Source organism: Zingiber officinale, chromosome 1B (genome assembly GCF_018446385.1).
Source record: "Zingiber officinale cultivar Zhangliang chromosome 1B, Zo_v1.1, whole genome shotgun sequence".
Taxonomy (NCBI): domain Eukaryota; kingdom Viridiplantae; phylum Streptophyta; class Magnoliopsida; order Zingiberales; family Zingiberaceae; genus Zingiber; species Zingiber officinale.
In genome coordinates, this window is record NC_055986.1 from 132515391 (window position 1) to 132587479 (window position 72089).

General features: G+C 38.2%; 2 protein-coding genes and 1 long non-coding RNA gene across 3 annotated transcripts; all 3 read left to right on the forward strand.

Annotated features, from left to right (window-relative positions):
* Positions 1-5657: 5657 nt before the first annotated feature.
* LOC122042326 (berberine bridge enzyme-like 18) lies at positions 5658-7259 on the forward strand. Its single transcript, XM_042602374.1, has one exon. The coding sequence runs from the start codon at positions 5658-5660 to the stop codon at positions 7257-7259; it is 1602 nt and encodes a 533-aa protein (XP_042458308.1).
* A 27854-nt stretch (positions 7260-35113) lies between these two features.
* Positions 35114-35449, forward strand: LOC121999619. The gene is made up of 3 exons (XR_006116805.1): positions 35114-35165; positions 35239-35297; positions 35378-35449. It is a non-coding gene; the product is annotated as an uncharacterized LOC121999619 (long non-coding RNA).
* A 58-nt stretch (positions 35450-35507) lies between these two features.
* On the forward strand, positions 35508-36124 carry LOC122042335 (beta-glucosidase 31-like; the record flags this gene model as incomplete). The annotated part of the gene is made up of 3 exons (XM_042602386.1): positions 35508-35607; positions 35680-35767; positions 35841-36124. Coding segments are annotated over 3 exons (456 nt in total), but the record flags the coding sequence as incomplete, so codon positions are not given.
* Positions 36125-72089: the final 35965 nt, after the last annotated feature.

The following is a 72089-nucleotide window of genomic DNA, read 5'->3' on the forward strand; positions in this document are numbered from 1 at the left end:
CTGCCACACACATCCTCATCTGCACTGACCTCCAGCCTCCACTGCTAGTCCATTTTCCTTTTACCTGTATCTGCAGTATAAGGAAAATAGTATCTGTAAGCTAAAAAGCTTAGTAAGAAACCATCTACCTCACTAAATCATGCATACGATGCAAATATGTTTTTAAATCATGCTGTTTAAAAACTGAACTAAGCATGGCAATATGGCATGGCATACAAAGCATGTACTGAACTGATCATGGCATAAAATAATTACTGAAACTAAGCATATGCATCTAGCTATCATTAACTGAAATAATGAAGATACAAAAGTGAGCTAAGCTGAAACTGAGCTAATACTGAATTCCATTATGTTTTAAAACTGATTTGGAAAACTATTATATATAATAGTTAAAAATACTAAACATGCTGCTGTAGGGCCCTGACAACTGTACTCGTTGTGCGCGCATCCCTATCTAAACCCGGGATTGCAAGTTCCGAATCTAGTAGGGTTTACTAGGTTAGCTAAACCTAGGGACGACTATGGGAATATCTAATCCAGTACAGTGCCACTGCTGAAAGTAAAATACTGAATGCTATATACTTGTTTTGCTGAATCTAGGTTATCTGTACCTAGAACTAGGTTGTCTGAACCTAGAGGCTACTGTGGGAGCCCACCCATGAGACTGTAGTCTTACATAAACTGATATAAAACTAATTTGCTGTTTTAAATGCTTCTAGTGCATTTACTAAGTTAATTAAACTGTCTATTACTGAGCTAGACCTTTAATCGAGCACCTAGGATGCTCTAACTCTTCTCCCTATTAGGGAGACCACCTCTAGGCACCCGACAACGTCTAACCTCCTATCTGAAGAGGGAAAACGCATCCGGCCCATCTAGAGGTGCTCAACTAAATCCCTAATCTGCGAAGAGAGTTAAATACACCCTAGATATCGATAAAAATCTGCATACATCCTAACTAAGGCATAAAAACTCAAACGGAAGCTATTATACTGCAGGTGAGGGGTTTCTTACCTTGTGTGCTAGATTTCTTACAAATCTAATCGCTAGGAATTCCGGTGGAGACGACTTCTCGACGATCCGCTCGCGTCCACGTGCTCTACTCGCGGAGGGGAACGCCCTCGTGCTGAAATCGTCGTCGGAAAGTGACCTTGGGACCCTAGGGAGAGAACCCTAGGTTGTTTGGGTGTTGGCGCCGAGAGAAGGAGAGGAAGGAGGGGTTGGCGTCGGTGAGGGTTTGGAGAAAAGAATTGGCATGAGGTTTTTTTGTGAGGAGAGGGCTGCCGAACCAAATAAAACAAACCCACACTTAAGTTTTTCCTATTTATATTAAGCGGATAACTAAGCTCAACTTAAATATAAATATATTTGATTCTCCTTTCCTTTCAGCACGGCCCTGCTGGGTTCACCGGTTACTAAGGCTAACTAAAGGTTTAGCGGACCCGAGAGGTCCCGGGTTCGATTCCCGCTTAAGCCTTTTTATTCTTCTAATTATTTTTGCTACTTCCGCTACTCGAAAAATTCCGGAAAAATATCTAAAAATTTCAGAAAAATCATAGAATAATTCTAATGCAAGTTTGAGAATTTTCGGGCGTTACACAGGCCTCCAACTTGCAGACCTGCAGCCCTAGCTGTTTAAACACAACTACGCTGATCTTCAACCTGCATCCTGCACTTTGTACTTTCTGGCCCTCAACCGCAGGTCTGTAGCTCGGGCTGCTTCTGATCAGCTCTGCCGCTTCCGACCCATTGTCCTATACCTCCAGTTCTTGGCCTCTGCTTAGCTCTGCCGATCCCGACTTGCATCCTGCGCTTTGTACTTCCTGGCCCTCAACCGCAGGTCTGTAGATCGGGCTGCTTCAGCTTGGTCTATACTTCCAGTTCTTGGCCTCTGCTTAGCTCTGCCGATCCCGACTTGCATCCTGCGTTTTGTATTTCCTGGTCCTCAACCGCAGGTCTGTAGCTCGGGCTGCTTCTGATCAGCTCTGCCGCTTCCGACCCATTGGCCTATACTCCCAGTTTTTTGAATCGCAGGCCTATAGATCGGACTTCCCCTAAACAGCCCTGCCGATGCCGACCCGTGACTTGTACCTCCAGTCCTTTTGAATCAAGGGCTTGTAGCTCGGACTCCCTCGGGACAGCCCTGCCGATGCCGACCCGTGACTTGTGTTCCGCTTGACGTCTTTCCTCGTCTTCCGGCTGCTTTGCCCCCTTGATCGACCAGCCTGCCTGACCTCTGACTATCACACCTGCTTGCCTTTAACCGCCCCGTCAACCTGACCATTGATTGCCACATCACCTTGACTATTGACTACCACGTCCTCTTGACTTTTGACCGCCATATAGCCTTGACTTTTCTAACCCTTTCTGTTGGATCAATCCCAATGGTCCGTGCGACCATGTGTTTTGGTGTTTGGGCAAAGGGTTTAAGTTAGGTTCACCCTTGTATTTGATATGTGTATTTGAGTTGTGCAGGTTTGCAGGATACACATGTGACTCAGGTTGATGGCTTCGGGTCTGGTGAAGGATGGAGCATCTGAGGGACCATGGACAAGGCAGCGAGGACAAGGGCCGAGGGAAGCGACTTCGAGGCATACGCGAAGGATGGCATTGGGGACGAGCCACGGGCTTGAATGCATCCGAGGGACGAGAGCCAAAGGAAGTAGGCTTGAAGGTAAAAGGTCAAAGCTGCAAAGGAAGCATCAAGTGAGTCATAAGGGTGAGGGTACGAGAGATTGTACTCGGAGTAAAATCCTAGTTTTTAGGGTTTTACTGTAGCAGTACTGTAGCGCTACTGTAGCAGTACTGTAGTAGTCGACTGCATGTTTTAGCAGTCGACTGGTGCAGTCGGGGATGTAACGGTCGAATTTCCACAGAGGGCAGTCGACTGGTAGGCGGGGTTTTCCAACCCGTGGCCTATAAAACCAAAGCTTGGGAGCTTGGTTTGAGTTGACGAAATAGAGGTGGTTAATCTCTATTAGTAGTCTACTTGTGCCCTAGCGTCAAAAGAGCTCTTGTGAGGGTTGTGGTGAGGTTTCTCCACCCACAAGGAGGTTTGAGCTAGCCGGAAGTTTTCCGGGGAGTAATCCACCGAAGGATCGGGATCGTCCACCTTACGGACATGCCGTGGAGTAGGAGCTTTATCTCCTAACCACGTAAATGATCGTGTAGCTTGGTTTGAATTCTTTCCTTTAGTATTTAGCTTTCTACTTGTTTTGTTTGCATTTCCGCTTGCGCACTAACGTTGTAGAAAGAAGCGAGTATTTGGGGGCGCCGTCTATCCAACCCCCCTTCAAACCGGCCGTCCGATCCCCAACACTTTCCTCATGGGCCCCTCCATTACCAACCGTATCAACTGTTATTATTTTAACCAAACTATTTTAATCAATTATTTTACATTACAAAAATTTTAATTAAAATTACTATAATAATATTTTGATCAAATTAAATTAATTCTCACTAAATTTGCGCCATTTTAATCAATTCTGATCAGTTTTAATTAATGTTAAAAGATTTCAACTAAAATTTCTATAGTGTACAAGTTTTAATCAAATCTTGCCCAACAAAAATATTATTAAATAAAAATATGATTATACTATTTTAGTATTAAAAAAAGTGCCCTCTTATCAAAAGTCAACGCATAGCAATATTAATATTTGGATAAGGCTATTTTAATCAAAATAATATATATTTTCCATCCCACTTAACGTGTTGTTATTTTAAAAAATATAAAATATAAAATATCAATTATGTGGCATACATGTTTACTGAATCAAAACGCATGATCATTCAAACATAAACTTTGCTTGCCAGATCATTAAATTTTTAAATGGATTTTAATCGATATGAAGCATATCATTAATTGATATCTTTTTATTTTTTTTAATTGGCATAAAATATTCAAATCTTCGAATTCATTAATCATGATTAATTAGGCTCTATAAAAAATTTTACTACTAAAATAAATCAAGAAATCTTAATAGAGACCTATTAAAATAGTCCATCTTCATATACCCACTATTTACTTGAAATATATATATATATATATATATATATATATATATATATATATATATATATATATATATATATATATATATATATATATATATATTTAAATTATGAGAAAGTACGAATCGAATCAATACATCAAATAAACTAATAGTAAAGCAATTACAGGCCAACGTTTTTTCATACTCTATGATATTATTAATAGAGTCTCAAGCTATGATATAGTAAGTAGGATATTTATATTGGAGTTAGGAAATATATTTACTGAGTTAGCAGCATTCAATTTTTACTCTAATTAGTTAGAATATTTTCTCTAAATTATGGTAGGATAGAACCATCTTAATTAGCATTTAATTAGTACTTAATTTTTTATTATAATTCATATTATGTTATATCATTATATAATGTATGTTTTCTCTATGAATAAAGTAAGACTTCTATCTAAAGGTTTGACATATATTTAGATTATCATTCAGGCATCATGACTATGACATATTTATAGAATTTGCTCACCGCACATACTTTTCGATTATCCTAGTAGCCGTTGAAAAAATTGTATGGGACTGATCGATCATCTTAGGATTAATCAATGAAATTAACTGAATTTATAATTAATTTGATATATATTAAGTTTTTTAGCCGATCATACTCCAACCTTATTTTTTTTTTCATAAATCGCGCCTCTTCAATTTGCAAATCAACCCATAATGATTTATAAAGCAGAATGGTAAGAAAATGTTACGCATACTGTGTATATGAATTATAAACACATTTAGAGACATTTCGACAATGCTGGTAGAATATGGGATAAACTAGGTCAATTTTCAATACGGATAAAATAACTAATTAATTAAGTGTCTAATCTTTTTTTCTTGTAAAAAGTCATTATATTAGGAAAAAATATTTTCTTAATTTATCTGTCAAATATTTAAGTAGGGCCGACAATGCTAATTATCTGAGATGAGTGTTATTATTGAGTGTTATTATTTTTTTCTAATAAAATATGGGATAAAATAATAATTGTGAAACTGCAAAGAGTTTTATAAAAAGTACTTGCGTGGCTATGATAATCTCTAATGTAAGATTTGTCAGAGATTTATAAAATTTAAAAATTTCATTTAAAATTTTTTTATAATTGTGTAGAGGAGGTTTGAGATTTTTAATTCAAGAACATGCTTGAGTTTTCAAATATGCTTTTCTTCTTAAGATAAAGTCAATAATTAATGTATATGATCTTTTTAAATAATTAAAAAATAAATTATTTGATGAGTTAATTATAATGTTTCAATTTATAAATAATTAATAATAATTAAAATTATATTTTTTTTAAAAAAATAAATATATTTGAGATAAGTTAAAAAATATACAAATGACTATAATTAAATTTATAAAATAATTAAATATTAAATAAAATGATAAATTATATTAAATTAAAAACTATAAATTAAAAAGCTTATTAATGGTCTGACTATTAGAGATGCTCTTAGAATTTTAATCATTGGAAATATTTGAATGAATTTTTATAATATTAATATGACAGGTTAAAATTCTAAAAAAACCTCATTCATTCCTTAACAATTGGAGATGCCTAATCTCGATATTAAGGACCCGAGAGCGTGTTACAGACTGCAACGTGCAACCTTGCAATGGCGTCCGTCATTTTCTTGTGTTTCTTCTTCTTCCTCCTCTGCACTTCTCACGCAGCAAATGATACACAAGCCAACTTCCTCAATTGCTTTCTCGAAGCAACCGGAGGATCTTCCTCTTCTCCTTCGATGATCTACACTCCCAACGACACCTCTAATTTCGCCACCCTCTACCGCTCCTCCATCCAAAACCTCCGCTTCCTCTCCTCCGGCGCAGAGACTCCCTCCTTCCTCATCCTCCCCTCCGTCGCCCACGACGCGCAGGCCGCCGTCCTCTGCGGCCGCATTCATGGAGTCCGCCTCCGCGTCCGCAGCGGCGGCCATGACTACGAGGGCCTCTCCTACGTCTCCTTCATCAGTACTGACGAACCGTTTGCCGTCCTCGACCTCTCTGACCTCCGCTCCATCGACGTCGACGCCGAAGCCCGCACCGCCTGGGTCGGCGCTGGCGCCACCGTCGGCGAGGTATACTATCACGTGGCTGCCGCCAGCACCACCGCCGCGTTCCCTGCCGGCGTTTGCACCACGGTCGGTGTCGGCGGGCAGTTCAGCGGCGGCGGCATCGGGTCGTTGCAGAGGAAGTACGGCGTCTCCGCCGACAACATCGTGGATGCCGAGCTGGTCAACGCCGAGGGCGAGCTGTTGACCAGGGAGACCATGGGGGAAGACTTGTTTTGGGCGATAAGAGGAGGCGGCGCGGCGAATTTCGGCGTCGTCGTGGCCTACAAGTTGCGACTCGTCCCGGTGCCGCCCCAATTGACGCTGTTCTCCGTGAGCAGAACGCTGGAGGAGGGTGCGACGAGGTTGCTGCATTCATGGCAGAGCATCGCGCCGCGGGTCGCCGACGATCTATGGCTCAGGACCATTGCGCTAGCCGTCGGCGAGGCGCCGGTGAACCGCACGATCCAGGTCATTTTCCAAGGCCTTTTCCTCGGGCCCCGTCGCGGTATGCTCGAGGCCATCAATAAGAGTTTCCCCGAGCTGGGCGTGAGGGCCGAGGACTGCAACGAGTTGAGTTGGGTGGAGACGGCTCTCTCCCTCGACGGCCATTCATTGAATGATACCAGCGTGCTGTTGGACCGGCGGCCGGTGTACAACAGCTCCTTCAAGGGCAAGTCGGACTTCGTGAGGAAGCCCATCTCCGAGAAAGCATGGGAGGGGATTTGGGAGGTTATGATGGAGGGGGAGGAGGAGCCTCTGGTGATGATCCTTGAGCCATGGGGTGGAAGGCTTTGGGAGATAGAGGACGATGCCATTGCCTTCCCTCACAGGAAGGGGAATTTGTATAACATTCAGTACTTCATGAGGTGGTTTGAGACACAGACGGAGGTGACGGAGAGGCACTTGACATGGATGAGGAGGCTCTACGACTACATGGCCCCTCACGTGTCGAGCAATCCGAGAGCTGCGTATCTTAACTACAAGGACATCGACTTGGGGATCAGCACAGAGGAAGGCAGGACGAGCTACAAGGAGGCAAGCGCTTGGGGAAGTATATACTTCCTGCACAACTTTGAGAAGCTCGCGAAAGTCAAGGCCCGAGTTGACCCGGAGAACTACTTCTGGAACGAACAAGGCATCCCTCCTTTTGCTGCTTGGTGAATAAACAACTCCTTATGCTTTGTATTTGAATGCATTTAATTACAATATCAGGGCATTTGTACCGGTGGATGTTAATAATATCCGTCACTTTGTCAGAAAACCTTACCATTCTCTTAAATTTATTTTAACATTAAGTATTATTATTATTATTAATAAGATTCTTTAAAATTTATTTTTTTAACATTAATCCTTATTACTTAAGGGCACTCACATTAACCCTTATTATTTATTACTTAAGGGCACTCACATTAACCCTTATTATTTAGGGCACGTTATTCACTTATTCATCTATAGTTTTTATTTTGACATTAAATAAATACATTTTTAATTTTATTTACCTAATTTAAATTATTATTATTAAAAATAAATAATAATAATAATTTTAAATATAACTATCATTTAGTTAAATTAAAATCCTACCCTGCATCTAGGTATCAGAGAGAGATTTTGTGTGGATGTTATAATACCTATTCATATTAATTTTAATACCAATTGAGTATAGTAATATCTAATAAATTCTATCAATATGGAAAAAGGTATTACAATCACATTCCTCAAATTATATACAAAAAGTATCCTTTAAAATACTTCAAAATTTAAGTTACGCATTAAACATAACACAAATATAATATATATATATATATATATATATATATATATATATATATATATATATATATAGTAATCAATGCAGAAATATGAGATGAGTTTATATATGTCATATAAACTCTAAAACCTATTGAAAAGGAATGTTAATGAAGTTATTATCCATCCCTAGACTCAACTCCATTTCTAGTGACCCCGTGATCGCTCTATGGCTCACCACAACTTCTAACCTCTACTCGCCTTGAATCAAGCCGTAACCAACCATTTATATATATATATATATATATATTAAATTTCATAAAAGTGTTCGCTCTTGTATCCGTTGACTTTCTCAACAGATATCTTAACTAGTTTGTCATCATTTTCATAGACAACATCCTTATTTATTCCAGGAACAGAGAAGAGCATAGACAACACTTGAGGGTAGTCTTAGAAGCCCTGCGGAATCACAGGTTATACATCAAATTAAGTAAGTGTGAGTTCTGGTTGGAGGAAGTGGCATTCTTGGGACATATTATTACTAGTAATGGAGTAGTTGACCCTTCGAAAGTAGAAGCAGTGATGGAGTGGACAGTACTGAAAAGTGTATCTGATATTCACAGTTTCTTAGGACTAGTAGGTTATTACTGGAAATTCATCAAGGGGGTTTTCCTCTATTGCAATGCCCTTAACCGCCTTGACGAAGAAGAACCTCACATTTGAGTGTAGTGTAGATTGCCAAAAGAGCTTTGATACATTAAAGCAAGCCCTTACTACTACACTAGTTCTAGTTATGTCATGCAAACTTGATAGAAAAAGAACAAGTGGTAACTGTCAATTTCTTGGTCAGTACCTAGTAAGTTGGTCAAACAGAAAGTAACACTATACTGAAGCTGAGTACATAACCCTAGGGGAATGTGCATCTCAACTATTATGAATGATGCATATCTTAAAAGACTATCAATTAGAATACAAAAATATAAAAATTTCAATTGATAACATAAGTTCAATTAACTTAACCAAGAATCTGATTCACCACTCAAGGACTAAACACATAAAAGTGAAACATCACTTTGTAAGGGATCATGTATCTAAGGGTGACATTGTACTTAACTATGTTGAGTCCAAGTCAAACTTGACTGACATTTTCACAAAACTCTTACCCGAACTTGAGTTCAGTTCACTTAGAAGACAAATAGGGATGTCCTTAGTAGAATATAGTCTATTTTGAAGGCATTTTTCTCTTTACTATTACAATTTCAAAGTTTTATAAAAGTTTTTTTTTAATTCTTGGAAAAATATTTTTAAAATTTATATTTTATTAGTGTTTCAAAATTTGGACTTAGCCTAGGTCTCTACCCCCTAGAAAGCATGCACCCCTAGGTTTTAGCCAGAGCATCTCACAAGCACACAAGGATTACCTTGCTTGTATATGAAAAACACATAGAATGGTGTGAGATGCATAGGGTACTGCCTGAACTTCAGAATGCTTATGTTTGTGCATCAACATAATGTTGGGGTTGCAAGGTTACAAACATAGTCCCACATTGAAAACACATGGGAAAGATCATGGGTTTATAAGAGAAAGATATCTTCATTTGGCATGAGGCCTTTTGGGTAGAGCCCAAGAGAAAAACCATGAGGGTTTAGGCACAAAGTGGACAATATCATACCATTGTGGATATATCTAAATTCTTTTCGATCATACAATAGTATCAGAGCCTGGACTGCCAGAAGGTTTAACCGCTGACTGTGACCAAGAGCTATGATCTGATTGAACCATGTGGGTACAATATTGACCTCGAACAAAGAAAGTGGGGGCTCCTATGTTGGGATCAAGAGGACTAGACACCAGGCAAGAAGTCCTAGTTGCGGCTAGGTAAGGAAGTCCTAGTAGGTCGGGTGGACCGAAGGGCAGGAAGACCTGGTGGGTCGATGATTGGACGTGGGAAGCCTGTGGTCCTTTGTTTGAGGGGAGGGGGGATTGTTGGGGTTGCAAAGTTACAAACATAGTCCCACATTGAAAACACATTAGAAAGATCATGAGTTTATAAGAGAAAAATATCTCCATTTGGCATGAGGCCTTTTGGGGAGAGACCAAGAGCGAAACCATGAGGGTTTAGACCCAAAGTGGACAATATCATGTAATTATGGAGATATCTAAATTCTTTTCGATCCTACACATAAGTCTAGGCAATAAATATCATTTCACTTTGGGTCATCTTGCTGTGGACATTAGCCAATCACCCCTTTGCAAATCATTGACGCAGCTTGTGCCGCCACCATCCGCTGCCACCGTGAGCCGTCTGCTTGGATTCGTCGACCCCCAGCCTCAGCATCTCCGCTGGCCACTTGCAATAGAAAGCTCACCGTCGAGGTGGGAGCCGAAACCTAGGGTAGCCTTAATTATTTATGTTGATTAAGTATTAAGTAGTTAATAAATAATAGATTAATTATCCGATTGAGTAATTAACAATAAGTTTAATTACTAGATTTCTTATATTTATTGTTTAATAGTGATCAGTATAATTGATAGTTAATTTGATAAATTAATTGAATTATTAATGGATAATTAAGTTAATATCAATTAAGAGTTAATCGAGTTATTAATTTACTTAATTAACTTCATAGTTAATGGAATTGGTAATTGACTAAGAAGGATTTAAAAGAGTAATATATGAACAAATTGATAGGTTGAGCTCGAGTTAGACTATTTCATATTCTATACTTGTAGAATTTGGTCTCAAGTTAGACCCTCTATGTAACGCCCGAAAATTCTCAAAACTATTTTAGAGTTATTCTAAGATTTTTCTGGAATTTTTAGATATTTTTCCGGAATTTTCCGAGTATCGGAAGTAGCAAAAATAATTAGAACCGTAAAATAGCTTAGGCGGGAATCGAACCCGAGACCTATGATTTACAGATAAGATTAGTAACCGGTGAACCCAGCAGGGCCGTGCTGAAAGAAAGGAGAACCAAATATATTTATATTAGAGTTGGGTTCATTAAACCACTTAATATAAATAATAAACTTAAGTTGGAGTTGGGTTATTTTGGTTCGGCACACCTTCTCCTCTCAAACCCTCACCACCGCCGCCTCTCTCCTTCTCCTCTTCCTCACGCACGGCACACCAAGGCAAGGGTCAAGGGTTCACCTTCCGGCGACGACTCCAACACGAAGAGGTTCTTCTCGAACGCGAAGACGCGATCGGATCGTCGAGAGGATCACCTCCACCGGAACTCTAGCGAATAGAATCGTAAGAAATTACGATCAAGAGGTAAGAAACCCCTCACCTGCGGTATAATAGCTCCGTTTGGTTTCCTACGCATTAGTTTTAGCTATATGCAGGTTTTTCGGCACATAGGGTGTGTTTAAACCCTCCTCGAGGATTAGGGATTTAGTTGAGCACCTCTAGACGGGCCGGACACGTTGTTCTCCTTTAGTTGGAGATTCTAGACGCTGTCGGGTGCCTAGAGGTGATCTCCCTATTAGAGGAGAGAGTTGGAGCACACCAAGTGTTCGGTAAAATGTTAGGATAGCTAAATACCACCTCAGTCATGTTAAATGCTCAGTTAAATGCATTAGAGGCATTTAAACCAGCACATTAGTTTAGTTCAGTTTTATGGGACTACGGTCCAATGGGTGGGCTCCCACAGTCGCCTCTAGGTTCAGATAACCTAGCTCTAGGTTCAGATAACCTAGCTCTAGGTTCAGATAACCTAGAAACAACATGTTATATCAGTTAGCTATAGATATCAGTATTTTATTTTCAGTGGCACTGTACTGGATTAGATATCCATTGGGTTGGACTCCCACAGTCGTCCATAGCCCTGCTAAATTCGGGACTTGCAACCCCGGGTCTAGTAGGGATGCGCGCACAGCAAGTACAGTTGCCGGGCCCAACAGCATGTTTAGTATTTTCACCTATTATGTATTAGATTTCAAAACTCAAAATCAATTATGCTAGTTGAGTTTGTTTCCAGTTACAGATCTAGTTTCAGTTAGTTTAGCTATATTCAGTTCAGTGTTTATTTGGTTGCTTTGCCATGATTCCGTGCTTATGCCATGCTTATATGTTATGCCATGATTGTATTCTTATATGCCATGCCATGCTCAGTTTATTCAGTACATTCAGCATATGTTTTAAGCAGCATGATTTCAAAGCATATTTGCATCGTCACATGTTTTTGTGAGGTAGATGGTTTCTTACTAAGCTTTTTGGCTTACAGATACTATTTTCCTTATACTGCAGATACAGGAAAAAGGAAAATGGACTAGCAGAGGAAGCTGGAGGGCAATGCAAAGATGGTGGGTGTGTATGGAACTGGAATCAAAGGTCCTTAGGGGACGTAGCAAATTGAGCATTGGACTCTGTAGCATTTACTTTAGCAGTTTAGTTATTGGTTTGGGTTTTCATGTTCTAGGCACTTTTAGTTGTGTGTTGCCACGAATTCCTAAACTATGTATGCCCTATGTTAAGTTAGATTACTAGTTTATGTCGTTAAAATGTTATTACATGTTGTTAGAATAGTTTATGATGCATTAGTTAGATGTTATGGGGGGTTTCGGCACACCAAAGTGTTGGAAATCAGAGTTCCCCGGGTGAAATCAGACTCTGATCGGTCTCCCGACCAATCAGGGCCTGGCTGTGTCACTGGATCGGTCGGCCGACCGATCCAGTACAACACAGTAGCGAGTCCCCGATTTCCAGGTTCCTGGATCGGTCAGCCGACCGATCCAGACATACCTGGATCGGTCATGTCGACCGATCAGGACACTCCTGGATCGGTCGGTAGACCGATCCAGCTGGGGACAGAAGCGATGCAGCTTCGGGATCGGACAGCCGACCGATCCAGGGTCTTGTGACCGTACCAGTGTCAGCAGATCGGTCTGTGGATCGGTCCGGAGGGTGTTACCAGTGGTAAATACCTCCCCTAGCAAGTGTACAACTCTTAGGTACACCCAGAGCATTAAGTTTTGATCAGTTTAGTAGAAAAATTTTAATTAGCCTAGCTTTCCGCATAGCATAGTTTAGCAATAACTGTAGCGATTCGCCTTACAGCCTAGTAGTAGAAGGCGGGTCGTTACAGAGTGGTATCAGAGCCAAGTTCCATACTTCCTACACACACATCAGCATTGTGCCTACAGCTTCCAAGTAAGAACACCTCTACTTTATTTATGCTTCTTGTTTATTATTACAGTTCATGTTTATATACCTACTGCTTGTTAGTATGTGATAGTTTAAACATGATATCAATAGTTAGATAACTGTGATAGTGTTAGTTATACCTATGTTCTCTATGTCTTTAGAAATGGCACGAGGACGCCCAGCTAGAAGGGCACTAGCCATCGAGCCCCAAAGAAGAGGCGTGCGCAGTGCCTCCTCCACTTACAAAGACTAGTGGCTCTGAAAGAACTAGTCAACAAAGAACAGAAATAGCCACCTTAAAGGCTAATCAGAGAATACCCCATCACCCCGGAACCGAATTTGACGACTCTAGTCTTAGAGGTTCCACCACCAGCCTACAGACCAAAGCAAGCACCAGTAGTCCCAGCGGTGAGCCAAGAAAGGAAGCCTATCCGATCCAGTGGCAGTGAGTCAAGCCAGAGAAATTCTCAGCGCTAGTGAACCATGGGATGCACAAGCCTGGTTCAAAACACCGGAGAGATGGAGCTTCTGGACTGGCCTAACACGAGAAGGTGAAGTGTGCCTCCTTCGCCTGACAGGAGACGACGCATGTGGTGGGAAAGAATCGAACAAGCGCCCTGAACCGGATGACATGGGCTGACTTTGAGAAAGAATTCTTGAGGAGTTCTTTCATACGCGGGTTACAAATCGCCACTATGACGAGTTCACCGAGTTTCGGCAACCTATCAGTTGAGGAAGCCGTGAAGAAATTCAACAGGTCTCTGGTGCTGAGCTAGTCAGCACATAAAAGGAACGGATCAGTTGATGCTCAAGATGCCGAGGCCGAGATAGCAGAACGTGGTGGCGGCATACATAGCCACAAACCACAGAGGAGTTGGTGAGCGGCCTTGACCACGAGCATTACCACATGAAGCAGAGGCAAGTCTCCTCGAGTCCAAGGCCGGAAACCTCACACTCAAAAACAAAGAAGGCCACAAATGAATCGGAAAGGGAACTCCAACAAGCGCAAATCGTGGAGTGACTCAAAGGAGGACCATCTAGCAAGCGACCCGCTTATCCAAAGTGTGCCACTTGTGGGAGATTCCACCGGGGTTTGTCGCAAGGGCACACGAGGATGCTTGAATGTGGACAAGAAGGGTACATGGCCAAGCTGAACAAGACCGGTCTTCCTCACCCACAGCAGATCCAGTATGCAGGCCATATCAGATGCATGCCGCTCTAGAAGGTCCACTCATCAGCCAGGACCGATTAGAAGCCCCTCCATGGCGAATGCGAGGATCTACTCACTCACCGAGAGGACGTAGCAAATGCCTCGACGTGTCACAGGATTAGCATTTTTCAGTATAGTGCTACTGTTCTATTTGATATCGGGGCAACCCATTCATATATAGCCGGATGTTCTCCGAGAAATTAGAAATACCCCAGAGATACTCGGTCAGTTTCGACGGCACTACCTTCGGGAGAGGTCATGGATCGACGCATCGCCGAGCCGCTACCATTATAGCAGATGGAACTCTTCGTGATCCGATCCTGCTGAAATGATCGACTACGACGTCATCCTTGGGATGAACTTTCCGATCAAATACGGTGCTTCCATAGAGTGCCGTAAATAGAAAGTCGTATTCCAACCCGAGCGAACACAGTTCGAGTACATCGGAGAACCAAATAGAAAAGCCGAAAATTTCTCTCAGTATGAAGGCACGAGTTGATGGATTCGGATGTGCGGGTACCTAGCACATGTAGTCACTACTAGCCGGGACGAGAACAGCTAACAGAGGTCCGAGTTGTATGTGACTACCAGCAGTCTTCCCTGAAGAGTTACCGTGCCTAGCACCACCAGGAGATTGAATTTGAGATAGAGCCTTCCCGGCACCAATCCTATTTCCAAAGCGCCCACCGCATGGCTCCAGCAGAACCGAAGGAACTTCATGAGCAGCTACAGGAGCTACTTGACAGGGTTTCATCCCTAGTCACTCACCATGGGAGCGCCTGTGCTATTCGTGAAGAAGAAGGATGGAAGCATGCGGCTATGTATAGACTACAGAGCATTGAATCAGGTCACGATCAAGAACAGTATCCTCTTCCCGAATAGATGACCTGTTCGACCAGTTAAAGGGAGCAGCAGTGTTCTCAAAAATTGACCTCGGATCGGGATATCACCAAGTCGAGTCAAGGAGGGTGATATACCGAGGACAGCATACTGACATTACGAGTTCGTAGTCATGCCTTTGGCGTGACAAATGCTCCACTACATTCATGGATCTCATGAATAGGGTATTCAGGAGTATTTAGATAAGTTTGTCATTGTGTTTATCGATGACATTCTTATCTACTCGAGAACTCAGGAAGAACACTCGAGCACCGAAACTAGTATTGCAGACTTCACAGAATCCGACTATACGCCAAGTTCACGAAATGTGAGTTTTGGCTAAATCGGTGTCCTTCCTGGGTCACGTCATCTCAAAGGATGGTATTATGGTAGATCCCAAGAAGATAGAAGCAGTAAGTAACCGGAGGAGACCTAAGAACGCCAGGGAGATCAGGAGCTGATTAGCAGAGTACTAGGAAAATTTGTAGAGGACTTCTCCAGATAGCCTCCCCACTATAGCCTCACCGGGAAGAACAAGAAATTTCGGTGGACAGAGTTTCCAAGAACTCAAGAGGAGATTGACTAGTGCACCTATTCCGACTCTGTAAAAAGCTTCGATATATATAGTGACGCCTAAATTGGGATTAGGAGCAGTGTTGATGCAAGATGGCAAGGTAATCGCCTATGCCTCCAGACAACTCAAGGATTATGAGAAGAACTACCCTACTCATGATCTTGAGCTTGATGAGTGTTCGCTCTCAAAATTTGGAGACATTACTTGTATGGAGCTCAGGCAGAGTGTAGATCATCGGAGTCTCAAGTACTTCTTCACCCGGAAGGATCTGAATATACGACAGTGGCTAGAGCTGGTCAAAGATTATGACATAGACATCCTCTACCACCTGTGGAAAGCCAATAGGGTAGCAGATGCACTTAGCAGAAAATCCAGCGCTACCTTATTATCTCTAGCAGCCATGTCACCAACCCTACAGAAGGAGATCGTAGATTTCGGTCTCGAACTCATCGTTGGACAACTCTCTACTATGACCTTAGAGTCTACCTTGCTTGGTGATATTCAGTCAGCTCAGGATCAGGACCCTGAAATTCAGAAAATCAAGCAAGGGCTAACAGAATCAGAAAGTAGAGAATTCAGAGTGTCCGATAGCGGGGCGTTGTATTTTGGTGATAGACTCTGTGTTCCAGATCAGGAGGAGCTACGGAGACAGATTTTAGATGAGGCTCACAGGACTCCCTATGCGATGCATCCAGGCTCCACCAAAATGTATCAAGACCTGAAGAAACGTTTTTGGTGGCCCGGGATGAAGCGAGACATCGCCAGATATGTTAGCATCTGCCTCACCTGTCAGAGGGTCAAGGCAGAACATCAGCGACCAGGAGGGGTTCTGCAGCCTATACAAATCCCAGAATGGAAGTGGGAGGATATCTCGATGGACTTCATAGTGGGGCTACCCAGAACCACAAATGGTTTTGATGCCATCTGGGTAATAGTCGACAGATTGACTAAATCAGCCCACTTTTTAGCTATCAAGATATCCTACTCCATGGAGAAGCTAGCTCAGTTGTATCTCCAGGAGATCGTCAGACTACATGGAGTCCCACGAACCATCATTTCAGACAGAGACAGCAGATTCACATCACACTTCTGGGAGTGCGTACAGTCAGCATTGGGCACCAAATTGAAATTCAGCACAACATTCCATCCTCAGACAGATGGTCAGACGGAGCGAGTAAATCAGGTACTCGAAGATATGCTCCGAGCGTGTGCCCTAGACTTCAAGGGAAGTTGGTGCAAATATCTGAGTTTAGAAGAATTTACATACAACAACAGTTATCAGGCCACTATCGGCATGACACCTTATGAGGCACTCTATGGGCAGAGGTGCAGATCACCAATCTGTTGGTATGATAGTGGTGAACAGAAGGAACTAGAGCTTCAGACAGATCTAGTGGCAGATACCACGGCAGCCATCCAGCAGATCCGCCAGAGGATAGAGACAGCACAGAGCCGCCAGAAAAGCTATGCTGATACACGACGCAGACCCCTAGAGTTTTCAGTTGGGGATACAGTTTTCCTCAGAGTAGCTCCCATGAAGGGAGTCATGCGTTTTGGGAAGAAGGGCAAGCTAGCTCCCAGATATGTGGGACCATACCTTATCACGAAGAGAGTGGGCAAGGTAGCATATGAGTTAGAGCTACCTCAGGAGATGTCAGCCGTCCACAACGTATTTCATGTCTCCATGCTGAAGAAGCATATCCCAGACGCCACCCAGGTGATTGAGCCCCAGTTGGTACAGGTCCGTGATGATCTCAGCTATGACAGTCGGCCTATTCAGATAATAGACCGAGCAGTAAAGAAATTACGGAACAAGGAAGTACCATTAGTCAAAGTCAGCTGGCAAAATCACACAGCAGCAGAGGCGACTTGGGAGACAGAGGCCAGCATGAGACAGAAGTACCCAGAATTGTTCTAAGTTCGAGGACGAACTTTTTATAAGGTATGGGGGATTGTAACGCCCGAAAATTCTCAAAACTATTTTAGAGTTATTCTAAGATTTTTCTGGAATTTTTAGATATTTTTCCGGAATTTTCCGAGTATCGGAAGTAGCAAAAATAATTAGAACCGTAAAATAGCTTAGGCGGGAATCGAACCCGAGACCTATGGTTTCTGAGATAAACCCAGCAGGGCCGTGCTGAAAGAAAGGAGAACCAAATATATTTATATTAGAGTTGGGTTCATTAAACCACTTAATATAAATAATAAACTTAAGTTGGAGTTGGGTTATTTTTATTATGGTTTGGCACCTTCTCCTCTCAAACCCTCACGCCGGCGCCCCTCTCCTTCTCCTCTTCCTCACGCACGGCACACCAAGGCAAGGGTCCATAGGTTCACCTTCCGGCGACGACTCCAACACGAAAGAGGTTCTTCTCCGCGAGAGGAACGCGAAGACGCGATCGGATCGTCGAGAGGATCACCTCCACCGGAACTCTAGCGAATAGAATCGTAAGAAATTACGATCAAGAGGTAAGAAACCCCTCACCTGCGGTATAATAGCTCCGTTTGGTTTCCTACGCATTAGTTTTAGCTATATGCAGGTTTTTCGGCACATAGGGTGTGTTTAAACCCTCCTCGAGGATTAGGGATTTAGTTGAGCACCTCTAGACGGGCCGGACACGTTGTTCTCCTTTAGTTGGAGATTCTAGACGCTGTCGGGTGCCTAGAGGTGATCTCCCTATTAGAGGAGAGAGTTGGAGCACACCAAGTGTTCGGTAAAATGTTAGGATAGCTAAATACCACCTCAGTCATGTTAAAAGCTCAGTTAAATGCATTAGAGGCATTTAAACCAGCACATTAGTTTAGTTCAGTTTTATGGGACTACGGTCCAATGGGTGGGCTCCCACAGTCGCCTCTAGGTTCAGATAACCTAGCTCTAGGTTCAGATAACCTAGAAACAACATGTTATATCAGTTAGCTATAGATATCAGTATTTTATTTTCAGTGGCACTGTACTGGATTAGATATCCATTGGGTTGGACTCCCACAGTCGTCCCTAGGTTTAGATAGCCTAGTTAACCCTACTAAATTTGGGACTTGCAAACACGGGTCTAGTTAGGGATGCGCGCACAGCAAGTACAGTTGCCGGGCCCAACAGCATGTTTAGTATTTTCACCTATTATGTATTAGATTTCAAAACTCAAAATCAATTATGCTAGTTGAGTTTGTTTCCAGTTACAGATTTAGTTTCAGTTAGTTTAGCTATATTCAGTTCAGTGTTTATTTGGTTGCTTTGCCATGATTCAGTGCTTATGCCATGCTTATATGTTATGCCATGATTGTATGCTTATATGCCATGCCATGCTCAGTTTATTCAGTACATTCAGCATATGTTTTAAACAGCATGATTTCAAAGCATATTTGCATCGTCGCATGTTTTTGTGAGGTAGATGGTTTCTTACTAAGCTTTTTGGCTTACAGATACTATTTTCCTTATACTGCAGATACAGGAAAAAGGAAAATGGACTAGCAGAGGAAGCTGGAGGGCAATGCAAAGATGGTGGGTGTGTATGGAACTGGAATCAAAGGTCCTTAGGGGACGTAGCAAATTGAGCATTGGACTCTGTAGCATTTACTTTAGCAGTTTAGTTATTGGTTTGGGTTTTCATGTTCTAGGCACTTTTAGTTGTGTGTTGCCACGAATTCCTAAACTATGCCCTATGTTAAGTTAGATTACTAGTTTATGTCGTTAAAATGTTATTACATGTTGTTAGAATAGTTTATGATGCATTAGTTAGATGTTATGGGGGGTTTCGGCACACCAAAGTGTTGGAAATCAGAGTTCCTGCGTGAACAGAGAGTTGGCCTCTGTTATGGATCGGTCAGCCGACCGATCCATTTAACAGATAGCACCGATCCTCCGGATCGGTCAGCCGACCGATCCAGTACAACACAGTAGCGAGTCCCCGATTTCCAGGTTCCTGGATCGGTCAGCCGACCGATCCAGACATACCTGGATCGGTCGTGCCGACCGATCAGGACACTCCTGGATCGGTCGGTAGACCGATCCAGCTGGGGACAGAAGCGATGCAGCTTCGGGATCGGACAGCCGACCGATCCAGGGTCTTGTGACCGTACCAGTGTCAGCAGATCGGTCTGTGGATCGGTCCGGAGGGTGTTACCAGTGGTAAATACCTCCCCTAGCAAGTGTACAACTCTTAGGTACACCCAGAGCATTAAGTTTTGATCAGTTTAGTAGAAAAATTTTAATTAGCCTAGCTTTCCGCACAGCATAGTTTAGCAATAACTGTAGTGATTCGCCTTACAGCCTAGTAGTAGAAGGCGGGTCGTTACACTCTAACTAGAAGATAGTCAGCACATTCTATGGTTGAGGTGAGTAGTTTCTTATTGACCTCTATAATTTTGTTAATCTTAGTGCATGATTATTGATTGTTATATATTGATTAGATAATAGTTATTTGCTTAATTACCTTGACTCTAATCTAGATCAGTTCCTAAGTTTGATATTTTATTACTTGTCCTTAGATTGAGTCTATTTGATATCTATTCAGTCTCATTGTTCTAGTACCTCGCCATGCAGTCCTGGAAGTTAATTTTAAAAATTAATATTTAATTAAATTTATAACATGGGTGGATTTGGATCAATAATGTTAAGCATCATTTACGATTCAAGTTTAAACTACTAAGAACAGATAAATTAAATTTGGAATCAATAATGTTAAGTTCCGTTTGCGATTCTTAATTTAATTTCTAAAGATCACAATAGGTTGTTAGTAAAGGTTCAGGACTTGTACAAAAATTTTGTACAGGGGAATCAATATGATATTCCGTATTGCAACCAACAATTGGTATCAGAGCTAGGGTTTGTCTCTGTGTGTTTGGTTTTCAGTTTAATTACGCACATGTCATATAGATATTGTGTGTGATTGGACCCTTGGACATGTCAAGGGTATTTTTGTATGTGCATGATTGTATTTATTCCCTGGATAAGGTCCAGGAGAGCCAGAGCCAGGGGATTCATATGCATGATTGTTGTGTGTGCATTTTTAAAATTCTGATGTCCAGGAATTGCACAGAGGAGGGGAATAAGAACCTCTTTATGTGACAAAATGTTGGTTGTTCCTCTTGGGCAAATTTTTGCCCCGACCGGTCTGACATTCGTGTGCACAGGTCACGCTCGCACCCAAGTCAACTTGGTTAAGTGCAATCCGAGCCTTGGATTTTCACCCCCCCCTGCGCACCCACGCGTGAGAGAGAGCCTCTCCCCATGCATTTGTTCACATCCTCAATGTATGTGAATCAATATAAACCAACAAAAGTGTCTTGAAACTCCCAATGTGGGACTAAAGTCACATTCACAATGGAACTTCTTCTCTTCCACCTCTTCTCCATTCACATTTAATCAACATTTTTTTCGTCCTAAAATCGCAACAAGTTTGGCAACAAAAATAATATTCGACCCAAATTAGCAACGAAATCTACAATAAAATATTTTCGTCGTAAATTCCCGACGAAAATTATTTTCGTCACAAAATTTATCTTAGATAGGACGAATCCAAGATTCCTCTCAGATTGAAATATTTTTAAAAATATTAAAAAAATTATAAGGGGTGAATCCCTGGATTCGTCTCCAATTCTGGGACGAATCCTGGATTTGTCCCAGAATCGATTTTTTTTTAAAAAAAAATAATCAAAAACTTTAAATATAGACCTAGAGACATCAGAATTTTATGAAACAAGTTTCTATGAGTTCGTATCATTTTCTTGATCATAAAAATATCCTCATCCATAATTTTGACCTAATATTTTGAGTGTGATGATTTTTTAACCCGAATTTGATGTAATTCAGGTTAAAAAATTATCACACTAAATAAATTAGGTCAAAATTATAAATAAGGACATTTTTATGATCAGGAGAACGATATGAACACATAGAAACTTGTTTCAGAGAATTCCGATATCTCTTGATCCATATTTGAGCATTCCAATTTTATTTATCTTTTTTTTTTAAAATTTTTTTTATATTCTGGGACGAATCTAGGATTCATCCCAGATTTCGGGATGAATTCAGGATCCGTCCTAGATTTTTGGGATGAATCCTAGATTCGTCCCCAATTCTGGGGTGAATCCTAGATTCGTCCCAGAATTGATTTTTTTAAAAAAAATAATCGAAAGCCTTAAATATGAACCTAGAGATATCAAAATTTCATGAAACAAGTTTCTATGTATTTGTATTATTCTCTTGATCGTAAAAATCTCCTCATCCATAATTTTAACCTAATATTTTGAGTGTGGTGATTTTTTAACTCGAATTTGACGTAATTCGGGTTAAAAAATTATCACACTCAATAAATTAGGTTAAAATTATAAATAAGGACATTTTTATGATTAGGAGAATAATATGAATACATAGGAACTTGTTTCATAAAGTTTCGATATTTCTAGATCCATATTTCAGTCTTCCAATTTTATTTATCTTTTTTTTTTATATTCTGGGACGAATCTAGGATTCATCCCAGATTTCGGGATGAATTCAGGATTCGTCCCAGATTTCGGGACGAATTTAGGATTCGCCCCAAATTTTAGGGACAAATCCTTGGATTCGTCCCAGATTTTTGGGATGAATCTATGGATTTGTCCCCAATTCTGGGACAAATCCTAGATTCGTCCCAGAATTGATTTTAAAAAAAAATATGAAAAAATAATTGAAAGCCTTAAATATGGACCTAGAGACATTAGAATTATATGAATAAGTTTCTATGTGTTTGTTTCATTCTCCTGATCGTAAAAATATTCTTATCCATAATTTTGACCTAATATTTTGAGTGTGGTGATTTTTTTAACCCGAATTTGATGTAATTCAGGTTAAAAATTGTCACACTCAATAAATTAGGTCAAAATTATAAATAAGGATATTTTTACGATCATGAGAATGATATGAACACATAGAAACTTATTTCATAGAATTTTGATGTCTCTAGATCCATTTTTGAGCCTTCCAATTTTATTTATCTATTTTTTTTTATTTTTAATATTCTAGGATGAATCTAGGATTTGTCCTAGATTTCGGGATGAATTCAGGATTCATCCTAGATTTTTGGGATGAATGCATGGATTCATCCCCAATTTTGGGATGAATCCTGGATTCGTCCTAGAATTGATTTTTTTTTTAAAAAAATAATTAGAATCCTTAAATATTGGTCTAGAGACATTGGAATTTCATGAAATAAGTTTATATATGTTCATATTATTCTCCTGATCGTAAAAATATCATCATCCATAATTTTGACCTTCTATTTTGAGTGTGGTGATTTTTTAACCCGAATTTGATGTAATTGTGTTAAAAAATTGTCACACTCAATAAATTAGGTCAAAATTATAAATAAGGATATTTTTACGATCAGAAGAATGATATAAACATATAGAAACTTGTTTTATAGAATTCTGATATCTCTAGATCCATATTTGAGTCTTCCAATTTTATTTTTATATTTTTTTAATTTTTATATTCTGGGACGAATCTAGGATTCGTCCCAGATTTCAAGACGAATTCAGGATTTGTCTTAGATTTTCGGGACAAATCCATGGATTCGTCCCAGAATTGATTTTTTTTAAGAAAAAAGGAAAAAATAATCGGAAGCCTTAAATATGGACATGGAGACATCAGAATTTCATAAAACAAGTTTTTATGTGTTTGTATCATTCTTCTAATCGTAAAAATATCCCCATCCATAATTTTGACCTTCTATTTTGAGTGTAGTGATTTTTTGATGTAATTCGGGTTAAAAAATTGCCACACTCAATAAATTAGGTCAAAATTATAAATAAGGGCATTTTTACGATCAAGAGAACGATATGAACATATAGAAACTTGTTTCATAGAATTCCAGTATCTCTAGATCCATATTTGATCCTTCCAATTTTATTTATCTTTATTTTAATTTTTTATATTCTGGGGCGAATCTAGGATTCGTCCCAGATTTGGGGACGAATCCATGGATTCATCCCAAAAATAAAAAATTCAAAAAAATAAAATAACAATTGGAAGTCTCAGATATGGGCCAAGAGACATCAAGATTTTATGAAACAAATTTTTATGTGTTTGTATCATTCACCTTATCATAAAAATGCCCTCATTTATAATTTTGACTTAATATATTGAGTGTGGTGATCTAATTCATGGTAAAAATCACCACACTCAATATATTAGGTTAAAATTCTGGATTAGGATATTTTTATGATCAGGAGAAAAATACGAATGCAAAGGAACTTGTTTCATAAAATTCTGACATCTCTAGGTCCATATTTAGGGCTTCCGAATGGTTTTTTTTTTAAAAAAAAATATTTTAAATCTGGGACGAATCTTGGATTCATCCCAGAGTTTGGGATGAATTCTGTATTCGTCCCCAAATCTGGGATGAATACAGGAATTCATCCCAAAAACTGGGATGAATCCATGAATTCATCCCAAAAACTGGGACGAATCCAGGATTCGTCCCAGAATCAAAAAAATAAATAAGAAAATAAAAATGAATTGGAGACTATAAATATAGACCTAGAGATCTCAGAATTTCATAAAATAAGTTTCTATGCTTTCGTATTTTTCTCCTAATCATAAAAATATCTTAATCCAGAATTTTAACCTAATATATTGAGTGTGATGATTTTTTAGCCCAAATTTGAACTAATGAATTTTAAAAAATCACCACACTCAACATATTAGGTCAAAATTATAGATGAGTATATTTTAATTATTAAGAGAAAATTAGAAACCCATAGAAACTTATTTCATAAAATTTGGATATCTCCATTTCTATATTTAGTGAAACATAGATAGTTTACTATTAATTATATTAACATTCATAATTTTTCCTTGATCATAAAAAAATCATCATCCATAATTTTAACCTAATATATTGAGTGTGGTGATTTTTTAAAGTAAATTTAACCTAATTCATATTAAAAAACTACCACTCAATATATTAGGTCAAAATTATGGATTAGGACTTTTTTAAGATGAGGAGAAAACTATGAACACATAGAAATTTATTTTATGAAATTTCGATATCTTTAAGTTGATATTTAGATATTCTGATTCATTATTATTATTATTATTATTATTATTTTAATTTTAGGATGAATTCTGAATTCGTCCCAGATTTGGGAATCCTCATTCGTCCCAAAATAAGCGAACCGAATTTAGCAACGAAAGTTCATTTTGTCGCAAAAGTTGCCCTAAATACCCGATCCCTTTTCTCAATTCTTTTCCATCTTCACATCTCGTTTGCAGCAGCGGCGCAGCTCTTCTGCGACCACCCTTCGTAGTTATCGGCCGATCGCGGCCACCTCTGGCCGCTGCTGGTTTGGGGTGGTTACTGCTGGCCAGGCCGAGGCGTCGGCGGTAAGGGGAAGGCGGCGGCGGGAAGGGGGACAGTGGATGTCGGCAGCAGCCTAGGGCGGCGCAGCTCTTCCGAGGCGACGATTTCCATCAGGTAGGGTTTATGATAAGATCCTTTAATGGATCTATTCAAATAAATCCTTTAACTTTATTTCCTTTTTAAAATAAGTTTTAGACTTTTTCTTTTTTCTTCTAGATAAGTTTTAATAAGACATTTTCTTTTGAAAATATATTTTTATTTTATTTTTCTTTTAGACATTTTCCTTTGAAAAGGTAGTTTAGGTCTCTATTTAAAGAGACGTTATGTAATTTTGGAAGACAAGCAATTTCCCTTTTAGTTAATCAATTTTATTTGATTATTGGAGGTTGATCCCCTTGAAGTGATCACCCTATCCCCTTTTTAATTTTTTCTCACTCGATTTTTCCACGTGATAGGCCCTCAGGTTCCTATCAACTTGGTATCAGAGCACGTTCACTTCATCTTCACCCTATAGTATCTCACGGCAACGTCAATAAGCGCATGGTCTTAACCCGACTTCAAGAGAAGAAAATTCACTCTGACATGATGACTGAAGGATGTCATCCTAATGCCAAATGAGCTCTAGAATTTGAAGCTAAGCACGAGACAAGGATGGATAAACTCGAAAAAACTATGGCATCGTTGGTCGCAATAGTGCAAGAATTGAAGGATCATTTAGAAGTAGATTCCAGCTCAAGCATACTAATCAAAAGGGGAATAAATCATTAGTCTCGACAATAACAATATGACCAAGGAGCGAACTCAAATGAAGATCGAGAGCACAACCATCCACGTATGAAGGTGGAATTTCCTCGCTGGGAGAACAAGGATCTGATTGGATGGATTTCAAGGGCTGAAAAATATTTTCGCTTCCACAACACATCGGGCAATGCAAAGGTAGAACTAGCATCTATAAACCTCGAAGGCGATGCCATCCAATTGTATGACTGGCTTGAAGCATGCCATGAGCCTCAAAAATGGGAGGAATTCAAAGAAGAACTCATCAATCGATTTAATCCCTCTGATTTTGAGAATGTTGATGGAGAATTGGCCAAAATTTGATAGACTTCAACCGTACTAGAGTACCAAGGATGATTCGAGCGACTCTCTAATCGAACTCATGATTGGTTAGAAAAGCAACTACTGGGCACTTTTATTGAAGGACTTTGCCTTGATATACGACGAGAAGTAAAAATGAATCAACCCCGCACCATGAAGGTTGCCTTATCCTTTGCACGACTACAAGAAGAGAAGATCAATGAGGAAGGAAGAAGAAATAACAAGGTAATTCATGAAAACCCATCACATTATTCAACACCCCGTAGTTGACAAAAGAAGAGATCAAGGAAAGGATGACAAAGGGATTATGCTGGCATTGCGATGAAAAGTGGCACCATGGTCATCAATGCAAGCAAAAGAGGATACTGATGATTGAACCAATAGAGAACTCTGAGGAAGAAGATGATTTCGATGAAGGTGAAACACAAGATAATATCAACAAAGTACAAGATGACTCTATGGAAATATCAGTACATGTCTTAGAAGGACTACAAACTCCGCAAATAATGAAGGTAAAAGGATTCATTAAAAAGAAATCAGTAATGATACTTATAGATTCAGGAAGCACCAACAATTTTCTAGACTCAACCTTAGCAAAAAGGCTTAAACAAAATATAGAGTGAGCATCTACATTTGATGTTAAGGTGGTGGATGGAAGATCACTTACAAGTCTAGGAAAATGCGAAGGTATTAAAATTTTCTTACCAAATTATGAATTAATCACAGATCTCTTTCTTCTACCCCTGGATGGATGTGATGTTGTACTTGGAGCACAATGATTGAGAACATTAGGAGACATAATATGAAATTTCTCTCAACTAACAATGTGCTTCCAAGATCAAGGAAAAGAAGTTTGCATCAGAGGCAAGAGACAAGATACTATCACATCAATCAGTAGTTATCAGGTAGAGCAGTTATTAAAGAAAGATTACTCCATTTTTCTCATGCAATTCTCCATCAAGAAGGATCCTAAAGGTACCTCATATACCCCTCCAGAAGTAGAGGCACTTCTTTCAAAATTTTCTATGATATTTGCTGAGCTAAAGGGACTTCCTCCATCACATTCACATGATCATCGTATACCTCTAATACCGAGGAGTGTACCAGCAAATGTTAGGCCTTATCGCTATCCTTACATACAGAAGGAGGTAATTAAGAAGATTGTACAAGAGATACTTCAAGCTGGTATTGTTTGCCCAAGTGTAAGTCCATATTCTTCTCCAGTACTGCTTGTGCGAAAGAAAGACGGAAGTTGGCGAATGTGTGTAGATTATCGAACACTCAATAAAATTACAGTGAAAGATAAGTACCACATCCCCATCATTGATGAATTACTTGATGAATTAGGAGGTTCCTCATTCTTCTCAAAATTGGATCTTCGCTCAGGCTTTCATAAGATAAGGATATATCAGCCGGACATTCCAAAAACAGCCTTTCAGACTCATGATGGTCATTATGAATTTTTAGTCATGTCTTTCGGTTTAACTAATGCACCTTCTACATTCCAAAGTTTGATGAACGATATCTTCAGGCCTTATCTCCGCAAGTTTGTTTTGATTTTCTTTGATGATATCCTTGTTTATAGTTCATCATTCGAAGATCATTTGCATCACCTTTATAAAGTACTCACTCTTTTACGTGAGCATTCTCTTTTTGTGAAAAGATCTAAGTGTAGCTTTGGGACGACTAAGGTGGAATACCTTGGTCATATTGTAAGCCAAAAAAGAGTAGCTACTGATCCCTCAAAGGTGCTAGTTATGAAGGAGTGGCCCACCCCCAAGGAATATTAAGGCATTACGTGGTTTTCTGGGTCTCATAGGTTATTATCATAAATTTATAAAAATTATGGAAAGATTAGTGCTCCACTAACAGCTTTGTTAAAGAAAGATGCATTTAGATGGTGTTTTGAGGTAGAAAACGCATTTCAAAATTTAAAGGAGGCTATGACGATAACCCCAGTTCTTACACTACCTAATTTCAATAAGCAATTTTTCATTGAAGCCGATGCATCTGAAGTTGGAATCGGAGCAATACTTATACAAGAAGGACAACCATTAGCTATTACTGGCAAGGCACTATCTCCTCTACATCAATAGATGTCAATTTATGACAAGGAAATGTTGGGTATCATACATATCGTTACAAAATGGAGACCCTATCTTCTTGGCCGACGCTTTCAAATATGAACTGACCATAAGAGTCTTAAGTTCATCTTGGATCAACGTATCTCAAATATGGATCAACAAAAATGGATCAAGAGACTTTTAGGATATGATTATGAAATCGTTTACAAGAAGGGAACGGAAAATACATGGTGTGTCCATTTAATTTATATTGTTTAGCGGTGTTATCTACCGGTACTTGGTGTATAGATACGGGAGCCACTGATCATGTCTGTAATTTATTGCAGGGGTTCTAGGAAACTCGACGACTACATGAAGGGGAGATCACCATCTACATGGGCAATGCTACGAAAGTGGCGGAAATAAGAGAAAACAACCTTCAGAAATGAACCAAACATATCTTTGGCATCTAAGGTTGGATCATATTAACTTGAGTAGAATTCAAAGGTTAATAGCTGATGGACCCTTAGGTTCATTGGTAGAGGAAAACTTTTCGACCTGCGAGTCTTGCTTGGAAGGAAAAATGACCAAGAGGCCTTTTAAGGCAAAGGGGTATAGAGCCAAAAAAGTGTTGGAATTGGTTCATTCTGATTTGTGTGGGCCTATGACTATCTAGGCAAAAGGCGGTTATGAATATTTTATCTCTTTTATAGATGACTATTCGAGATATGGGTACATTTACTTGATGCGCCGCAAGTCTGAGTGCTTTGATAAGTTCAAAGAGTACAAAGTTGATGTGGAGATACATCATGGTAAAAGTATCAAGACACTACGATCTGATCGTGGTAGAGAGTACCTCTTAGAAGAGTTTAGGAGTTACTTATCAGAGGCCGGAATTCAATCCCAATTGTCTACACCTGGTGCACCCCAACAGAATGGTGTGGCGGAACGAAAGAATAGGACTCTTATAGAAATGGTTAGATCAATGATGAGTTATTCAGAATTACCAAATTCGTTTTGGGAATATGCTCTGGAAACAACGGCGTACATTCTGAACTTGGTACCGTCTAAATCAGTACCCTCTACTCCCACAGAATTGTGGAATGGGCGTAAGATTAGTTTGAAACACATTCAGATTTGGGGTAGTCCAACACATGTGCTGAAGGGAGACGCTGATAAGTTGGAATCACGTACAGAAGTTCGCTTGTTCGTAGGATATCCTAGAGGAACGAAAGGTGGTTTGTTTTATAGTTCTAAAGATCAGAATGTCATTGTTAGCACCAATGCCCGATTTTTAGAAGAGGACTATGTAATAAACCACAAGCCCATGAGTAAAATTTTTCTTGAGGAAATAAGAGAGGACACTTCTACTTTAGTACCAACGGTACAAGATGACATACCCCAAGTAACTGCAACACGTGTCACAAATGATGCACAATTACAGATAGTGCCTCGTCGTAGTGGGAGAGTTGTTAGGAAACCTGATAGATTCATGTTTTTAGGAGAGTCTTTGGACTTGATCCCTGGTGAACATGAAGCTAATCCCTGGACATATGATGAAGCACTCCAAGATAAAGATGTAGCATCTTGGCAAAGTGCAATGAACTCTGAAATAGAATCTATGCATTCTAATCAGGTATGAGAGCTTGTAGAACCACTAAATGATGTAAAAGCCATTGGATGTAAATGAGTCTACAAAAGAAAAAGAGGAACAGACGGGAAGGTGGAAACCTTTAAATCAAGACTTGTTGCGAAGGGGTATATTTAGAAAGAGGGAATCGATCATGAGGAAACTTTTTCGCCGGTAGCCATGCTTAAGTCTATCCGGATTCTTTTATCTATTGCTTCTCATATGGATTATAAGGTTTGGCAAATGGATGTCAAGACAGCTTTCCTTAATGTAAGTCTTGAAGAAAACATCTATATAGAGCAACCAAAGGGATTCATTGCGAAGGGCAAAGAGCATCTTGTATGTAAGCTCAATCGGTCCATTTATGGACTGAAGCAAGCTTTGAGATCTTGGAACATCCGGTTTGATGAAGTGATCCAGGCTCATAGATTCATTCAGTGTCCGGATGAGTCTTGTGTATACAAGAAAAGTGACGGAAACGTGGTGGTATTTCTTGTACTATACGTAGATGACATTTTGCTTATTGGCAACAATGTTAAAGTGTTGTCAGACGTAAGGGTATGTGTTATACGGATTTGGACTTCCAATCAGAAAGGGACAGTAGTAAATCAACTTCAGGGTATGTGTTTACTTTGGGAGGTGGAGCTATATCATGGAGGAGTGTTAAGCAGAAATACGTTTCAGACACCACCATGGAAGCTGAGTATGTGGCAGCCTCTGAGGCAGCCAAAGATGTTGTATGACTCAGAAACTTCTTAATGGACTTAGATGTGATTCCTGGTTTGCCCAAAGTTATCACAATTTATTATGATAACAATGGTGTAGTAGCAAACTCGAAGGAACCACGATCCCATAAGGCAAGTAAACACATTGAGCGCAAATACCACCTGATACGAGACATCATAAAACAAGGAGAGGTTGCTGTCATCAAGATTATATCAATAGATAACCTGGCAAATCCTTTCACTAAGGCCCTTCAGGCAAGTGCTTTTGATAGGCATGTTGAGGGGATGATAATAAGATGTATGGTAGTATTTATGACAGCATAGTCTTTTAGTATAAGTGGGAGATTGTTGGGATGTATACTATAAGCCTAACTTTAGTATGAACATCTGTTTTGAAATATTTTGAAATAAAAATCACTTTGGTCAAATGTCTGCATTTTATATGTATATATATGTCAATGCAGTTGTCCATTTAATTTATATTATAGATAACATGGTGTGTGGTGCCACACAGAAGATCATGTTATCGGTTCCTTATAAATTATAAATAGTATCTCACAACCAAGATGGATTGGGACAAACTATTAGAACGGTTGTAGTGTAATTTGGTATTAGCCTGTCTTGACTATAAAATTACACTAGTACACTATGTGTGTATTGAGCAGGACCATTTGAGGTTGTTCGATTTATACTGACTATATAAAAGAACAGAATCTCTGTTATTATGGATGTGCATCCTCTTAATCCCTATATAATAACAAGCACGTATACTTAGTATTTATTTCTTTAACTTATCAATGGGTGAGATTTATTCATTAAATCAATAGGCTCGATGAGTTGGGAAATAGTACTATTTATATGGTGTGTTGTTGATTATAGAAGAAAACTGTGTCCTAATTATTTAGGTTGATGATGCCCTCTTGAGGAGCTCATAAGGATTATCATGTAAACCCTGCAGGTGGATTTAGTCTGGCATGATATTAAAGTTGAGTAGTACTACTCTTGGAATTAGATGTTAGTTAATTGGGTTGTCAGTAACTCAATTAATTAATGAATATACGATATCTTAAACATAGGGAGATTAACACACTCATGATAAGAAGGAGCCCATATTGTAATATGAGATTGGTGCGGTAGTTCAATAATAACCCTTTAGTGGTATGAGTTATTATTGATGGACTTGGGTTGGGTGTTCGGGCCGAACACAAGAAGCCCAAGCCCATCAGGAGGCCGAAATTAATTCCTCCTCTAGGTCCTTGTTGTAGCCTCTATATAAAGCCTCACATCCACTCATCCATAATTTGGTTTAAATTAACTTGGTTTGGTTTAACTTAACTTGGTTTGTTTTAACTTAACTTGATTTGGTTTAGCTTAACTTGGTTTGTTTTAACTTGGTTATAGAAAGGGAGATTTTTTCTTAATAGAATTCTGTTATTTTTTTCCTTTGTAACCGACGACAAGCCTATAAAAAGGAATAGGTGGTGACCCCTAAAATCTAATAATAATTTTCTATAATCCTCTTCCCTCCTTGTGGTCGGCGCCCCTCTTCCCTTGCTAGGGCCAACCACATATCCACCTAGGGTTGGCCACATCTCTTCCTTGTGGCCAGCGCCCCTCCTCCTCCACAACTAGGGTCGGCGTCTCCCTCCTCTTCCTTGGTGGGTGGCGGCTTGAAGAAGTTGGAGAAGAGGAAGAAGAGGAAAGGAAGAAGAGAAGGAAGAGAAGGTGCCCCATCCTAGAGTCTCCTTTTGTAGCCAGTAGTTTGGAAACCGAGAAGAGGAGGGTGGTGTTGTCTTGGTAGATCGTCGCCCACACGACGTCCAAAAAGTGGAGAGGAATACGGCAGAAAATCAAGAGGTCTTTAGCTACGAAGAAAGGTACAACTAGTTCTTTAATTCCACTGCGTAATTAGTTTAGTTTTCTTTGTATCATTTTTGAATACCAACACAAGAGGCCAGCGATCTTGTACTTCGATCAAGGTGTGCTTTGATCAATCAAGAACTTACTTGATTCAGCTTTGATCAAGAACTTCGATCAAGGTGCTGCTTGGTCTTTCGATCGGGGGATCTTCTGTATGACGATCTCCTTAAAGTTGGCCTTCGACTTCTCAAAGGCTTCCACATAGAGCTTGAGTCAGCCATTATTTATCTCGAACGTCCCTGAGAGCTACTGAGCAACCAACTGAGAGTTCGAGTGGATGAGGACTTTAATGGCTCCCATATGCCGGGTTGCCTGTAAGCCGGTTATTAATGCTTCCCATAGACGACACCAATATGATCCAATCTGAAAGTCGATGATATGGAAAGCTGGGGATGTGGATATCCTGTTAACCGCTCGTAGACTCCGCTCCACCCTACAAGACAGATGACGTCAGTACCGAGCTAGGGAAGGAGTCCCCGACGTTAGCTCTCCGATGCTCAAGTCAGTCACCGGCGATGATGTAGAAGGCGAGCAACAAGAATGAAGACAGTAGCACAAATAGTATATATCGCGTACCTCCACCGATGCTTGGACCCCCCTTTATATAGAGCTCCTATAGCGCGCACACGCTTCCCCAAGTGAGCACACTTCTCAAAGTTTCTCCTGAAAAGACTTATCAGTAAAGTGTCCCTGAGACAATACCTTAACAAGTCGAGCATATCTCTGATGTGATAGTGGAAGTTTTCGTCGTACGATCTTCCTGTTGATCATGCCTAGTGTCAATGAAACTAACTCCCAAAAGGATGTCAAGAGAGATAACACAGTGGGTCCATTGCTAGGCTGAGCGGGTTAGCCGCTCTGCCGAAACTTCGCTGCGCCTGTGCCACGTCTGCTCGGCCAGAACTCCGCTGAGCCTGTACTGCATCCGCTCGGCCGGAACTCTGCTAAGTCTGTGTCACATCCGCTCGGACGGAACTCCGCTGAGCCTGTGCCGAATCATGTTGCCTAGCTGAGCAGGGTAGCTGATCGGCCAAGATTCTGCATATCGTCTCATCCTCTTGGTGTCCAACAACATTCCATTGAGCATCGGTCGTTTGACACCTCCCCAAGTCAAATGTAGGGTCGGACCGGAGCCTTCTCCTCCCGGTCAGGGGCCTAATCGCCCGACCGACCAATGCGATTATCCTCCGTTTGGCCATATGATAATTGAACGTTGACCACTTTGACTGTGACCTCCATCGTGACAACCGACTCATGCCGGGTGGGCTCCTCCTTATCGCCGCATCAATAATTATTTCAATTTATTAAATTCAATAATTTTAAAATTTCGAATTCAACTAAATAGATTGAAACAAATTGATATTAATTGATCGATATATTTGAATTACAATTCAACTAATCAATCAAATTGATTCTATATTCAATATAGATTGATAAGTCGATCCAATTTATTAAATTTTATTGATTAATTTAGTAACTATTTGATTTAATCTATTTTATAAGTTTGATTCGTTGATTTAATTTGTAATCGAATGGTTACCTCTACTATTAAACATTACACTCATTACAAGAAAAAAGCCTAACAACAACGGTTTTTCACTGTTGTCGTAGCCCACTTTGAACTGTTGTTAAAGGCCGTGTTGTTAAAAGGGGTGCCCAAAGACAACAGTTTTTAACCATTGTCTTTGAAGGCAAAGACAATATTTTTACAACAGTGAAAAACTGTTGTCTTTTTCTTCAAAGACAACAATTTTTCACCGTTGTCTTTGAGCGTCTACCTTTAATAACAGGGTCTTCAACAACAGTTTTAAACTATCTACGACAACGGTGAAAAACCGTTGTCTTTTTTAGAAAAAAAATAAAAAAAATTAATACACAATTTTCCAATATTATAAATCATTCAAAATACTAAATTTCAAAATAAAATTTAATATACAATTTTCTAACATTCAAAAATAATATCTATAACATTCTGAAGAAATTTCATAAGCAACCAACAAAATTTCATAAGCAACCAACAAAATGATAACACTATTAAAACAAAGGTAGAACAATATAACACAAGATTTTCTACTTAGATGTCGGTGAAGAGGAGGGATTGCAGCTCCTAGTGCTCCTTAATTTGTTAAAGTCTCTTCATTTTTTTAGCTTGTCGGCATTCTTCCCAATACTCTTGAGGACACCTATTCGAATAAAGATATATATTACAAATTAGCAACTAAACTGTACGTGTGATTCTAATTGCACTGCATAAATGTTACATAACCATAAAAACCATTTGATATAGTCATCTAATAGAAGTGCAAAAAGTGTTATGTACGTAACATAAATGGTAACCTCTTGAAACAATATGATGGCTCTTAAATTTCTTATTAAGCAGAATTTTCATTCTATGTCACTGCATACAAAGTTTCTATTATAAATCATGTAAACATTATTTTTCCCAGTGATCAAGCAGCATGTATTAGAGGGTTCAAACATTAATATCTTCTCTAGTGTCCCAAAACATTAGCTTGAAGAGTACATTTGAAGAGGTAATATAAAACATAATGCCAAAGGAACATGTTTACATGGTGCAGTCTCATTAGTTCTTAATTTGCCTCAACTTGAGAGTTCAACTAATTTCTTGAGTTTGCATGGTGTAATCTTTTGGGTCTCAATCTCATGAAGGTGGAAGGGGCTACTGCAGAGGGAGGAAGAACTCCCTGCATCTGGGACACCTTTGCACACGAAGGTTAAATTTCGTTTAACAAGAAAAAAGCACTAATTTAGTGACTGCAAACTCTAAAATGTCTTCAGAATCTCAGGGAGAACAGAGGACAAAAGAACTGGAGACATAGCAGCTGATCAGTATCACAAGTACAAGGTCGATCGTGAGTTTTTTTAGGCAATTATGCTATCCTGTGAACTGTAGGCATATAAAATTTTGGTTTTTCTTATTGTCAGGAAGATGTGAAGTTGATGCATGACATGGGCCTGGATGCCTACAGATTCTCTATCTCCTGGAGCAGAGTCATTTCTAGTCGTCATTCACCTTGCAATAATTTATTTTCCTGACCAAATAGTTTAAGCATTACATGATTCTAATTGGTGCCATGTTGCAGATGGTAGAGGGTCAGTTAATCCAGAAGGGGTGCAGTATTATAATAACTTGATCAATGAACTCAAGAAATATGGTACAATTAGAATAGTGGTCATACCTTAACAATTTTCAGTCACAATTTTACCAAACTGTGTTTGGCCGGCAGGAATTGAACCTCATGTCATTCTTCTTCACTTTAACCTCCCCCAATCTTTGGAAGATGAATATTCTGGACTCTTGAGCCCAAAGATTGTGTACATTTCTACTACAACCCTTTCATTTGCATCTCCTCGAATACTGTCTAAGATAGTGTCCATTGTGATGCAGAGAGGACTTCACTGCTTATGCTGATGTGTGCTTTAGAGAGTTTGGGGATAGAGTGAAATACTGGATCACTGTCAATGAGCCAAACATTGAACCCATCCTTGGCCATGATCTGGGAATATTTCCACCAAATCACTGTTCTTCCTCCTTGGCCTCTTCCCTTGGCCTCAATTGCAGCAAAGGGAATTCATCTGTTGAACCATATGTAGCTGGTCATAACCTTTTGTTTTCCCATGCATCAGCAGTCTCCCTATACAGAAAGAAATATTAGGTTTCAGCATTAGTTTCTCTTTTAATTGAATGATCTAAATGTTATTCAGGGTGTTATCTAAAATAGAGTGTTGTTCTTGTGCAAAAGCCAAATCAAGGGGGATATATTGGAATTACCTTACTAGGGATCTGGTTTGAGCCAGCTACAAGATTACCAGATGATATAGCAGCAGTTAATAGAGCACTCGATTTTCTAATAGGCTGGTGAGTAAAGCAAACAATACACTGAAATCTTTGTTTTTGTTCTGACTGGTGACATCAAAAAATTGTTTTCTCTAGTCTAAGATAATACTGATGCACAATAATGCCATTACTTCCAAAAAGACATCATTGTTTGGAGAAAAAGAACGCTAATAAAATGGCAATTCATAAGAGTTAGACAACTGATAAAACTTATAAATGTGTAATATAAAGTCAAGATTCGAGAATGTGAAAATGAGTAGAACAATAAAAAGAGATGCACGAGCAAATATTTGCTCATGATAAAAAGCATAGAGCATGAACCAACCAAGGTATATGTTCCATAACCTTTTTAAGTGAAAGGGTCACTATCTATTCATCTCCATTTGGCTCATGGGCATCAAACAAATTCCTTTTATGGCATCAACCAAAATTTACTTCATAATCGCAAATAACCAGCAAAAAAGAGGTCATTTTTAAACATTTTATATGACTAACATAACCAACTCACATCTTTTAGATATCTAGGCAATTAAAGAATGACAAAGGACAAAGCATAAGACAAAAAAAAAAAGCAATAAGAGAGAGAACCTTCTCTAACTGTTTAAAGTCATCTTCCACTGAACTTGCAACATTATGTACATTATAATCAATCCATCAAACATGGTTCCCTGTTAATATCACATGTATCATAACATGATGCATGGTATCCACATAAACTCCAGGTCACTAAGTATCAAAAGAAAAACTTACTTGATCTATGTCAAGGAATGAGAAATCTTATTATGATTTGAACAAGTTCCTTCACTGATTCTACAACCTTTAACAAAAATTATCCATAAAGTCCTGAAACATTTAGATGATACTAATACGCATAGCCATTGAACCTCATAACACCAACCCACAAATGAATAAGATGGATTTACTGACCCAGGCAATCCAAATGTTTCAAAATATATTACCTGTATAATCTCCCTTTCCCTCTCTCTTGTCAATGCTTCATTTTACTTCAGTGTGGAAATTTGAACATCACTAAAACCTTGCAAAAAGGGTCAAAACCAAAGAAAAAAAGATCAGAATAGAAATTAAGTTATTAACATGTGAGATGGAAACAATCTTATGTTTAATCATGGAAGAAAAAAAAATCCGCACACTTGAGTCAACAAATCATTAAGAAGTTTTGCACTAATAGTTGTCTAAGCTGCCCATTAGACATTCATTTCATAACTTAACTCAGACCTACTGACAAAGAAAAAGAAAGAATTACCACATCAGTGAAGGCGTCTTCTTTAGTAAATGGTGAGGAGGAGGCATTAAAGAAACACTAGCAGAGAAAGTCGAGGCGACACTAGTGAGGAGGCAGCGAAGATGGATGAAAGTCGAGGTGGCGAGGAGGAGGCGCTGGTGAGAAGGAGGCAACAAAGATGGCTGAAAGTAGAGGCCGCGAGGAGGAGGTGGCGAGGCCGAAAGTTGAGGCGATGAAGAGGGCGGCGAGGAAGGAGGCAGCGAAGAGGGTGGTGAGGAGGGAGGCGGCGAAGAGGGCGGTGAGGAGGGAGGCGGCGAAGAAGGCGGTGAAGAGGGTGGTGAGGAGGGAGGAGGCGAAGAGGGTGGTGAGGAGGGAGGCGACGAAGAGGGCGGTAAGTAGGAGGCGGCGAAGACTAGGGTTTTGGGAAAGAGACAGAAAAAAACAAGGCGTAAACAACACTTAATAGACAGAAAAATGACGAAGGAGAAAAAGTGGTGAAAGAAAAAACAATCGCATTCAACAACACTTAATAGACAACGGTTTTTAAAAACCGTTGTCGTAATCCTAAAAAAGCGCACATAGACAATAGTTTTAAAAAACTGTTGTCGTACCCTTTAAAAACCGTTGTCGTATCCACAAAAAAACATAAATAGACAACGGTTTTTAAAAACCGTTGTCATAGGCTAAAAAAATTACTAAAAGACAACAGTTTTTGTTAAAACCGTTATTAAAAGGCAAAAAGACAACGGTTTGGTATAAAACCGTTGTCGTTTGAGTATTGTTGAATGACGTTTTTCTTGTAGTGACTACATTTTGAAAAGATGCCTCTAGGTTCACAATTATTATTTTATCCCTTATTTTTAAAGTATTATCGAAATGTCTCTTGATCCTACTTGAGTCTATCGACGAATGAGATTGATGTTGATTTTGTAGTTGATCACCAAGGAATAGCGGGGACTAGTGAAGGGATTTATCAAAGTCTGAATGGAATATAACAAGGAAGAGAGAGTTAGAATGAAGGTTAGGAGGTTCCCTAATGCAGTCACTCCATTGCTTAATTAAGTTTCTGGCAAGGAAGAATGAAGAAGAAAGAGAACCATAATTTAGGATTTATGGAAGTCTAGGTGTGTGTGAGTACTTGTGCCTACGGAAGTAGGCAATCTTTTATAGGGTTGTAGTTGCACCATCACGTTCTCCATGTGTTTTTAGATTTCCTCTTACATTACTCATGTTTCCTGCAATAAATAGTTACATTTTTCCATGTTCTCCCACAAAATAGTTGTTGGTCCTTGTTAGGTCGGCTAGAGGGGAGGTAAATAGCCCTATAATAAAATAGAATAATCTTTTGCTTTTCGAACTTAACAAGGATATAAGTTAGTTACGCACAAGCAATTAACATTAAAGAAATAATAACAACTTAAAAGAAAAGAGGCACAATAGTTACTTGGTTACAACCTATTGTTGGTGCAGGGTGCATCTGAATCAAACCTGAGTTTTGATGTTGTCAAAAGTTCAAGTTAAGTCTTGTTGTGATCTAACAAGTTGACCAAGTGTGTAGACTGTTTACTCAATCAAGAAAGTCCTAATTGGAGGCTAGGCAGGAAAGACTTAGCAGATCATAAAAGTCAGGCGGAAAGTCCAAGTGGGTTGAAAGGACTCAACAATTGGCAGGGAAGCTTGATAAGTTTCGTGAACCAAAGATTGAGGGAAAGTCCTGGGTGGCCGATCTAATGCTAAGAGGCAAAGTACAAACAGGTCTATAGGACCAAGGTTTGGCAGGTAGGTTGAGGTAAGCAACTAGAGGAGCGACAGTGAGGTTGTGATCCTGAAAGGAACAACCTAAGGTCGCTGATCCAGCTGAAGAAACCAGGAAGGTTTGCAAGTTGAGATCAAGACAGTTCTACTGTCTAATACTACTCATGCATCAAATATAATATTACTGTGCTAACCTTTGTTTTACAGGATTATATTGTCTAACACTGTTTTGTAGATCCAGCCTAGTCGGTCAACCAAACATAGGGATTGGTCGACGGAACCAGGTGGACTCAGACCAAAGATCAGATCAGAGAAGAACAAAGAGGAGTTTGATTCAAGTCTGATCGATCGACCGAACCTTGATGATGTGACACAGATCAGATCGAGCTAATGCAGAGAAGGAAACCTGGCTGATCGGTCAACCTAATAGCAGCATCAGTCAACCGAATGATCATTGCATTAAAACCATATTAAGTGTGAATCTCGGCAAACAGGGAAGGTCATCATTAAGTCGATCGAACAAGGGGATCAGTCGATCGAACCATTAAAGGTCAATTAATGCTCGAAGATCATATCACAGCGAAGCAAGAAGGGAGCGGGTGTGGTCAACCGAACCCAAGGATCGATCGACTGAATGTTGATGATTCTTATAAAAGTGGTGCTCAAGGTTCGAGGTTGATTATTGGTTCTGAGTTCATCTCTATGCAAAGCTGATGTTCGTGCGACAAGTCTACTACTCATCTCCAAGCAAGCTGTTGCTCCATCCAAGAAGTACTGACTAAGTTTCATCCTACATACACATTTCATTGTAACCTTCGGAAAGAAGGATTTTAGTGAATTGCCCAATGGTGCGATCTGTAGGATTGAAAAGAATTTAGATATCTCCATAATGGTATGGTATTGTCCACTTTGGGCCTAAGCCCTCATGGTTTTGCTCTTGGGATCTACCCAAAATGCCTCAAGCCAATGGAGATATCTTTTCTCTTATAAACCCATGATCTTTCCCATGTGTTTTCAATGTGGGACTATGTTTGCAACCTTGCAACCCCAACAATCCCACCTCAAACAAAGGACCATAGGCTTCCCATGTCCGATCTGTTGGTTGCTACTCGGAATATCATACCGGTTCCCCTGTACAAAAATTTTGTACAAGTCCTAAACCTTTCCTAACAACCTATTGTGTTCTTTAGAAATTAAATTTTGAATCACAAACGGAACTTAACATTATTGATTCCAAATTCAACTTATCTGTTCTTAGTGGTTTAGACTTGGATCGCAAACGATGCTTAACATTATTGATCTAAATCCACCCATGTTACAAAGTTGATTAAATATTTATTTCAAGGATCGGCTTCCAGGTTAAACATAGCGAGGCACTGGGTCTTCTTGGGTATGAGATCATCCACCACTTCCTAGACAAAGCCTTTCAATGAAATTCAATATTTAATCTCCTTATAGTAACCCTAGGTTTAACCAATAAGAACAATCGAATCACAAGATCGAAAAAAAAACAAAAGAAACACAAATCGAATCATAAATCTGAAACCTAGAATCACTAGCCTCTTGTGTTTGGTATTTCAAGATCTAAACAAAAAGATAAACTAGTTATGATGCGGAAACTAATAACTAGTTATTACCTTTTGTAGCTTATAGACCTCACGATCTTCTGTCGTATTCCTCTTCTTATCTCGGACGTCGTGTGGGCGACGATATACCGAGACGAGAATCCACCTAAGCTTCCTTCTTCTCCTTGCAAGTTTCGGCCAACAACAACCTCCTTGAGATGAAGAACTTCGGCCACCTACCAAGCTCCAAGGGATGCCAAGAAACAACGCCTCCTATATCTCCTTCTTCCTTTAGCAAGATCCAGCCAACACCAAGCTCCTTGAGATGAGATGCCGCCGTACACCAAGGAAGAAGAATAGGGGAAGATGAAGGATGAGGGCCAGCCACCACCAAAGAAGAGAAGAGAGGAATAATAGATGTGTTTTAGTGAGGTGAGACACCTCTACCCTCTCTTTTATATTCCTTGGTCTTGGCAAATAAGGAAAGTTTTATTAAAAACTTCCTTATTCTCCTTGCTAATGAAAGGAAAATTTAATTAAAATTACCTTTTAACCCTTTTAATGGTCGGCCACCAAGATTCCTCCAAATAAGGAAAGTTTTAAACATAAAATTAAAACTTCCTAATTTGTTTCCAGAAATTTTTAAAATAAAAATTTCTCTTAAAAATTCCCTTCATGGTTGGTTATAAAAGAAAACTTTTATAAATTAAAATCTCTCTTTTAAAACATGTGGATGATTAAAATTAAGGAAAATTTTCTCTAAAATTAAAATCTTTCTTTTAACTACAAATAAGGAAAGATATCAAATCTTTCTCTTAATCTTTTGTAGAAACTATAAAAAGAAAGATTTAATTTTAAAACTCTCTTTTAAATCATGGCTTCCACATATGGAAAGATTTTAAAAAATAAAATCTCTTTTATTTTAACTGTGGTCGGCTACCAACTTGGACTCCAAGTTAGGGCCGACCACCTACTTGATCCATCTTGGTCGGCCCTTGCTTGGGCTCCAAGCTTGGCTTGACCGACCACCTTAGGATGGGTAAGAAGGTGAGTATAGGTAGGTATAACAATTTATAAATAAGAGGCTACGACAGGGACCGAGAGGAGGAATTGGTTTTGGTCTCCCGATGAACTTGAGCTTCCCGTGTTTGCCCCGAACACCCAACTCGAGTTCATCAATAATAACTCATTCCACTAAAGAGTTATTATTGAACTACCACACCAATCTCATATTACTATATAGACTCCTTCTTATCATGAGTGTGTAAATCTCCCTGTGTTTAAGATATCGAATGCCCACTAATTAAATGAGTTACTTACAACTCACTTAATTAATATCTAGCTCCAAGAGTAGTACCACTCAACCTTATTGTCATGTCGGACTAAGTCCACCTGCAGGCTTTACATGACAATCCTTATGAGCTCCTCTTGGGGACATTATCAACCTAGATCACTAGGACACAGTTTCCTTCTATAATCAACAACACACACTATAAATAATATCATTTCCCAACTTATTGGGCCTCTTGATTTATCGAACTAAATCTCACCCATTGATAAGTCAAAGAAATAAATACTAGATATATGCGCTTGTTATTATATCAGGATTAAGAGCACACACTTCGATAATAACAAAGGTCTTGTTCTTTTATTCAGTCAGTATAAAAAGAACTTACCTTAAATGGTCCTGCTCAATACACTCATAGTGTACTAGTGTAATTTTATAGTTAAGATAAACTAATACCAAATTACACTTTGACTATTCCAATGGTTTGTTCCCTTCCATCTTAGTCGTGAGCTACTTTTTATAATTTATAAGGAATTGATAATATGATCTTCTGTGTGTGACACCACACACCATGTTATCTATAATATAAATTAATTGAACAACTACACTTAGCATATAAATGTAGTTTGACCAATGTGATTCTTTATTTCAAAATAAAATATTTACAAAAAGCTAGGCTTTTAGTATACACTCTTACAATCTCCCACTAATACTAAAAGACTATGCTGTCATAAATGTTGCCATACATCTGATTCTCATTCCTTCAACATGCCGATCGAAAGCTTTCGCGAGAAGGACCTTAGTGAAAGGATTTGCCAGGTTATCTGCTGATGTAATCTTGGCAACAATAACTTTTCCTCGCTTTACGATGTCTCGTATCAGGTGGTACTTGCACTCTATGTGTTTACTCACCTTGTGGGCTCGTGATTCCTTCGAGTTTGCTACTGCACCGCTATTATCACAATAAATTGTGATGATTTTGGGCAAACCAGGAATCACATCTAAGTCCATTAGGAAGTTCCTAAGCCATACAACTTCTTTGGCTGCCTCAGAGGCTGCCACATGCTCAGCTTCCATGGTTGAGTCTGAAACGCATTTCTGCTAACACTCCTCCATGCAATGGCTCCACCTCCTAAAGTAACACTACAAGAAAAACCCTCATAGACATCGGTTTTCCACCGCTATCTATTACAAAATTGACCGATGTCTATGAAGGCGATGTAAAAGGTCTGCCATTTTAGACATCGGGTTATAACCGATGTAGTATCACCTAATAACACCGGTTTTCGAATCGGTTATAAACCGGTGTAGTATCACTTAACGACACTGTTTCAACAACGGTGTAAAACTGATGTAATATTAGTTAATGACACCGGTTTTAGCAGGGGTGGAAAACCGATGTAATATCAGTATTGTTTAACGACAGGGATTCGATTTCCGAAACAGTGAAAAATTGATATTATACAAACAAGTCAATATCCATGTAACCAACACATAAATATTATTCTTACAACATAAAAAGATAATAGATATTGTACACATCAAATCCGTTTCTACAAATTACACAAATATTCTTCTTACAATAGTATCCATAAAATACACAAATATTCTTTTTACAACATCAAAAGATAGTAGATATTGTACACATCAAGGTAGTATCCACAATTTACATTCCATGCAAATGCATGCATCATCCAAAGTTTTAAAAAATCAAATACCTTTCCTACTCAAATGCAATCTAGCATGCATTCAGCCCACTCGAACCGCACTTCATCAATTTCAACTCTGGAGTACTTGAGATTTGTAAACTGTAAAAACACATAAATAATATATTAGTAAACTAAGACAAAAAATCATTGTTGAAAAAACAGTAAGAGCACCAGGTAACAAGATGACTAATTGGAATGCTTAAAAAGAGAAACATTCATCAATTATCTCAACCACATCATATAGTGATAGATTTATCATTCCTGGGAACTTAATATAATCCAAACCGAAAATGATGACTGAACTTAATATAAGAAAAAGAGTTATGGTTAGATTCATTGATGACTGAAATTTTAGGCTAAATATAGAAAATAACTGAAAATGATGGTACCTCTCAAATGAATTAATCCAGAAATAGATATTGATGGTGTACCCACTGTCACAAACCATTGTGATGTCAATAAAACAAAATAGTGTAGCACTAGAAACTGTGTTAAAAATGAAAACACCTTTTGTAGGCTAACAACCTAACAACTGAGATAGAGAATGTGAACACCTATATGAAAGGATGCTACAACAAACTATATGATGTACAATCGAGAAATGCAGCCATTGTTTTAAGAGCATGTGTCTGTGTATCAGCATCCTTGGATTGAACATGTGTTCTGTGATGGCTTGCACTTGTCTTATATTTCCTTCTAAGTAGTATTATTCATGCATTTGAAGTTGTCAATTGCCTTTACCATTTTTTATTTGTTTACCTAGATAGATCACATCTATGATCATCAAGTTTGATTAAAAATTGTATTAAATGATATTCATTAATTCTAACCTTTGTTCACTTTGCATGCAAAGTGATCACTCTACATACCATCTTTGTATCAACCATGTGGATATAGATGTCAACTTGAATGAGGGTATCTTGTTCACATTAACAAGGGCGTGAGTCTATGCAGGTGTAAACCACTCTTCCAATTTGACAGAAATATCTTTAGATTTCGTAAGACAATGAAACTCTTCACTATTTGCAGACAAAATCTGCTCATTAAGGTTCCTAATAAGGAATTGAAAGCTCATAGCATTAGCACAAACACATTATTTGAAGAGAATATTTGCACACTTGTGGCTGGACCTTCAGGTCGAGTATGCTTTGAGAGACATTGGTAGTTTTCCTTTTCTTGAAAGATGGTTTAAGAGATATAATCGCTTTTCAGGCATATATATGTAGCATTTCCCCTTTGCCAATGAGAAATTAATCCCCTATCGCAATTTATCATACAACAAAATAATTTTTTTAAAAAATATATCTACTAATAGACATTGATGAAAATTAATATACACACCTAGATTTGTATCATACTATCATTATACAAACCAAGATTTAAAGCCAGTTATCCAATGTTATGTGTGCTTTTAGCTACAAGGGAAATTAAAGATATCGTTTAAGGTAATTTCTTTTGTAAACTTATAGTGTCAGTTCCTTTCCACCAAGTTGTATTTTATCTAGAGTTGCATTACTGTTTTAGCCAAAGCAAATACGTTGTTGTGTGATATCGTAGATATATTGGAGACTAAATATGGATGTTGTCATAGAAAAAAAAGAACAACATCTAACATGAAAAATAGGAAATAATAATTTTGTTAACATAAGGATATATACATACTTTGTTGCATGTGTTGTTTCTTTTAGGATATATACAGATTTATGTTTGTATTAACTATTAAGGGATTCAAGTTAGCCAAAAATTAAGTTTCTTCTTTGGTTTTTCCTCCTTGACAACTCATATTTCGTATTAACAACACCTACTGTATACTAGTATTACCATGTCTTAATTCAGTTTCCTTTGTAGGAGACATGCACTGTTTATGATTAACATTAATTCAATCAAGGCTAGTAATTTTAGTATCAAAACAGATCTTTATTGTATGGTATGATAGATATATTGGAGACCCAATATGGATAGCAGTTGTAGTATAACAAAAAAGAACAAGACCAAACATGAAGCATAAGTAATGATGAGGTTGTTAACAAGGATATGAAGTCAAATTTGTATGTATATGACAATAGCAAGTAGAACAATAAGATTTAACAAGGATAAGACAATAGTCAGTAACTAATTTGTATGTATATGACAATAACAAGTAGAACAATAAGATTTAACTGTGCTTCATACAAATTTAGTAATACATGCAAAAATTTAGGATTTTTAAAGTTCAAACTGCATATTAGATTTAGTAATGAACCATATAATATCTTTCTCATTTTTGTGTGAACGTATGTGGTGTCTATATGATCATCTAAAATTGCTGGCCATTAAAATTGATGGCAAAACAAAAATTTTGGATTACCAGATCCTAGTGAAGAGGTGGTGGCGCTGCGGCCGGAGGATCCGCTGGCCACCGGTCGGTACATTTGCACAGTGTGCGGCAAGGGCTTCCAGCGCGACCAGAATCTGCAGCTCCACATGCGCACTCATAACATCAACTATGAGCTCAAGAAGTCCAGCTGCACCCTAGCGCGCCACAAGAAATCGGCTCATAACATCGACAGATTGAGAGTAGAGAATGGCTCGGCCATCGATTTCTGTCTGGGTTCTTCCTTTTCCTTGATGAATTCGACAGAGAAATCGGCTGGATTTGGGTCGACAAATCGTTCTTTGACAAACATGTGTCTCTATGGAACAGGGGAAAAGGCATCTGTCCAAGCAAATTCCACAGCTAAAAATGATTTCTTGGATAACACATCGGCCTCCCTAACTGAGGCTGGGCAGAAGAGTAACCCCAGCACCGCCATCCCAATGCTCGGAAGCTTATCTTTCATGAACAACAACACAAGCCAGCAATTCCAAGCTCCAGTGATCTCCGGATCCTCATCCGGGCCAACCTTACTGCAGAAGGCGGGGTTGATGAATTCCACCGCAATCGCTCCCTTGCCCTCGTACTTCTCCGGTCTGGTGATGAAGATGCCGACGAATCTCTTCCAGACTCAGCAATAAGAGCATATGCTGCCGCCGGCCCCCGAGCCAAGCTTCCTCACCTCACTTCCGAATCTAAAATCCGTGCCTGGAAACATAAATTCATTCTCACATCACACGCAGGAGAACAATCACAGCAACCTGAGCAGGAGTGCCTTCTCGATCTACCGCCCGGAATACGGTGACATTTCGTCGAACAACTCACCGGTGACTTCCTACTTCCGCAATTTCGCGGATAGCACTGACTCCTACTCTTGGCAGAAGGGCAAGGCGCCCGCTGGCTTCGTGAATTACTTCCCCGACTCGACCATGACGTCCAGAAATTTTCCTACAGGTAATCCAATTCAATCGCTTGTGAATCCGTATACTTTGTCCGGCAACATCGTGCCGAGCAGTGGGCGAATGATGGAAATAGGAGGGCAGAGCATGATGAAGCCCGCTGAAACGGTGTCTCTACCTCCGCGTCCAATAGCGCGCTCTGCGGTGATGAGGCAGAAGGAGGAGGAAGTGTTCGATGATGGGGTCACAATGAATCTGCTGCGGCTACAAGAAGAAGGGGGCGGCGGAAGAAGCGTAGGGAGGTCTCCACGGGAACACCAAAACAACAACGGGGCAGAAATAAAAGATTCGGATTAAAGAAAACAAAAGCAAATATAAAGATAGAATTATGGAAGAAGAAGGGTGGTGAGGTTGGAAGGAAGAATAAAAAAGAAACATTGAAAAAGAGAAAGAGGTAGAAGAAGAGGTTCAAAGGTGTGACCTTGTTGAACCAGATCCCATGGGCGGATTGGATTGCGTGGTGGAGGTCAGAAAACGGCGAGGCGGAGGTGAGCTCCTTGGCGAAACGCTTGCTACCACAGCACATCCTCCTTCATCCACGAAAAAGATGTCATCTTTCGTAGATCTAGGCGGGGACGAGGGAGATGAGGCGAGGAGGAAAGTGGTGGTGGCGTCGCGATGATATATGGTGGACGGCGCGATATAGGTTTAGGTTTGGAGGGAAGAGTGAAGTGTTGTAAATTTCGGCTAAGTAATGGTGGGAAAATTAAATTATTTTATTTTATCATAGACACCGGGTTTTAAAAACCGCTGTTAAAATCGGTGTCTATTAACGAAAAAAAGGCGCTCATAGACATCGGCTTAAAAAACCGATGTCTATGAGCGAAAATCTGCGCTTATAGACACCGATTTTTGAAAAAATCGGTGTAAATACACAAAGACATCGGTTTTTGCTTAAAATCGTTGTTGTTCCACCGATATCTATGAGAGTTTTTCTTGTAGTGTAAACACATAGCCTGATGTAGACTTACTATTGTCCCTATCTGATTGGAAGTTAGAATCCGTGTAACCCATAGGGAGCAAATCATCTGCTTGGTAACTAGCATATAATCTCTAGTCATTCTCAGGTACTTTAATATATCTTTATAGCAGTCCAATGTCCTTGTCCAGGGTTACTTTGATATATGCTAACCATGCCCACGGCAAAACAGATATCCGGTCTCATACACATCATTGCATATATTAGGCTTCCAACAGCCGAAGCATAAAGAATTGCCTTCATGCCCTCTATCTCCTTTGATGTCTTCGGAGACATCTCTTTAGATAAAGCTACTCCATGCCTGAAAGGTAGAAAACCTTTCTTGGAGTCTTGCATGCTAAAACGAGCTAGGATTGTATCGATATATGAAGCTTGGGATAAGCACAACATCCTTTTCTTGCGATCCCTTATTACTTTGATCCTGAGAATATGTGTGCATTCTCCCAAGTTCTTTATATCGAATTACTTGGACAACCATACCCTTACTTCCGACAACACTTTGACATTGTTTCCAACTAACAAAATGTCATCTACGTATAGTACAAGAAATACCACCACGTTTCCATCACACTTTTTGTATACACAAGACTCATCCGAACACTGAATAAATCCATATGACTGGATTACTTCATTAAACAGAATGTTCCAATATTTTGAAACTTACTCCAGTCCATAAATAGACCGATTTAGCTTGCACACTAGATGCTCTTTGCCCTTTGCAATAAACCCCTCTGGTTGCTTCATATGGATGTTTTCTTCAAGACTTTCGTTAAGAAAAGCTGTCTTGACATCTATTTGCCAAACCTCATAATCCATATAAGCAGCAATAGATAAGAGTATCCGGATAGACTTAAACATAGCTACTGGCGAAAAAGATTCCTCATAATCGATTCCCTCTTTCTGAGTATACCCCTTCACAACAAGCCTTGCTTTGAAGGTTTCCACCTTCCCATCTATCCCTCTTTTTCTTTTGTAGATCCATTTACATCCAATAGCTTTTACACTATTTGATGGTTCCACAAGCTCCCAGACTTTATTAGAATACATAGATTCTATTTCAAAATTCATCGCACTTTGCCAAGATACTGCATCTTTATCTTAGAGTGCTTCGTCATATGTCTGGGGATCAGGTTCATGTTCACCAGGAATCAAGTCCGAAGACTCTCCCAAAAATATGAATCTCTCAGGTTGCCTCACAACCCTCCCATTACGATGAGGCACTGTCTGTGGTTGTGTATCATTTGTGATACGTGTTGCAGTTTCTTGTGATATTTCATCTTGTACTGTTGGTACTAGACTAGACGTGTCCTTTCTAATTTTTTCTAGAACAATTTCACTCATGGACTTATGATTCATTACATAATCTTTCTCTAAAAATCGAGCATTGGTGCTAACAATGATCTTCTGATTTTTAGGAGTATAAAACAAACCACCTTTCGTTCCCTTAGGATATCCTACAAACAGATAAACTTCTGTACGTGATTCTAACTTGTCAGTATCTCCTTTCAGCACATGTGCTGGACTACCTCATATCCGGATATGACTTAGACTAGGCTTGCACCCATTCCATAATTCTATGGGAGTAGAGGGTACTTATTTAGAAGGTAGCATATTCAGAATGTATACTACTGTTTCCAGAGTATATCCCCAAAATGAATTTGGTAATTTTGAATAACTCATCATCGATGTAACCATTTCCATAAGAGTCATATTCCTTCGTTCTGTCACACCATTCTGTTGGGGTGTACCAGGTGCAGACAATTGGGATTGAATCTCGGCCTCTGATAAATAATTCCTAAACTCTCCAAAGAGGTATTCGCCACCACGATCAGACCTAGTGTCTTGATACTTTTACCATGATGTTTCTCCACATCAGCCTTGTACTCTTTGAACTTATCAAAGCATTCAGACTTACGGCGCATCAAGTAAATGTACCCATATCTTGAATAGTTGTCTATGAAAGAGACAAAATATTTGAAACCACCTCTTGCCTGGATAGACATAGGACCACAAAAATCAGAATGAACTAGTTCTAACACATCTTTAGCTCTATACCCCTTGGCCTTAAAAGGTCTCTTGGTCATTTTACCTTCCAAGCAAGATTCGCAAGTTGGAAAGTTTTCCAACACTAATGAACCCAAGAGTCCATCGGCTATAAGCCTTTGAATCCTACTCAAGTTAATATGACCAAGTCTTAGATGCCAAAGATATGTTTGGTTCATATTTGAAGGTTCCTTTCTCTTATTAGAATTAGAAGATGTGTCATTAATTTCTATTTATTACTTTGTGGAAGAAATTAGATTTAGAGTATACAAATTGCCTACTAATATACCAGAACAAATAATAACCCTATTCTTTTTGATAACTACTTTGTCATCAAAAGAAACAGAATATCCATCCACAAATAGTTTAGAAACTAAAATTAAATTCTTTCTAAAAGTTGGTATGTAAAGACAATTTCTCAAAATCAAACTTCTATTCCTATCAAATGATAAGTAGACATCTCCCACTGCAACAGCCGCCACTTTCGTAGTATTGTCCATGTAGACGGTTATCTCTCCCTCATATAGTCGTCGGGTTTCCTGGAACCCCTGCAATATATTGTAGACATGATCAGTGGCTCTTGTATTACACACCAGGGACTGGTAGATAAAACCGCTAAACATGTTTCAACTACAAGAGAATAAGATATACCTTTATTGTTTTGATTCCTACGAGGACAGTCCGCCTTCCAATGTCCAGACTGCTTGCGGATGAAGCACTTGCCCTTTGGCTTCTTCATTCCAGCTTTTAGTCCAGTACCTAGAGATCTATTCACCTTCTTTGTTGAGCCAGCTTGTTTCTTCTTCTTCTTGCCTTTTGACTTAGAAGTAGAAACATTTTCAACAAAGTGAATCTAAGAACTATGACAAAATATTCCTTCTGCTACCTAAAGTTCTGTCAGAAGTTCTGCCAACGTATAAGCTCTTTTGTTCATGTTATAGTTTAGGCAAAACCGCTCAAAACTTCTAGGTAGCGTTTGGAGAATAATATCGATCTGGGTTTCCCCATCAATTTCAGCTCTAAGGATTTGTATTTCGTTCAAATAAACCATCATATTTAGGATATGTTCGGTGTCCCCTATGGCATGGTAGTTGTCATTAATTTTCTCATTGCCTCTTACCTAGCAGCCCGATTTTGGTGTCCGAAGAGTTCCTTGAGATTGTTCATCATGTCATAAGCAGTTGGTAAGTCCTGATGCTGATGTTGCAGCACATTTGAATTGTAGCCAAAATGTAACACTGTGTCATCTCATATGCTTTTACCCATTTCTTATGAGACTCAATCTCCTCTTCACTAGAATCACTATTAGGCACATTAGGGCAGACCTCTAACAGTACAAACTTATAGCTTTCAGCAGTTAGGACAATGTCCAGGTTTTTTTTCCAATCTATGTAATTGAGACCAGTAAGTTTGTTCTCTTTCAGTATAATGGCCAATGAGTTGAAAGTCATCCTAAGAATCATAAAATAAACTTTGGTCAAGACTCTAAATTTAGAATAATATTGATTCCTCAAACAATACTATTTAAATTTACCAACATCTCAAAACACCATGAATTTTGCATGCCACGTTAGTGTGGACATATACAAATTTAAACATTTATAAGAGGAGGTTTTACCCATTAATTTTATTATCTTGTCATCCTAACTTTATGACAAATAAAATTAATAGTTGATTTTCCTTTGGTCACGCAAAAAATAGCAGTGACTCTGTTGGGGAGGATACTATTGAATGCGTCTAAGTGTATACCATTACTTGATACTTAGTCCATTAAATAGGATTGTGCCCCTTTAGTTGGAGAAGATCACACGCTCCTAAATAATTTCCTATAACCATCCATAAAGGAAGTTTGATCTAGTGATCTGCAAACAAACTCATCCGTTGTGGAGGGAGGCACTCAGAGCCAACACGCAAAGTTGTTGCATCACTTACAAATCAGTAATAGAGACCGTGGAATTTATTTACTAATCCCTCTCCCACTTAGTTATTTAAGGTGAGGAATTTTAACCATGCAAGCACACATCACACACATCACAGTAAATAAAAGCAATAAATATGAAAATATAATTTTTCAACTATTATGGCTTCTTCCATCACTGTCCTTCGTGTGCTACCATCCCTAGGGTTCATGTCGTCGGGTCCATCGAGCTTCCTTTTCTGCTGCGCCTCTGGTCCTCCAATAGTACCACGCCTTGCAATGATACGATTCGCAACAAAAATAAAATTTTACATTTATCGATCTAATATTCCATAAGGGAATGTACATGTAAGTCTAGATCAGACAAAAAAGTAAAATCCTAGGGCTAATACAGCTCCTGCTGTATTTAATAAATACAATCATGCACACACATAAAATGCCCTTGACATGTCCAAGGGTCCAATCACACACAATCACAATAAGCCATAATAGTTAGAGTCTGCAACCACAGAGTCAGCATATCCTACTATTATCCTACCTAAATTATGTATGTCATGTGCATAATTAAACTGAAAACCAAACACACAGAGGCAAACCCTAGCTCTGATACAAATTGTTGGTTGCTACTCGGAATATCGTACCGGTTCCCCTGTACAAAAATTTTGTACAAGTCCTGAACCTTTCTTAACAACCTATTGTGTTCTTTAGAAATTAAATTTGGAATCGCAAACGGAACTTAACATTATTGATTCCAAATTCAACTTATCAGTTCTTAATGGTTTAGACTTGGATCGCAAACGATGCTTAACATTATTGATCCAAATCCACCCATGTTACAAAGTTGATTAAATATTTATTTCAAGGATCGGCTTCTAGGTTAAACATAGTGAGGCACTAGGCCTTCTTGGGTATGGGATCATCCACCACTTTCTAGGCAAAGTCTTTCAATGAAATTCAATATTTAATCTCCTTATAGTAACCCTAGGTTTAACCAATAAGAACAATCGAATTACAAGATCGAAAAAAGCAAAAGAAACACAAATCGAATCATAAATCCAAAACCTAGAATCACTAGCCTCTTGTGTTTGATATTTCAAGATCTAAACAAAAAGATGAACTAGTTATGATGCGGAAACTAATAACTAGTTATACCTTTTGTAGTTTATAGACCTCATGATATTCTGTCGTATTCCTCTTCTTATCTCGGACGTCGTGTGGGCGACGATCTACCAAGATGAGAATCCACCCAAGCTTCCTTCTTCTCCTTGCAAGTTTCGGCCAACAACAATCTCCTTGAGATGAAGAACTTTGGCCACCAACCAAGCTCCAAGGGATGCTAAGAAGCAACGTCTCCTATCTCTCCTTCTTCCTTTAGCAAGATCCGGCCACCACCAAGCTCCTTGAGATGAGGTGTTGCCAGCCACCAAGGAAGAAGAATAGGGGAAGATGAAGGATGAGGGCCGACCACCACCAAGGAAGAGAAGAGAGGAATAATAGATATGTTTTAGTGAGGTGAGGCACCTCTACCCTCTCTTTTATATTCCTTGGTCTTGGTAAATAAGGAAAGTTTTAATAAAAACTTCCTTATTCTCCTTGCCAATGAAAGAAAATTTTAATTTAAATTTCCTTTTAATCCTTTTAATGGTCGACCACTAAGATTCCTCTAAACAAGGAAAGTTTTAAACACAAAATTAAAACTTCCTAATTTGTTTCCGGAAATTTTTAAAATAAAAATTTCTCTAAAAAATTTCCTTTATGGTTGGTTATAAAAGAAAACTTTTATAAATTAAAATCTCTCTTTTAAAACATATGAATGATTAAAATTAAGGAAAGTTTTCTCTAAAATTAAAATCTTTCTTTTAACTACGAATAAGGAAAGATATCAAATCTTTCTCTTAATCTTTTGTAGAAACTATAAAAGGAAAGATTTAATTTTAAAACTCTTTTTTAAATCATGGCTTCCACATATGGAAAGATTTTAAAAAATAAAATCTCTTTTATTTTAATTGTGGCCAGCCACCAACTTGGACTCCAAGTTAGGGCCGGCCACCTACTTGATCCATCTTGGCCGCCCCTTGCTTGGGCTCTAAGCTTGGCTTGGCCGGCCACCTTAGGATGGGTAAGAAGGTGGGTAGAACACTTTATAAATAAGAGGCTGCGACAGGGACCGAGAGGAGGAATTGGTTTTGGTCTCCCGATGAACTTGAGCTTCCCGTGTTCGCCCCGAACACCCAACTCGAGTTATTCAATAATAACTCATTCCACTAAAGAGTTATTATTGAACTACCGCACCAATCCCATATTACTATATGGGCTCCTTCTTATCATGAGTGTGTAAATCTCCCTGTGTTTAAGATATCGAATGTCCACTAATTAAATGAGTTACTTACAACTCACTTAATTAATATCTAGCTCCAAGAGTAGTACCACTCAACCTTATTGTCATGTCGGACTAAGTCCACCTGCAGGCTTTACATGACAATCCTTATGAACTCCTCTTGGGGACATTATCAACCTAGATCACTAGGACACAGTTTCCTTCTATAATCAACAACACACACTATAAATAATATCATTTCCCAACTTATCGGGTCTCTTGATTTATCTAACTAAATCTCACCCATTGATAAGTCAAAGAAATAAATACTAGATATATGTGTTTGTTATTATATCAAGATTAAGAGCACACACTTCCATAATAACAAAGGTCTTGTTATTTTATTCAGTCAGTATAAAAAGAACTTACCTTAAATGATCTTGCTCAATACACTCATAGTGTACTAGTGTAATTTTATAGTTAAGATAAACTAATACCAAATTACACTACGACTATTCCAATGGTTTGTTCCTTTCCATCTTAGTCGTGAGCTACTTTTTATAATTTATAAGGAATTGATAACATGATCTTCTGTGTGTGACACCACACACCATGTTATCTACAATATAAATTAATTGAACAACTACACTTAACATATAAATGTAGACATTTGACCAATGTGATTCTTTATTTTAAAATAAAATGTTTACAAAAATCTAGGCTTTTAGTATACACTCTAACACGATCCTCGACCCACCAGGTCTTCCTGCCTCTCGGTCCACCTGACCTACTAGGACTTCCTTGCCTAGCTGCAACTAAGACTTCCTGCCTGGTGTGTGGTCCTCTTGATTCAAACATAAAAGCCCACACTTTCTTTGTTCAAGGTCAATATTGTACCCACTGGCTCAATCAGACCAAAACTCTTGTGCACAATCGGCAGTTAAACCTTCTGCAGTCCAGACTCTGATATCAATTATAGGATAAAAAAGAATTTAGATATCTCCACAATAGTATGATATTGTCCACTTTGAGCCTAAGCCCTCATGGTTTTGCTTTTGGGCTCTACCAAAAAGGCCTCAAGCCAATGGAGATATCTTTTCTCTTATAAACTCATGATCTTTTCCATGTGTTTTCAATATGGGACTATGTTTACAACCTTGCAACCCCAACACGATCAAGGATCATAAGTCTTGGAGTAGGAGTCGATCTAGGCTCTGAACCAAGTAACTAAATCATGTTCTTTATTTTCCACTGCACTACTTTGTTTTAAACACTTAAAAAAAGAATTTTTTAAAAAGCGATATTCACCCCCCCTCTCTATCGTACTTTCTCAATCCTTCAATTGGTATCTGAGTCTGGTAGCTCTGAAATTACTTAACCATTTTTTGAGCAATTTTAAAAAACTTTTTCTTTTTCTTTAAAAGTGTTTCTTTAATACTTAAGTAATATTTTATTATTATTTATCCCGCACTGCTAATTCTAAGACGAAATACTTAAAATTTGTTTTATATCTTTTTCTTGCAAGAATGTCGACTTCCTATCTAGAAGGGAGAAGCATCTATGAACCTCCACTGTACGATCAAGTCTATTTCAATTCCTAGAGGCGAATGATAGAATGTTTTGTAGGAAGTAACAATTTCGACAATTGGATTACACTAAGACAACCTTCTCAAAACTCAAAAACAAACACAAAGGTAATGGATATATTAATTAGTGTTTTGTCTAATAAAATTTTGTGTCGATTAGAAGATTACAAGAACGCATTCGAATTATGAACCAAATTGATCGAGTTTCACGAGACTCCGTTGAGGCTAGAAGATCAAGGAAAGAGTGAGTTCGAATCTGAGCTTGAATCTAGAGAGCTATCCTCAGAGTCAAATACAGAAGAGCAAGACCAATTCAACTTCATGGCACTAATCATTGAGAAAGAAGTTGATGAATTCGAACTCGAGTCAATACAAGTATCCAAGACCGAATCCCAAATGACAACAGTTAAGGGAGAGAATCCTAACAAGGATTCAAAAGGTAACATTGTGAATATAAAATTTAAAGATCACATAACATGTTTTAAGTGCAGTGAGAAAGGGTACTACAAAAGCAAATATCCAAAGAACTATTCCGTACAACCGAAGGTAAAGGAGGAACCGATGCTTGGAGTCCGGAAAAGGAAAGACCAGATCGAATGCTCCAAGTGCAAAAGAATAGGACATTACAAATCTCAATGCCCAGAGAGAAGACCCAAGGACTTAGGGGGCAAGGACTTAGGGGGAGCAATTAAGGTAAATCAATTTAAGTTTCATGAAAAGTTGTATGTTTTAGATTTTTCATGTTTAGATTATACTAAAGAAATATAAATGCATGAATATTCTAAATCAACACTACTTAACAAGAATAACTTAATTCATAAAAATTTAACTAATGTAATTAACCTTGATCAAATTAACTCAAACCTTAACTTATTTGATCAAAAATAGATCCAAATATATTTAATCAAGTTAATTTAAATTTAAATACGAATAATAAAAATTTAAAAATAACTAAAATAAACAAAATTTAATTAAAATTTTAGAAATTTAAAATAAGGATTTAGATAATTCTTTAACCTTTCGAACATAAGAATTTGGAAAATAAATTTTCAACTTATAAAAATCAAAGCTCTATCTTAAGATTAAAAAACAGTGAAAATAATTTTTCTAAACTTAAAAACTCAAAATAAAAGTTAAGAAAATTAGAAAAATAAAATAACCTCTTGAAAAATAAAATTAATAAACTAGAAAATATCATTATTAATTTTATCAATTTCCAAAATCTAGATTTAGGTTACAAATCAAAACCAAATCTAAAACAAAATTTCTACAAACCTAATTATAATAATGTACCCTTTAACTATGAAAATAACAACAATAATAAATAAAAAAATAATAACTAATAATAATAAAACAACAACAATAATAATTATAAATAATATTACTTGTTTGATTTGATTGACTTGTCATGATCATGTATACTTTAATTATCTGTTATCTACCATGTCATGCATTCTATCCTTATACTGTTAGTTTAGAACAATTAGCTATAAAAGGTTTACCAAACCCTAATAACATAGCATTGAAATGGATTGGAATGATAGTACGTCAAGGAAGCTTTGTTGAAGGCATGTCTAGGCTAAATCTTGTGTATTATATCTAGTGCACTAAACTTAGTGGATCTTGTCGAAGCTACCCCAGTCAAACATAGGCTAGTTAGACCAAAACTTAGTATTAAGTTTTTTCGACAGAAATATTTTGGAAAGTATTCAGCAAGTGGTCCACCGTTGATACACAAGAAGGCCATATGTCTTACCACTGAACTGAAAACTTATTCTTAGGAAGCTTACTTGATTAATCCAAAGCTAAGTTTAAATCTAACATGGGTTGAACAACCTTTTTAAAATTCGTAATAATTTAAATCTAATTAACTTAATTGGCACTTAGTTGAAGTAACTAAACAAGTTAAAACTTTAAATTAAAATTAATCAAAATTAATTAAAATTTAATTAAAACTATAATAAATTAAAATATAAAATGTAATTCAAAATTAAAATCACTTCAAACTTAAATTAAATAAACATTAAATTATTTATAACTTAAATAAAGACAAACTAAATCAACTTTAAATTCAAACTAAATTAATTATTAATTAAACAATTAATCAATTAATCTAATTAAACTTAATCAATTAATAAACTATATTAATGAACTTAATGAATTCAATATCAATAATTAATCTAAAATTAACAATTATTTAATCTTAAATAAATTTCAACTAAAACAATCACATTGCTTAATTAAATCTAAAACTGATTAATTAACCAAAAGTCTAAATTTTAATTCAAAACCTAATTAAAAGTTAATTCATAATCAATAAATAATATAATAAAAACTAAATAAAATTTAATTCAAAATTAATAAATAATTTTTAATACCTTAAATAAATTAAACCTAATTTAAATTAAAAATAATTATAGCTTAAAGTTAAATGAAAACTTAATTAAAAACTTAAAATTAAAACATTAATTAAAACTTAAATGTCAATTTAATTTAAAACTTAAATCTAAATTATGGTAATTAAAACTAAATTAATTATAAATTAACAATCAATTGCTAAATAATTTTAACTTAATTAAATTAATAATTAAACTTTAAAATTTAATACACGTAATTAACTCTTAATGAATCTCAACTTGAAATCTTAACTTTAATTAAATAACATTAATCAATAAATTTTCTAACTTAATAAAATTAATCTGAACCAATTCAAAACACAATTCTAAATCTTTAACTCTAAATACAAGTAATTTATAATAAACCTCAATTTTTTACTTAACTTCATAATTTGATAACATAATTAATTAACTATAATCTTTAACTAATTTAACTTAATATACATGATTAATCTTTGATGAATTTTAACTTTAATCAACAAATAAAGTACTTTAACCTTAAGTAAAATTAAATTAATCTAGAAATCAATCTATATAAATTTACTATAACAATTAAAATTAATTCTTAAACCAATTAATAATCAGAAATCAACTTAACCTTAAATTAATTTTTAATTAATTAACTATCTTTAACAATTACCCTTAAAATTTCTACACTAAACATAAGTTAATAAATTAATAAACAATATTAATTTAGTTAATTCACAAAATAATAATATTACCATTAACTTAATCTTAATCCAAGTTCAATTCAAACTCAATTTTAATTCAATTCAAATTACAACTTAAAATTAATTAAGTCATCTCACACAACCATAGGATTACCATATTTGATATTTTAGAATGGGTGAGATACTAAAGTAAATTAACAATATTTTTGAAAAAGTTTTTAAAAATTTTGATTGATGATTGATTGAGTGTATTATATATAAATTATTGATCATCACCTAAGTTTTTAGATGTTTAAGTCAATCTTGACCCTTAGATCATCATCTAAGTCTTTAGAATGAGTGTCTTGTTAAGGGAGAGAAACTCTATTGAAAGACATAACTTTAACACTATTTTAAAAATTTCTTTAAAATCATACTTTTGAAAACATTTTAAAAAATCCTAGTTTGAAAAATACTTTGAAAATTTATGAAAAGGATGTTTTTATAAAAACTCTTTGCAAGAAACTTTTATTCCTTGGCAAATATTTTTAAAAATAATTTTGAAAATTTTGCAAGCATTAATTATTCTATATCTTAGTTTTGCAAAAATATTTTAAGTCTTGAAATATCTTTTTGAAATATATTCTTGAAAAACTTTACTAAGTGAATTCTTTGAAAAATTCCTTGAAAAACATTTGTTGGCTTGGAAATATTTTTTGAAAATTATTTGAAAATGATTCCTTCGAAAGAATTCTTGAAGTTATGAACACATGTTTTTCAAAATATATTTCAATCATGATCATTTTGAAAACCCTAAATACATCTTATAGTCTTTCAAAAGGGTAAGTGACTACCTTAGGAATACAATAAGAATATTTTTGAGGAAAGGTATTTCATCATTGTTAGTGCAATACTTAGAGAATACAGGGGGAGTTTTATATTCAAGATTTTCAAGCTATTTTGTTACTTGTTGTTCAAGTTACCCCTATTTTTAATGTGTTAAAGGAGGAGAGATAGTGAATTCAAGGGAAGTTGTTAAGCTCAGGGGGAGTAAAGTGAAAAATAAATGCTTGTTTACTTGTATGTTTGCATATATTGATTTAATTGTGAACCTTGGTTGTCAAACATCAAAAAGGGAAAGATTATTGGTGCAGGGTGCACCTAAATCAAACCTGAGTTTTGATGTTATCAAAGGTTCAAGTTAAGTCTTGTTGTGATCTAACAAGTTGACCAAGTGTGCAGGCTGTTTACTCAACCGGGAAAGTCCTAGTTGGAGGCTATGCAGGAAAGACTTAGCAAATCATGGAAGCCAGGTGGAAAGTCCAAGTGGGTCGAAAGGACTCGACACTTGGCAGGGAAGCTCGATAGGTTTGGAGGACCGAAGATCGAGGGAAAGTCCTAGGTGGCCGATCCAATGCTAAGTGACAAAGTCTAAACAGGTTTGGAGGACCAAGGTTTGGCAGGTAGGTTGAGGTAAGCAACTGGAGGAGCGACATTGAGGTTGTCTTCCTGAAAGGAACAACCTAAGGTCACTGATCCAACAGAAAAAATCGAGAAGTTTCCAAGTTGAGATCAAGACAGTTCAACTATCTAATACTACTCATGCTATCACGTCGCAAAGGAGTCCCTACCGAAAAATTTCGACAACATCTCCCCTGTACCGGTGACAATCTGAGGCATACATACATACAAAATATATCAGCCACATACGGCTGGAATATACACACAACCACGTAGTTAATAATGCAACCCACACGGCTAAAACATAACATAACCACGCAGTTAATAATGCAGCCCACTCGGCTGAAAAATAACATAGCGAAAATCACAAAATAATGAACATGAAACGAATAAAACAACTTACTACGAGTCGGCTCGGCTTGACACATCACCAAACCAAATACAAGAATACCACAGGAAAAAACTCCAAGTCCATATCAAACTAGTACATTGCCAAGATCACAAATCCAAAACAAAATAGCGTAAGAAACTGAAATATGAAGATCATCCTCGAATGTGACGTGGGACTGGCGAACAGGACCTTTAAGCGACTCTATAAATCCTTTACCTGCAACCTGGCGAATTAAACCAATTTACGGGGTGGTGAGTACTAAGACTCAGCAGGTAATAGACAGATAGTGCATGAACATAATAAAGAACTAGAGATACAAAGGTATGCAGTCTCGTAGGGAAAATAGCAGATACTGGGATATCATAATAAGTGTCCATACCTGAATTCATATCCTAGGCTAGTAATAGAAGGTCAGGTGTAGCAAAGACCTGCTACAATACTGCTCATAACTACATGGGTAATATGTGAGGTATTTACATATTACCAATAAACAAACCAGTGTCGAAACCCATACCTCAGGTATATATCTCAACCTATGTGAGCATATCAGCATAAGTAAGCAACAACAACATAAGTAAGTAATAACAGCATAATAATAACAGCATATGCACGGATGATCACTCTCGCCCACCCCCCTATATCATGACCCCTGTATGGTCGAGAGGTCAGGACAATGACAGACTGTACACCACTCTAGCTACCACTACTCTCGAGTGGCCGAGGGAATAGTTGCATAGTAGCTAACTATCTACATCTACGACGGGGATCCTTGCTGCTCACAACTCCAGCTATCACTACACATGAGTGACTGAGTGGGAGCACGTCAGGACAAGCGACACGCTCTAACTGCCACTACCCATGAGTGGCTGAGCGTGCAACCCTAGCCAACGACCCTCTTAACCACAAGGGAGATATGGTCGCCGGCATGCATGCAATGACATGATGCGTAACATGCAGTAGTCATTATATATATATAAATAGAAAATATGTATACTACATGAAGACAGCATGCTCAATAAGAAACATGAATAGATAGTAGTCACAGCAAGTAAACATGGTATCTGATATCTATATATCCAGTATATAGTATTTGGTGTCTGGTATCTGCTAAATATCATGGATAGCAACGAGAGACTGTATAGATATAGAAATGAGTAGCTCAAAGATTGAGTGGAAGTATCAAACGCAGGAAAAATACGAGTGGAGTCAAAGTAAATATAGGAACTATCCAAGAATATAGCTCATGCACAAAGATCAATGTACTAAAGAGATAAAGAAAGAAGTGCCCGCCTTAAATGTAGATCGAGCTAAACAATCCCCACGTCGAAGTGCTCGTCTCGAAACAACATCTTGAAAATCATATACTGTACAGTTTAGCTAATCACATAAACAACAACTAGCTAAACCCAAAATCCAAACTAATTAGAGAAAATCCTAATCGAACGATTAACCTCGATTCACCCAAATCCATTGATTGAATTAGATTTTACTCATCATTACCAACTCCTTAACGGATCCATGTAAGCATACCAGTTAACATGTTTCAATTATCCAAATAAGATATAAACTAACAATCCAACAAATGAATTCAACTAAACAATAAATCCATAATTTTAATATTTCATCAAACCATTAATCACCCCTCCACCTATTAATTTGTACGTGGAAATCCACCTATGGAGATCCACCTAATTAAACACAATATCAATTCAAAATTTTTTTTTATTAACAAACATGTAATCATCTAATCACCTAAATCAAGCCAATCATCCACTCAACTATTAATCCACCTGATCAAAATGTCACTAACACAAATTCACATAATCATCAATTAAACATATTCATCATTCTATTAAAGACTCTTACCCCAAATCTATGCCGACAGCTCCAACTTCAGCGATGCCTCATGACAGCCATACCACCTACGATGACACTGAGTGCGTCGGGAATGAACAAAGGTGTAATCTCTGCAGGTTTAAATCTACAACCAATCGTGTTGATTGAGTGGCAATGCATATGGAGCAATTGAATAAAGGAAGAACAGAGATACAGAGAGCACCTCGTACCTTCAAATTGCAGGGGCAGTGGAGATCGATGGTTACACCACAACCAGTGCTAAGTGACCAACCACTGTGATTGGAAAATGGAGAGAGCAGCGACGCACAAGGAGAAAGGGAAAAGGATCGTGCAGCATGAATCGATCGATGGTGCTCTGTCGGCGTCCGACTGATTGGAGTAACACTGATCAGATTAGAGCAAAAGCGGGGCACGCTAGGTCAATTGCTCGACTTTGGTTAAAGAGTTCCGATGGTCGGCACAACAACAAAGAAACCAAGGCAAGGGAAAAGGAAAGAATCGGGCCATCGAGGAGTCAAAAGGAAGAGACGGCGGTCAGCGTCGGGTGGATCGCGATCTCAGAACTATGGTTTGATTGCGAGAGAGGCAATTGTGAGACCGGTCGATGTGCGAGGATGAGCTCCTCTCGAACCTTAGCGACCAACGCCGAAGTAGTGGTCGTGGAACAAGCCGCGGTAGTGGAGATGGACGACTGCAATGTCGCCGAGCCGAGCATCGGGAAAGACGATCGGGAGGTGCGGCCGATGAGAGGAAGTTAGGGCATGGGCGAGGAGAGTAGGCGATGGATCGGGAGGGGAGGAAGAAATCGGCGTGAGAGGGGAAGAATCGAGAAAGTGATGAAGAAACATATTATTTTAATTATATACATTAGGTTAATTAAATCCAACCATATGTCAATTAATCCAATCAACTCCCACTTACGGGGTATTCCAAGCAGGCTTCGACCTAGCCTCACCGATTCATCCCCTCAAAATGAGTCATACAGACACCGTTTAAATTCCTAAAAATTCCGTTAAGACTATTAGCCTATTAAATGTTATTTTTTAATTATTATCTGCTACGGTATTTTACATTCTCCCCCACTAATAAAAATTTGGTCCCCAAATTTACTGCTCAACCCCGGGATCCTCATCTAAGAGTAACATCCAAACAACATACTCATATACCACTCCATCCAAGCATTATAACAAATCTCTAGCCGTAATGGATGACTCTGTGGGTTATGAGCTCACCCTGCTTCCGCTACTTTCACATTGATGTCTATCCAACTGTGAGTGAATCAACTACCTCTGAAATCCATAATCCACTATTAAAAAATCCTCCAACATCTGTATAGGGTGCTTAAACTATCCATCAGTCTGAGGGTGAAAACCTCTACTATAAACTTTGCCAAAAATGTGAGGTGAATGGTAGATCTCAATCCGTTATAGTACTCAGAGGTATACCATAATGTCCGGTAATCCTACAACTCGATCCAAAGAGCTGGCCCTATGGATCGGTAGAAAGTGAACAAAGCTAATCAACAAACCAACGATTATCCAAATCATATCATATCCTTTCGATGTCCTGGGTAATCCCACCACAAAGTCCATCAGATCATGCTCCCATTTCCATTCTGATATCCGAACCTACTGAAACAATTTTGCTAACCTCTGATGCTCAGCCTTCACTAGCTAACATGCTAGACATTGAACTACAAAATTCACAATGTCTTTCCCCATGTCGTCCCACCAATAGGAATGCCTCAAGACTCTATATAATGGGTATCACCCGCACGTATCATAAATTTGGATCGATGTACTTCCTGAAGTAACTCCTCTCGGACTGGATCTAACTCAAGAACACACATAATCTCTCACGGAAATAAAGAATCTCATTCCCGTTACATGAGAATTATGTATACTGGCATAAGAGTACTCTACTCAAGCTACATCGGAACTGCACCGACTCCCAGATACGATACACCTGTGTAGAGTACAAACTCATCTACACTAGAAAGTACAACTAAAATGGATGCAGTTATCAGCTTTTCGTTTCAACTCCTGAAACTGATCTCGTAAGCATTTATCCAAATAAATTCCACTCTTCCCAGACAGTCTGGTCAACTCTGGTAATATCCAGCCAGACCAAGAAAACTATGAGTCTCCTATATAGACTACGACTACTCCCAACTGGTAACCGCTTATATCTTCTGTGGATCCATAGTGTTGGTGCAGCGGGGCCGGCAAGAGGGGAAGGGTGAATTGCCTGCAAAATGAAAATGCCCTCCTCGTACTTTCAACTCTTAAAATGGCAACAATAAAAATAAAATAATATAAAAATAGAAGAGAAGACTCAGCAGTTGACTTGGTTACAACTTAGGTGGTTATTAATCCAAAGAGGTTAAACAGCTCACTAAGAATCTCCTTCTTTGAAGGCGAAGAAGCCTTTTACATACTGAAAGCTCTAACTAGTTGCTAGGAATTGAATATAGAGTTGAATCATTAATTTCCTAGCTCTAGGGGCCTTTATATAGCTCCTGAAAATCCTATCTCGAGTCTTGAGGATGCCTCCAAAGGGGTTGAGGGCGCCTCCAAGGGGATGAGCGGATAAAACTTTATCCGCGCACAAACGGTCTATTTGACCCAGTTGAGGGCACCTCCAATTGCATTAAGGGTGCCCTCAATGCTATTGAGGGCACCCTCAATGCAATTGAGGGCGCCCTCACTCTGGTGAGGGAGGAGGCGCCTTAACAATTTGTTGAGGGCGCCTCCAGCTACTTTTCCAGCACTTCTTCATCTTCACTTTAGCTTTCGAAGTCTTGATAGCTTGGGTGATTGCGGCCAACCAAAATAGGGTTCACTCGAACCCAATTTCTGGCCTTCTCCTCGAGTAGGCTTCCGCCCCAGCTTCTTGTCCCTCGAACATTGCGCATGTTCTTCTCATCCATCGGTGTACTCTTCCGTAGCCCTTTCATCCTTTGGATGCACTTAGCCTGTCGGCTCCCTTCCCGTGCCATCCTTCTCGCTAGCTGCGTCTTCCGCTTAACTTCCTACGCTCCTAAGCTCTTGCACACTTAGACACAGGGATCAAAACCAAACAGGATCTAACCTAACTTGGTTGATCACATCAAAACACCCACAGGGACCAACAATCTCCCCCTTTTTGATGATCATCAACCCAAGTTCAAATTAGGGTAAAAACAGACAAGTGGTAATTTAAAGAAATTACTAAACTAACATTTTAAGCCTAAAAGATTGTAATAATAGAATTTTGTAACACTAAAATTTTTTTTAATAATTTGAACTCCCCCTAGACTTCTACCTATCTCTCCCTTTGATCACAGCAAAAATCATGGTAGAAAATTTTCAAAATAGATTCTAAGTGAACAAAAAGGTTTCCAATGATAGCATTAAAAAGTCTTAAGTAGAAAATTTAAGTTTTAAAATAAATCATTTTCAAAATAATTTCTAAGTTTAACAAATATTTTTGGGAAGTTTCCAAAAATGTTTAAAGAACTTGTTAAAACATTATCTAATTTCTATTTTCATGCTTTATCAGTAAGTTAATTAAACATTTTATTTCAATATTTTGGCTTCCAAGCAGTGACAAGGCACTAGGCCTTCTTGGTTATTGGAGCAATAACCACTTTCTTAGACAAAACCTCATAACAAAATTAACTGTTTAATTTTTCTTGCTGAAAGCGCTAACTTAAAAAGTTTAATCTAGTAAAGATTTTGGAACCCAATATAGGTTACTTCCTACTGGATTAATCAAGTATTTAGGAGGTACATAATTCTTTGGAATTTTTCTGAGTTGTCCTTGATATTTTATTATGTACCAGTTTAATTTTTCATAAATCTTAAGTTTTGAATTTTGAAAGTTTGGTTTTAACCACGCATTATTATTTTTCAATTTTTTGATTTTAATTTTTAATTTTTAATTTTCTAACTTTATATTATCATACAATTGTAAAGGAGATGTTTTTGCTAATTTTAACTTTAACTCATTGTTTTCCTTTTCTAATTTAACTAAGTCTTTGGTAAGAACTTTGATAAAATGAAAAAAATGTTTAGGAGTTAGAGTACGTACCTTACTTACCTCTATTTCTGATGCTCCCCCTTCATCATAACTTTCTTCTGATGATTCTCCCCCTTCATCTATGCTCATCTCTGAGTTGATTTCTTTTTCAATCTGATGGTTGTCCACCAGTGCTACTCCTGAGAAGGCTTCGACTTCTGATTCGGAGGATGATGACTCATCCCATGTAGCCTTCAGACTTTTGCATTTAGAGAACGTCGGTCTTTGGGACTTCTCCTTGTCCCTTTTCTTCAATTTTGGACAGTCATCCTTGATGTGCCCTTCCTCGTTGCAGTTGTAGCATCGGACTATCCTTCTATTGCATTGTTGCTTTCTCGACTACGATCTAAATTTATTAGTCTTAATAAACTTATTTAACTTTCTTACCAATAGCATCGCTTCAGTTTCGTCGATTGATGCTTCAGAGTTGGGATCGTCCATCTCGGCTTGTAGGGCAACATTGAGGTTTGACTTCTATATTTGTTTAAGCTATGTAATTCGAGATTCGTGAAGTTTAAAAGTAGAGAATAAATTTTCTAACATACTTACCTCAAAGTCTTAGAGATGTAGTATTCATCTACTAAGGACGCCCATTCTGGAGTTCTTGGGAAGACGTTGGGCGCATACCGGATCGAGTCTCGGTTTGTTACCGATTCTCCAAGCTTAGTTGAGCTATTAGTTCCTTAATTCTCGCTTGAAGTTGCGCTACCCTTTCGTCGTTGTTCATCCGGAGATTTGTCAGCTGAGTCCGGAGGATGTCGCGCCTTGCTAACTTCACTTCTGAGGTGCCTTCGTGGAGCTCCAGGAATTTTTCCCAGAGGTCTTTGGCGGAGTCGTAACTTCCGATCCGACTTACCTCCTGGGGTGACAGAACGCTGAGTAGATGGAACTCAGTCTTTCCGTTGGCCACGAAATCGGCTTGCTCCTTTTTCCTCCAGTTGTATTCTTCCTTGTCTTTAGGGGTTGCAAAACCATATTTCATTATTAAAAGAATATCAAATTCTATTTTGAAGAATACCTCCATTCGGCGTTTCCACGTAGAGAAGTCTATGTCAAATTTTGGGGGATGAATACTTGCACCGGCCATCGTCTTGATCTTTGTTGCTTCAGACAGCGGTTAGTCCTTCTGAGGCAGTCTGGAATGATACCACTTATTGGTGCAGTGGGACCGGTAAGAGGGGACGGGTGAATTGCCTGCAAAACGAAAATACTCTCATCGTACTTTCAACTCTTAAAATTGCAACAATAAAAATAAAATAACAGAAAAACAGAAGAGAAGACTCAGCAGTTGACTTGGTTACAATCTAGGTGGTTGTTAATCCAAGGCGGTTGAACAGCTCACTAAGAATCTCCTTCTTTGAAGGCAGAGAAGCTTTTTACACACTGAAAGCTCTAACTAGTTGCTAGGAATTGAATACAGAGTTGAATCATTAATTTCCTAGCTCTAGGGGCATTTATATAGCTCCTGAAATCCTATCTCGAGTCTTGGGGGCGCCTCCAAAGGGGTTGAGGGCACCTCCAAGGGGATAAGTGGATAAAACTTTATCCGCACATAAACGGTCTGTTTGACCCAGTTGAGGGCGCCTCTAAGTGCATTGAGGGTGCCTCACTCTGGTGAGGGCGGAGGGGCCTCAACAGTTTGTTAAGGGCACCTCCAGCTCCTTTTCCAACACTTCTTCATCTTCACTTTAGCTTCCGAAGTCCCGATAACTTGGGCGATTGCGGCCAACCAAAATAGGGCTTACCCGAACCCAATTTCCGGCCTTCTCCTCGAGCAGGCTTCCACCCCGGCTTCTCGTCCCTCAAACGTCGCGCACATTCTTCTCGTCCACCGATGTACTCTTCCACAGCTCTTTCATTATTCGAATGCACCGAACTCGTCGACTCCCTTCCCGTGTCATCCTTCTCGCTAGCTGCATCTTCCGCTCGACTTCCTGCGCTCCTATGCTCCTGCACACTTAAACATAGAGATCAAAACAAAATAGGACCTAACCTAACTTGGTTGATCACATCAAAACACCCACGGGGACCAACACATAGGTGTGCCCCTACTGGTGACCATGTGTTCCAAAAATCTCACCGAAGATAATCAAAATACGCACTATTGAACTTCGCATATAGATGTTCTCGTCGAAACATCTCTAGAACTATGTGAAGATGGTGTACTTGATCCACCTCAGATCTGGAATAAATCACAATATTGTCACTAAAGACAACATCACTGATCCAAATACCCTAAGAATACCAAATTCATCGAGTCCATGAAAACATCTAGGGCACCGTAAGCCTAAATGGTAAAACCAAAGACTCATAATATCCGTACAACGGACATTCTCTACCTTAAGATCACTGGCAACGAGTCTACAATCTGATCACTAACTACAAGTTACCAAATCCATAGATATCACAGATATCCTACTTCCCATATCACCATCAACGACAACCACCAAATAATAGATCACCAAGTCAAACATCCACTAATAAAGTATCAGAACACCAGATATCACAACATTTAGATGTTGTGTAAAAGATTATCCACCAATAAATCATCATAAATCAACATATCACAATATCTAATCTCACAACATCCACAACATCAATCAAATCTGATAATTTTCCTAGTGACCAATTCTCATCATGATATACTATCATGATGTAGAAATATATCATCACCCTATCAATGGTGTATGACTACTGAAGTCCAAGGAATATGTCAAATTCCATCCTTCAGATACTCAAGTATCCACAGTTAAGGAAATAACATTGCAATGTCCAAAGGGTCACTCAACTTCTTGACCGAGAGTATACTCATCGGAGAATATATCGACAAATCCCATAATCATACCCGTAAATGTCTTCCGACAAATGTCGATAAAATATCGAACATCTTAATCTAACATATAGACTTCAAGACCTTTAGTAAAATGATCATGTGATCAGGGTCTTGAGCTACTTATAGATACAATGATAGTTGAGACGACTAACCATTATCTTGTAACACATACTACGATTGCTCCACTTGAGGTTCAGTAACCTCTAGTGAAATGCACACAAGGGTAGAGAAGCACTATCAACAAATAGCTAACTGACATAACTGTCAATTAACGCTCTGCTTGTAAATCATCATTTAACATTTCCACTCGATAACAGTGGAATTTTCATAGGTGTTAATCAGCTAACACCACCTTGATATTACTGTGGGTCATACATCTCCAGGTATCATCGAGGATATCTATCCCTATCTGATCAGTCCATGAGTCAGGATCTCTTATGGAACCGCACTAGACAAGTCAACTGATCATCGTCTTATAAACCATTACACTTCTAAAGGAAGTAGAGAAGTACTCTCCCTCCAAAAATCCTCAAAACAATGACTAAGAGATGTTTTGTTCTCAATTTTGTCTTCTACATCTTTCTTCACATGGTATCTGATCACGTAAAGGATACACAGCTAACATCATCTTTTCCACACCAGTACAAGTCATATATCTGAATGCACTCACCAATTCATTCACCTATATATCAGATGTATCACGTAAGTGTTAAGCAACTAGCTCTACATTTTTCCATATTAGTGGGGGTCATCTATCCGAATGTACCTTCTAAGTTATCCTACTAGGTACATACAGTCCATGGTCAAAGTCCCCATGGAATAGGATACATTGATCCTCTACAAACTAGTTAAGCCAACAATGGTATGCGGCTAACTCAGTCAATTGTACGTCTGTACAAGTCATGAACTCAAATGTGTCTTCTAGGTTATCTAACCAAACACAAATAATCCAAAGGTCAGAATCTTCTTGAAATAGTATAATTCGGCCCCCTACTGACCGAACTAATAAAAATACTCAGTACTCTACTAACTACACCGACAAGAATGGATTAATCTTCTACTGATCAAGCCAATAAAGGTAAATCGGTCCTCTACTAACTGAAACATTAAGAGTAAATTGGTCCTCTACTGACCGAACCAATTAGAGTAGATCAATACTCTACTAAGCAAGTCAACAAAGGTACATCGGTCCTCTACTAACCGAAACAACATGATATTTAGCAGATACTATCCACTACCACACTAGTGATAACAGAAACTAATAATACTAGTGGTATGGTAAAGGAAATCCCATAAGACTGTAATCCTTGATCTCTAGTAGGATCAACCGTGATCAGTGATTGACCCAACACATGTGATGTATGCTATAAACAACTAGACAGATACTAACAAAAGAGTACTAATACATGACATAACTATCAGAACAACTATGCATGTACAGACAAAAATGTAAGATAACAAAATGTAAACATACCTCTTATAGCTTGGAGATTCTTGTCGATGCCTGGTCCCAAAACTCGAAAAGTCACATTGAGAAACCAAATCACGGAATACTAAAACACAGTAAATAGGTCTCGTAAACCTGTAGCTCTGATACTAATAAATCGTCACGCCTCAAAGGAGTCCCTATCGAAAAATTTCGATAGCATCTCTCCTGTATCGGTGACAATCTGAGGCATACACACATACAAAATTCATCAGCCACATATGGCTAGAATATACACACAACCACATAGTTAATAATGCAGCCCACACGGCTAAAACATAACATAACCACGCAGTTAATAATGCAGCCCACTCGGCTGAAACATAGCACAGCGGAAATCACAAAATAACGAACATGAAACGAATAAAATAACTTACTACGAGCTTGCTCGGCTTGACACATCACCAAACCAAATACAAGAATACCACAGGAAAAAACTCCAAGTCCACATCAAACTATTACACTGCCAAGATCACAAATCCAAAATAAAATAGCGTAAGAAACTGAAACCAGAAGATCGCCCTCGAATGTGACGTGGGACTGGCGAACAGGACCTCTAAGCGACTCCATAAATCTTTTACCTGCTACCTGGCGAAATAAACCAGTTTACGGGGTGGTGAGTACTAAGACTCAGGGGGTAAAAAACAGATAGTGCATGAACATAATAAAGAACTAGAGATACAAAGGTATACAGTCTCGTAGGGAAAATAGCAGATACTGGGATATCATAATAATTGTCCATACCTGAAATCATATCCTAGTCTAGTAATAGAAGGTCAGGTGTGGCAAAGACATGCTACAGTACTACTCATAACTACATGAGTAACATGTGAGATATATACATATTATCAATAAACAAACTAGTGTCTAAACCCATACCTCAGGTATATATCTCAACCTATGTGAGCATATTAGCATAAGTAAGCAACAATAGCATAAATAAACAATAGC

What these genes read in the sequence shown, in the direction of transcription:
- LOC122042326 (XM_042602374.1), top strand. Translation starts at nt 5,658, where the DNA reads ATGGCGTCCGTCATTTTCTTGTGTTTCTTCTTCTTCCTCCTCTGCACT.